Source organism: Dermacentor albipictus, chromosome 1 (assembly GCF_038994185.2).
Source record: "Dermacentor albipictus isolate Rhodes 1998 colony chromosome 1, USDA_Dalb.pri_finalv2, whole genome shotgun sequence".
Taxonomy (NCBI): domain Eukaryota; kingdom Metazoa; phylum Arthropoda; class Arachnida; order Ixodida; family Ixodidae; genus Dermacentor; species Dermacentor albipictus.
In genome coordinates this window covers 226,661,441-226,733,117 of record NC_091821.1, presented here as the reverse complement: position 1 = coordinate 226,733,117, position 71,677 = coordinate 226,661,441, and the positions used below count along the sequence as shown (strand labels likewise).

At 47.9% G+C, this 71,677-nt stretch overlaps 3 protein-coding genes and 1 long non-coding RNA gene across 5 annotated transcripts in view; all 4 read right to left on the bottom strand.

Annotated features, from left to right (window-relative positions):
* The window catches only part of LOC139054238 (homeobox protein Nkx-2.5-like), a 41,640-nt gene extending 35,915 nt beyond the window's left edge, over positions 1 to 5,725 (bottom strand). The window contains exon 1 of one of the 2 annotated variants that reach the window (XM_070530952.1): positions 5,112 to 5,725. In XM_070530952.1, coding sequence (XP_070387053.1) covers positions 5,112 to 5,499 — 388 coding nt within the window. In that variant the 5' untranslated portion in view covers positions 5,500 to 5,725. The remainder of the gene's footprint in view (positions 1 to 5,111) is intronic. The other variant, XM_070530953.1, reaches the window with a different exon arrangement.
* Positions 5,726 to 17,118: 11,393 nt separating this feature from the next.
* On the bottom strand, positions 17,119 to 17,619 carry LOC139047099 (sex-determining region Y protein-like). The gene has a single exon (XM_070521071.1). The coding sequence runs from the start codon at positions 17,617 to 17,619 to the stop codon at positions 17,119 to 17,121; it is 501 nt and encodes a 166-aa protein (XP_070377172.1).
* A 3,089-nt stretch (positions 17,620 to 20,708) lies between these two features.
* LOC139054239 (uncharacterized) lies at positions 20,709 to 22,192 on the bottom strand. Its single transcript, XR_011511091.1, has 4 exons — positions 21,722 to 22,192; positions 21,497 to 21,668; positions 21,215 to 21,396; positions 20,709 to 21,118 (listed from the first exon to the last, which is right to left on the bottom strand). It is a non-coding gene; the product is annotated as an uncharacterized lncRNA (long non-coding RNA).
* Positions 22,193 to 29,113: 6,921 nt separating this feature from the next.
* Positions 29,114 to 38,721, bottom strand: LOC139047070 (uncharacterized). The gene is made up of 4 exons (XM_070521038.1): positions 38,654 to 38,721; positions 34,594 to 34,954; positions 31,586 to 31,589; positions 29,114 to 30,789 (listed from the first exon to the last, which is right to left on the bottom strand). The coding sequence occupies exons 1-4, from the start codon at positions 38,719 to 38,721 to the stop codon at positions 29,789 to 29,791; spliced, it is 1,434 nt and encodes a 477-aa protein (XP_070377139.1). The 3' UTR covers positions 29,114 to 29,788.
* Positions 38,722 to 71,677: the final 32,956 nt, after the last annotated feature.

Sequence of the window (71,677 nt, the reverse complement as noted above, 5' to 3'; positions counted from 1 at the left end):
TCGACGATCTCACTTCTCCGGATATTGCCGTGATAACGATCGTCTCACTGCCACTGGCTGTGTTGATTCACCCCACTGATACTTAGTCTCCGAGATATCATTCAGCAATACTTTGACGTTCTCTTATTGGATGACGATGCGTTTGCGTTTCCCGCGCAGTGTCTTGAACCCGCCGTAATTTGCTAGGTCACGGGTCAACGCCCTCCTGTACTGAACTTTTGGCATGCAAACGAAGGTGGCTACGATGCACGCATTTCATTGATCATACGAACGTTTTTTGATACTTAATTTATACTTAAGCCTTATTAGGACAACATATGTTTTTTTTTACAATACTTTTGACATTTTTTGCGTGGTGTGCATAAATGAGGTGCTTAGAAATTGTTTGGAACAAATTTAGCGTCTCTACACCAAGCCCTTTATTTTAAAAAAATAGTCGGACGTGTTTGACCCACTGACACTACATGGCTTTTTAGAAAAGTGGAACTCGTTTCTCCCAGCGACCTTCGAGGGTCTCAATGAAGAAGTATGTGTAACCACTTCCCCTCTTAACACGGATCGAAGCACGACGGACAAAGTGGCACAGCGGAGGACATAAACAAAATGGTTTTGCGCAATCTTCTCCAGAACATCGAACACCAACGGGATCAGCGCCTGTTTGCACGTGCATGGTTTTGCTGGCGCATTCGTAAGGGCATGTTCTGCGGACTAGCTATTTTAAGATACCGAAAATGGGGCCTGTTGTGAGCTAAATGTGTAGATTTAAATGAAGGAAAGATGATTATAACTTATCGGGTATGTCGAGAACCTTTTTCCAAGCGAGCCAATGTGGGCTAAATTTGGGAAGCTTTCCAATAATGAAAACAAATTTTCTACATTGTGCACGCTTGTCGCCAATTGGTACTCATTCCCGAAACTATTCTCGCGTGAAGTGTTCAAACCTTTAGACTGGAGGCAGCACCAAAGAAATTAGCTAAATTCGTCCCTTTGCTGCTGAGAAGCGTTTTCACTCACATGAAAAGGTGGGACTAATATGTCTTATTGTCCTAAAAAGGCCTAAATGTGCCGTGATTTAAATACAACAGGCCCGAATGGCTTGGTCGGTGCAGTTATGGTGTGTCCTGTCCTGCAAGTTTCATGTAAACAGCGGTTGAAAATCTCTGCGGGGTTGAGCTTAATACTGCCTCGTGGATGAATTTCCGATGAACCTTTTTTGTGATTTAAGCAATATTTGTTGCACCTTCCCGACATATCCGTAACTGAACTTTGATTTAATTTCTATTATCACTAACCTGGGTCTGCATTGGCAGCTATGAGACATGGTTTGGTGCTCCAGACTGCGCTTCAAAATACGCCCCAGATTACGCTTCAGTATGTGCCACAGTACATTTGCTCCAGCTTGTGCTCCTGCCTGTGCTCCAGACTGCTCTTCAAAGTACGCTGCAGATTACGCTCCAGTATGTGCCCCAGTACATTTGCTCCAGCTTGTGCTCCTGCCTGTGCTCCAGACTACGCTTCAACGTACGCTCCAGATTACGCTGCAGTATGTGCCCCTGTACATCTGCTCCAGCGTGTGCTCCTGCCTGTGCTCCAGACTGCGCTTCAAAATACGCCCCAGATTACGCTTCAGTATGTGCCACAGTACACTTGCTCCACCTCGTGCTCCTGCCTGTGCTCCAGACTGCTCTTCAAAGTACGCTGCAGATTACGCTCCAGTATGTGCCCCAGTACATTTACTCCAGCTTGTGCTCCTGCCTGTGCTCCAGACTGCGCTTCAAAATACGCCCCAGATTACGCTTCAGTATGTGCCACAGTACATTTGCTCTAGCTTGTGCTCCTGCCTGTGCTCCAGACTGCTCTTCAAAGTACGCCCCAGATTACGCTGCAGTATGTGCCCCTGTACAATTGCTCCAGCTTGTGCTCCAGCCTGTGCTCCAGACTGCGCTTCAAAATAGGCCCCAGATTACACTTCAGTATGTGCCACAGTACACTTGCTCCACCTTGTGCTCCTGCCTGTGCTCCAGACTGCTCTTCAAAGTACGCTGCAGATTACGCTGCAGTATGTGCCTCAGTACATTTGCTCCAGCTTATGCTCCTGCCTGTGCTCCAGACTACGCTTCAACGTACGCTCCAGATTACGCTGCAGTATGTGCTCCTGTACATTTGCTCCAGCTTGTGCTCCTGCCTGTGCTCCAGACTGCTCTTCAAAGTACGCTGCAGATTACGCTCCAGTATGTGCCCCGGTACATTTGCTCCAGCTTGTGCTCCTGCCTGTGCTCCAGACTACGCTTCAACGTACGCTCCAGATTACGCTGCAGTATGTGCCCCTGTACATTTGCTCCAGGTTGTGCTTCTGTCTGTGCTCCAGACTGCGCTCCCGCTTGCGCTGCATCCTGTGCTCCAGTTCGTGCTCTAGGGTGAGCGCAAGGACACACTGACATGGAGCGGCATGCGGCCTTAGCGACTCCGCTATACATTAAGCCGGATTAGCCAATCGTGTGCAGTGGATGAAGAGAAAGGAATGGAATCATGAGAAAGGAATCCTTACATCATATCGGCCATCTATGTATTCGCAGGATCGTGCTCCTGTCTAGCTGACGCCGTCTGTATAGCTAACACTTCAATGTCAATTATTATGTAACATTGCATAGTTGCCAACATTAAAAACTGGCACGCTCATCGTCGGCATCACCAGTACATCGGGACATTGGCGACGAAAAGCTTTGGGAATTCGGTCCTAGATATATTTGTGCAACAAAACAGTGTATAATGTATATGTCATTATGTGCGCCGTTTTCATTTATAATTCCAGAGCAGTACCTTTGACAACTGCACGAGAACATTCTCAAACGTTCGTATGCCCTCCGAGAATACATTTTATTTGTTTGGAGCTGTTCGTCGCAAAGGGTTCAAGTAATGAGCCTCCTAACGGATACATGTCATACATGTGTGGTAATGCGGCATTATAGCGAGACGGCGCTGGGTCGCTCTTGCAATAAATGCGTGCACGCTGATCCATCACATTTGTTCTTGAATGTATCCTTTATTGAGGGAAGTGTTTTTAATTGGACGACCCCAACGAATTTACCTCTTCTATCCTCGTAAGTCCCTTAAGTTTCCACTCGAATCGGCACGTGCTTCTTAAGAGAGGTGCTTTATTTATTATTTTTTTCCATGCGGTAAGTAGTGTTTTTAGTTTTTCCGGTTCTGTCCTCAAGAAGGATGCTTATGAACCAGGGCGATCAACGAGCTTGCTTCCAGCGATTCTTCTCGTGCCTTGCAAAGCAAAAGGGCTCGACTCTGGCCGCTTTAATTCCTCGAGGAAATGTACTTATTGACTGCCGTTGCCTCCTTATAACTTGACGCAGTTCTTAACGTCTTCGGTTAAAAGGATGTTCCACATCCTCCGCCACGGTCGGAGGTGGTGCTGGCTAACACTCCAAAGGTTATTGACCTGGTACACATACGAAATTACCTCAGAAAATGGACGGAAAGACAGCTGGCCACAGTAGCGAAATTGGAGAGCATCGCAAGCATCATGCCAACATTTTGGGTTCGGCTCCTCCCGACGGTAAGTTGTTTTTTGAACAACTTTAATTTTCTCTTTGCTGCATGAGCAATATGAGCCTTATCGCAAATTTAGCCCACATTTATAATCAATCCTACATTTCAATGTTAAAAATTCTTTATCTCTTTCGTGCTTCCTTAGGCTTCGTTGTCTGTTGTCTCGATATGGTCGTTACTAAAATTCCAGCCCCTCACTTACATTGCTTCTGTAAACTGTAAAAAACTATAGCCGGCGTTGTCTAAAAATTCAAATCAATTCACAAAGATCACCTAACGTTAGATTGGCTGCGATTGATCGGTATACCTTGATCATAGTACAGAAAGCTATAGTCATTGGCTAAAGTGGGGACAGCGACCAAAACACACATTAATCACGTCATTGACTGGCTGAAGGCTAGTGTTTCCACAGTGCTGCACATCTTTAGTGAGGCGAAGAATAAATTTTTTTCCTTGTGTGGATTTGTCCCTCTCACCAACATAAGAAGTCATGTCAGTGCTGAAAACATAGACGTTGTTTGGATGCATCGTGGATGCCAGATCAGCAGTCAAAGGTGATGGGCGCATCAGTATCTTGCTGCCGTTCTGCCCTCTACTGCAAACGTCAAGTAGTACATTGTGACGGTAGCCTACATGAATAGTTCGAACGTATCTTACATGTTCTTTCCAGCGATCTGAGCAACAGCAGTTCGAAAAGATACTTCTGGCTTTTAAAAAGGCGCCTTTTCAAATTATAACGCAAATACAAACTTCACAGCCCATTAGCTGTGAGAGGGCAGATAAAGATTGAATATGGAGAAGGGTGAGAGAGGGAGGGAAGGAATGATCGCAAATTACCCACGAGTTGTCAGCAAGTATCTTAGCTCTGAATTTTGCTGCCGCAGAAGCACAGTAACGAACTGCAAAAAGCGATGACGAACGCCAACACCTTCGTGACATATGGCACTAGAAAGCAATGGCACAAACATTGTCCAGAACTAATGAGGTGAGGCACAGCGCTTCTTAACATTCCTAATACCCCTTCTTATCATCCCGTCAATGAGTACTAGCAAGAATGTTCTGTAGTAGCATGGTGGGAGATGCAGTGAACATATCTTGATTTATTGCAGCAAGTGACACACTCAGCACGCGTAAACAGCGCCTGCACCAAGAGCAAACGAGGTCAATTTTTCCTAACCTAAGCAGGAGAAGACGATAATGATATTGGTGATTGCTGAAGTATGCCAATTTCAAGAATCAAGCAATGTTATACTTTTCTTGATGGACCTGCCTGGCAGAACACTTACGAATGTAAATATTCAGGCATAGTGAAGCGCACCACCTAAAGTTACCTCACTTAGAGGCTAGAATTAGCTGACCTATACACAAGGACAAATGGCAACCGCGTAATGCAAACCACGGAACATGCAACGAATAACAGCCGCGTCGCGACGAGCGCGTCAGTCGCGACGCGACTTTCGGAAGACGCACCAGGCAGCTTCCATTGCCTGGCACAAGCAGGCTCGCATGCGCACGAACAGACCACGTCTCGTGTAACGCTCTCTTACTTGCGTCGCTCGCAAACTGCTGGCTGAGCATGTCGGCGCGGCCGCTTGCGCAGTGCTGCGCCAGGTGGGCCGGCGGCGCGTCGTCTTGGTGCGCGTAGCCGGGATCGAGCCCGGGACCTCCTTCGAAGCAGTGTGCGTGGTAGGGCAGGCAGAGGTGCGGTGCGCACTGACCGCCGCCAGCCGCCGATGCTGCGCCCGAGTCGGCGGCGGCCGGCAGCAGCAGCGCGTCCGCGTCGAGCAGCCCCTCGTGACAGGCCTCCTCGAAGAAGGCCTTCTCGAGGCTCTGCGCCTGGTACAGCAGCGCCTGCGGGTCGAGCTCGTCCACGCCGCTGTCGCTCAGGTTGAGGATGTCCTTGACGGAGAAGGGCGTCGCCGAGCTGGCCAACATCGCACTTGGCCGCGGTCCGGACACTCGCGGAGGCCCCACTTGTGCGCCACTCGGGGCCGACCAAGTGGCCGCTTCTCCACCGCACACGCGCGGGCGGGGGGAAGGGCGGACGCCTGGCGCCGTGTTTACGCGGCCGCCGCCACGAAGGGAGTGTGCTCCGAGAGGCTCGGACGAATAGCAGCCCCTCCTGGGCCGTTCTTCGCGCTTCTTCCCGCCTATCCTGATGCTGCCCACACTGGGACCCCCCCGGCTCCGGCCTGGCCTTTATGACGCTCGAATCGGCTTCATCACGCGGCCAAAGCGGGCCCGCCAGGACTGACACCCAGGCCGCGCGCTGTGCTTCCTCGGAAGGCCTGCCGTCGCCCCCCTCCCCCCCACGGACGAGCGACTTGCGCGGTCTTTCTCGCCTGCCCAAGTGCAGGAGCCGTTGCGAGTGGCTGTGTTGCACGAAGCGCTTTATTTGTCCGCGGGTGGATCGGTAAAGTGCCAGCAATTTGTCGCAACGGTCGAGTGACAAAATGGTGACACTTGGGCGAAGATTTGCACCCTTGTAACTCACTGTTCGACAAACTGCTGTCAATTGTGCGAAACTTCGCGTCTGTGGGCGAAAAATTAATTACCCCTGGGTAAGAAAAGCTTCGTGCAACCTTCATTGCACATAAATGTTTGATTGGCTTATTTATTTATTTATGTATTTATTTATTTATCTAAAGTCCCAAGCAAACACAGAAGCAGACGGCATAGTAAGGGCTCCGGAATATATTTAACCACAATGAGGTTGTTTTACGTGCCCCCAAAGCGAAGTGCGCAATCGTTGTTGCATTCTGCACCCATGAAAATGACGGCGCCTCAGGAGCAGAACGCCATAGCCACTGAGCCACAGGATTTTACGTCCATCCGAACGTGTAACTTGTTGAAATGTAAATATCAGCACTGCTGACGCACGGGTGCGGCTATTGCAGTCTCCCTTCCCCTTCCCTGTTTTTTCTTCCCTTTACATTTATCTTTTTTTTTATCGGTTGGCCTTCTTTTCTTTCGCAACATTTAGTTTTTCTTTGTTGCATAAAAACACCACAAAGAGCAATATCATGTATCCTTTTCGTATGTCCGCGATAAAGAGAAATATAAAAGAAAGAGGGCAGTCAAGAAGTCAAATTTGTTTTTCACATGCGGCATAAAACCCGCGGTCAAATCCTCGAGGCATCGAAACCCAAGGTATATTAGTTCAACAATTTCATATGTAGATATAGACCGTTTAAAGCCGTTAGTTTGTGGAGAGCGAAAGAGATGGCATTACCGACTCCAACGCCATACGACGCCTTCTGAGCGGAGCCGAATGCCTGACTCCTCATGAAGGGAATTTGCATGTTGTGCTTACTATTGGACTTTTGGCTGTACAGGATAATGTATCGCACATACGAAGCAAAGAGGGGTGTTCTACACCGAAACAAGTATTATCCTGCGCTATTGAATCTCCGGGTACGCTGCAGCACCAACAAGGTAAAACGCGAGTTTGTGTGTTGTGCGAACAGCGCCTTTTTACGAAATAAACGGTTGTCGATCATAAATGAATAGAATACCTATTCATTTATGGTAGACAAGCGTTTCTACTTATCTTTGAAAAAGATATATATATATATATATATATATATATATATATATATATATATATATACTTAGCTCCGATATGAATGGCGTTATGAGCAGTTACGAGCGTGGGAGATGGAGCTAGAAATGATTCTGTGTTTTAGGACACTTTGGATGTCGCCGCACTGTCGTGCTTTCCGAACGAAGATATCGTGTCTGGCAATGCTATTTATTTACCAGCAGGAAGGGAAGACTAATCAGGGATTGTATGTGTGGGTAATTGCAGTGATATGCGCGTGCAGTCATGTTGCTGGCCATGAAAAGACATTTTTCTAACTATGTTGTGGGAAGTACCAGCATTAAATAAGATTTAGTATCAACGCAAATTTTTTCCCATAGCATAGAGCATAAATGAATATACTCAGCCGACTCAATTTTCCTTGAAGCGCAGCATATCACGCCACTTTCGACGAAGCATTAATTACTTCTGACCCTTTTATTAATAAGAATGACTAATTAAATGACGGATAAGCGAATATAAGCATAGTGTTACTAAGTGGGCAGAAATTCATGTATATACAGGGTGTTTTCTTTTTTAACTGCACCAAATTTTTTAAAGATTGCCTATGGCAGATAGCACAATTCTAACTCTTGATCTGAGTTATTCGATGAAGCGGCCATTACTTCTACGAGAAATGAAAATGTTAAATTGAATAATTAACGTAATTACGCTAATCATTTTTAATTAGCTACTTTACGCCACGCATTTCTATCTACGAATTATAGCTGCGAGTTCGCATGGCGTATCCACTTGGAAGGAGCTGTCTGGACAGCATCAGTTCTGAGATAATTTTCAAAGCCTCCGACGAAATGCATTGGCGTTCCGGTTACTTCTTTAAGAAATCGCTGTTTTATGCGTTGCAGCACAAAAGTCACTGGTACACCAATGCGTTTCGACGGACACATTGAAAATTAATGTCTCGGAACTGGTGCTGTCCACAGAATTCGTTCCAAGTTGATACGCCGTGCAAACTCAGCGGCTATAATTCGTAGATTGAAATATGTGGCGTAAAATAATTAAATAAAAACACATATCAAACTCTCTTTATGTTTTGCACCTTCTTCTTCAGCTATTTCTTTTTTGAGAAAGTAATGGCGATTACTACATCGTCATTGATCGCCTAACTTTTTCTTGCGGAAAGACGCGATGACACGCACGTTTCATGGAGATCTATTGAGTCGCGTATTTCCAGCACTCAAATACAATGACGGGAGCAAAAGAGCAAAAGCTGGAACGCAGGTTTCATTGCGAATGCAGCAAGATCACCCCGGTGTGATAAATAATAAACGCGAAACGCTTGTCGGAGGAAATGACAGCCGTCTGTGCATACCATAATGTGGTGTCAACACATTGTAAAGGGCGTACAACTGCTGTGAAGCCATTGCATCAAAGCATTTCTCAGAGTCAACGTGAGTGTCCCTCGGATCTGGCCTTTCGATCTTAGTAACAAAGAGTCTTGCACTTCGAATAAAAATAGTTTTATTCACTTCTGAGCCGACCAACATTTAAGTGCACTGCTCATCGTCAAGAGCGCCCGCATCGATTATAATTATTATTGTCTGCTCGCAGAAAAGGTGTCATTACAGGTGATGCCGGCTACTCTGCGTTCAGTCAGGGAATGCACACGTAAGATAGGCCGCCGCAAGATCGGAAAACGCTCTGACTTGATTGGCAAAAAGCTAAAATTACCACATTGCATTACCTCGCGACATATACCATTATTGTACATCACAACAAATGCTATTTGCTCGGAAGTGCTGGTGAAAGTTTTTAAACAAGGAGAAAGTGATGTAGATAGTCTTGCTCCAATTATTAAAGTAATAGCTCATGCTCACATCTTGATTATTCTCATCATTACATCTGCGCAGTTCAGCATAAAAACAAGACGGATATATTCAACGGAGATTGCATGAATGAATGAATTCTGGTGTTTTACGTGCCAAAACCACGATTTGATTATGAGGCACTAGTAGTGCAGAACTCCGCGTTCGTTTCAACCACCAAGCAATCCTTATCGGGCCCCTAATGTACGGGACACGGGCGTTTTCGCACTTCGCCCCAACCGAAATGCGCCCGCGACGGCCGGGATTTGATCCCACGACCTCGTGCTTAGTAGCGCAACACCATAGCCGCTAAGCCACCGCTGCGGGTATTCGGAGAATGCATAGGAAATGCCAACGGACAGGTCTCCTCGACCACGTACCTCTACGTTCAAAAATACACTCTAAGAGGCGCCGTGAACATTAGTAGATACGCGAAGGTGATGCACAGATATTTATGCTCCTCACTGACACCTAACACACCATAGCCGAAGCTATGAAACGTTCTAAAGTCTTTAAATGGCCCTCTGACGAAGCAAATGCCATTGACGACTCTATCTTGAGTAAAGAAATTTCTGGACACAACTGCTGATGCTTTTGGCGAACTAATCCTGCGCCCAGGGAGTGCTATGAACATTAATGTATTTCAAGATATATTGTGGAAATTGAAACTCCGAACTCGAAGCTCAACATACAACACAATGAACATATTCCGAAGCGATATAGGTTGTTTAATTCGGGAACACAAATGCACGCTGCTTGCATTTAGCCGTCAAAAGACTGGCGTGGGCCCAAACGACATCCACTGCAGTTATTTGGAAAACCAGGGTCCAGCAGAAATATACACTACATTGAAAGTATAGTGATTGACATTCCCATTTCAAAACATTCCCTCCGTGCTGAAAAACATCCAGAGTACTTCAAGTCAAATGCCCGGAACAGTTCCTCGATTGAGCCGCGCATATCTATGCGAGATCTTCGTCACTGTATACGATGTAAACCTATGTCAGAAAGACTGTTCTCTGGGCAAGGACTTTCTTTACGGCAATGACGTGCATATGTCCGTTGAAATGGCATCCGTGTCGGGAATTAAAAAGTCATCGTAGAAAGACTTGGGCCTCAGGAACTCGCAAGCGACGAGGCTTTGACCTCTGCGGCCTAAGTTTGCAGGTGTAAATCATTTGAGCGTGTGCCGGTTCATATCCAAACGCGCCCTGATTTCATCGGCGAAATGCCAGTTGATTTCAGCAACGTCAATGAATACCGCCTCGCGTGAGATTACAGTGCCCCCGCCTCGGAAATCCAGAAGACCACCGCGAAGCTGTCGGAAATGTTCGGCAAGCGCAGTCAACGACGAGCCAGCAGCCACGACGTAGGACGAATACGGACGGGGAAAGATGTTTGGTCCGCCGTGGGGCTGGCACTAGTAGTGCATGTCACATCCACCTCCTGGATGCAGCGGTCGCAACACGAAAGCCACGAGGTAAGGAAACGATGCCTCGCGAGTGGCGGTCGGTAGTTCCCTGTCTGCATCTACGTTGGACGTGTAGCGCAGAGGCAGTGCTCCCTGGCTTGTCTCGGCGAGCTCGAAGGCGAACGCCTGCATCACTCGGTTCCATGCCGTAACGTCACAACACAGCAAGTACGTCGCCTCAGGACACACCTCTAGGGTGGACGTGCAGTGCAGCGGCAGTGTTCTCGGCCTGGTCTTGGTAAGATGGAAGACGAGCGCATCCACCACTCGTTTCCACGCCTTGACGTCGCACCGGAGTGAGCACGTCTCCTCAGGGCTCACCTCTACGTTGGACGTGTACCGCAGCGCCAGTGTTCTCGGTCTGGTCTCGGTAAGCTCGAAGGCGAGCGCGTGCATCACCGACAGTGTCTGATGGCCTAAGGAGTGGCATTCCCCGACCGGCGCACGAATTGCTGCCCCGGGCAGCGCTGGTTGCACGGTGTGCGTTCCTTTGCGGTGGCGGAGGCGGACACTGTTGCTGCTGGAACTCCGGGGTGCCTCGCGATCCTGGGCCACGGCGATGGAAATGCTCGGCTGCTGCTCCTGGTCTCCAGAAGTGCCATTCTTGAGCTTGCTGGCAATCGCCTTGGTCCTGCGCGCCTGCATCTTGCACCGCTGGGCCTCACGCGGATTGTGCACATATTCCGGGTTCTTCCTTCGGTGGACAGCAGCAGCTGCGGCCGGCTTGCGCTGGTAAGGCTCTTTGTCGGCGGCGCTGAGAGAACGCCACAGCATGCCCAGGTGGCTGCTCACGCGCTGGTTGTTCTCATTCGGGTTCTCAGCGGCCGCCGATCACCTCTTTCCCTGATCGACCAGCATAAAGGCGTTTGGAGGTCGCAGAATGCGCGACCGCAGCTGGTAACTGTGGTGGACCTCGCTGCTCTGTGATGCACCTTCCACGCCGCGATCGGGGGCCAAGGCAGGCAACGCTGTCGACGCTCCTGCTGCTGGCACTGACCGACGGCGGGGAATGCTCCGCAGGCGCGTGCTGTTGGTCGTCTGCTGAAGCGAAGCCGAAGGCGACGGCTCACATTCGCCGGGGTCGACGTCTGGAGAGCCGAGGGTGTCCAGAGATGGAGCCGTCCGAAGATCCGACCCGATCGAACGACGAGCTTCTTCTTCTTCTTAGCTCGTGGCCCGTGTCCTCTCGTGGCTCGCGAAGAGAGGAGCGGATCAAGGCAACTAATTTAGAAGCTAAATTCCACTTGAAAACTTGAGAAAAGGTAAGTTCGCGGGCTTTTCTTACAACGTGGCAAAAAATATTGCCTAATAGGTACAAATATAAATATTGTTGAATTGGACGTTTCCTAGAGCGCTGTACAATTTTGTCATTGTACGTGTTTGTCCCTAAGTATATGACTTGCTGAGTTTAATAATTAAGCTGGACTATTGAGGCAACTAAAGAAAATGGAAGAAATTGTGTGATTTGCCCCCATAAGGAGCCGACAACATGATTTAGTGTGTAATAATAATAATAATAATAATAATAATAATAATAATAATAAGTTGCTGCTGCTGTTGCTTTTGTTGCTGTTGCTGTTGCATGCATGCGCCAGTACTCAGACCTCAGCGTTGTCCTTGGGAATGGTAAATAAATGATTGGTTGACTCATGGACTAATCGATAGATTGATCGATCGATCGATCGATCGATTGATTGATTGATTGATTGATTGATTGATTGATTGATTGAAACTTTATTTAATTGGAAAAGATTTGAAGGAGCAGTGGTCGAAGCCTCTCAGTCCAGGGCCCCATTGGCCTCTGCCGCCTGCCTGACCTGGCTAATTAAGGACTTTTGTCCTGCCAGGTCGGAGCGGGCGAGCTGTGACTCCCACTGCTCCATTATGTTACTGGTATTTGGCCTATGAGGGTGCTTAGTGCACGCCCAGGTTATATGTATTAGGGTAGGTATGCCACCGCATCAAGGACAGTTGGCCCTATAACGAGTGGGATACATGGCATTTAGCAATTTTAAATGGGGAATAGCCCGGTCTGTATTTTACGCAATCGGCGGCCTCTTCCCGGCTAAGTTGTGGGTGAGGCGGCGGGTATTTTCTGTGGACTCCGCGCTGATGAGCAAGGATGTCTTTGGCATTTAAATTGGTGGAATTTTGTGAGGGATAGTGCGGGTGGTTGGGGTTAGAAGAGGACGCCGTCGCTCGGTTAGTGAACCCTCGAGCTAACGCGTTAGCCTTTTCGTTCCCCTGTACCCCCGCGTGGCCCAGGCACCAGAGCAGGCGATGATGGTGGTTGAAGGATTTAGGGATTATCGCGAGGCTAGCCGCAGTCACGTGCCCCTTGAGAAACATGCGACATGTCTCCTGGGAGTCCGTGACCACGACCGCGTCCCTTTGCGAACGCTCCGCGAAAGCGAGTACGATCGCCACTGATAATATTTCAGCCGAAGTGGGGGATCCCGCCGTGACCGACGCGGTAATTTGCTGTTGGCTGATCGCGTTCACGACTGCCAGGGCGTACCTACTTTGGTAGCGCTGCCCGGTCGCTTCTGCATACACAGCTGCGTCCGTGTAGTACGTGCTGTACCTATGGTTATTAGAGTACGCTGATTGAATGTGTTGTGCGCGTGCTTTGCACCTTTTTTTGTTGTACTCGGGATGCATATTCTTTGGAATTGGGACTACTGTAATTTTGGACCTCATCGAAGGAGGGAGAGGTACGGCCTGCTCTGTGAGATAAATGGGGTATTCTGGGATATTGAGTCTAGCCAATATTACCCTACCAGTTTTTGTGAAGCTGAGGCGCTCCCTCTGTGCATCAGGGTGGCCTGCCTCAGTTCGTCGAATGTATTGTGCACTCCCAAAGCTAACATGAGCTCCGTTGAAGTGCATTTAGGCAGGCCCAGAGCAGCTTTGAAAGCGGTTCGGATTATTGCGTTAGCCTGCATTTCCTCCTCCCTGTTCAGGATTTGGTACGGTAAGCCATGCGTGATTCGACTAACCACTAAGGCCTGTACGAGCCTTAGGATCGTCTTCTCGCATTCCCACTTTTCGATACGTCACGCGATGTATCATTTGGGCTATGTTGTGGATTTGAGGGTCTTGTGTCTGTACTGCTCTCCCGTCGCTCTGAAGCCACAAACCCAGGACTCGCATCGGGGGTACCTCTCGGACTGATTGGCCCTCAACCACGATGTTAATAGATCCTCTGGATTTGTAGCCTTTCGCGTGTATCCGGATGACCTCAGATTTTTCGGGTGCGCACTTCAGGCCACCCCATGTAGAAAATTTCTCGACCACTAATACTGCGCTTTGGAGCGTATATTCCTTATCCCCTAGTGAACCTCTGTTCGTCCACAGCGTGATTTTGTCCGCGTAGAGCGTGTAACCTAGGTCGGGTATCCGATCCAGATCGCGCGCAAGGCGACACATCACCATGTTGAAGAGAAGAAGAGATAATACAGCTCCTTGATGTGTTCCTATCTCAGGCATTTTAAATAAATCCGAAGTGATTTGGCCAATACTGATGCTCGCCTCGCGGTTGGAAAGAAACGCTCTTAAGTAATTGTATGTACGCTCCCCACAACCCGCGAGTTCGAGTTCCTCCAATATTGCGGCGTGAGAGACGGTGTCGAAGGCTCCTTTGAGGTCTAGTGCTAGGACTAGTCTCTCGTCGCCGTACGGTATATTAGTTAGAATTTCGTCTCTAAGTAGGAGGAACGTGTGGCGTGGCGGGTGGAGGGGAGCTAGATATAAAAGGATATGACCAGGTGACGACATGTGATGATACTTTAGGCCGGAAGTACATCATTCACTTGCAGCTATTCACCCTAGCGAACTCGACCTCAGCTTCGATAAGCGCAATGGACGGAGTGCTTACGCACATCTCTTTTTCTTTTGCTATCGCAAGTGCTCTCCCATTTTTCTCGCTTTTTTGTTTTTGATGTGCCAATGACTGTGGTGCTTTCCAGTAGCGGAGGGCATTTGCATTGTTTGCAGTGTGCAGCCAAGTTGCTATAGGTGCTGTCAGAAGCTGGCACCTCTTTCCCCCCCGTGCCACATCTCCTTGTATATAAGCGCGTTCTTTAACAGTATTAAACAATTGGTAGTTTGCGCTACGTACTTCCGCGTCCTGTCCCTTACGTTCGTCAGTGTAACACTAAGCGCAATATAATCATGAACGCCCGCCAACTAGCCCCGGTCATTGCTTTACCAAAGTTCAAACAAGGGCATTGTAATCTGCAACGCCTGCATACAATCACTTGGTTCGTAAAAACTATTATTGAGTGTCCTGCAGATTGATGACCCGGGCTCACGTCTCCCACGTCGGGACATCGAGGCCTTGCCTAATCGCCGCTTCGCGGGCCGGCTAGACAGGCACAATTTGGTCAGCGAGCGTGGAGCTGTGCAGGGCATCGGCCCACCTCGCCGAGGGAACATCGGGATTAATGCCTTTAGTGTTTGCCTCCCATTCCCAGAACATGTGTTTTAGTGTAGCAGGTTCTAAACCGCAGACCTTGCAAGTGTGGTCGTGACAGATCTCAGGGAAGAATCTATAATATGCAAGCGGGTTTGGATAAGTACCAGTCTGCAGTTGCCGCCAGCTGGTCGCTTGCGCTCTGCATAACTTGTTGTTAGGCGGAGGGAAACTTCGTCGCACCAGATAGATAGCCTTAGTTGTTTCATTGTAGCTAGTTATCCTGTCCTCGTCTGCGTCAACCTCGAGGGCTGTTCCGTGATGGTCAATTATGTTGTGTGTAGTGGAGTGTGCCTGTCTCGTTAAGGTTGGTAAGTTTAGGACAGACTGCCAGATCACGATGATCAGGGTTTCCTGAGTTTGAGTTGTGCTTTAGAGAATCCTGAAAGCTTCCGGCGAAATTCTTCCCTTGGCGTAATTTCGGACTGCTTTTAGGAAGTCGCTCAGGATAACTTGGGCTTCTATGTCAGCCATAACAATGGCAATGGCCACTTTCTCGGCCGTTTCGGATTGTTTGGTCCTGGTACTGGCTGTGTGCGTAGCTTTGCCGTCGATGTTGACGACTTCTGCTGCGAATCTTCGGCAATCTGGGTATCCAACTGCGTCTTTGAATCTTGCCTCTTTGTCGTTGTCATATTTCCGTAGTATTCTTATGGCCCTCGCCTTTCTGCGTCCCTGGTCGTAAGATGGATGCATGATTTTTGGTATCGGGGCTAGTTGGATCTTGTCTCGTATCTCTCCTGGCACATCGACTTTGTCGCTGTGTTGACAGTAGTACGTGATGTTTAGCGTTTGTAAAATGTGTCTTTCTTTGCTAGTGTCGTTGAGTATTTGGAGGTGGGAGATCATCTGTGCTTTTGCGACTTTATCTAGGGTATTGTATAATCCAAGATGTAGTAGTTTCTCGGTGCTGTTGGCTTCGGGCAGTCCGAGTGCAAACTTGTATACCCTACGGATGATTATATTGATCTTATCCCTCTCTCATCTGTACCAGTTGTGCATAGCTGCAATGAATCATCATCATCATCATCAGTCTGGTTACGCCCACTTCAGGGCAAAGGCCTCTCCCATACTTCTCCAACTACCCCGGTCATGTACTAATTGTGTCCATGTTGTCCCTGCAAACTTCTCAATCTCATCCGCCCACCTAACTTTCTGCCGCCCTCTGCTAGGCTTCCCTTCCCTTGGAATCCATTCCGTAACTCTTAATGACCATCGGTTATCTTCCCTCCTCATTACGTGTCCTGCCCACGCCCATTTCTTTTTCTTGATTTCAACTAAGATATGATTAACTCGCGTTTGTTCCCTCACCCAATCTGCCCTTTTCTTATCCCTTAACGTTACACCTATCATTCTTCTTTCCATAGCTCGTTGCGTCGTCCTCAATTTAAGTAGAACCCTTTTCGTAAGCCTCCAGGTTTCTGCACGTTATCTCTATGCTGCGAAAAACCTTGCAGACGTTGCAGCTCACAAGCGGTGATCAAATAAATTAGTTCCCAGCATCCTACTATATTTCCTAAGAAATCGAAATGTATTCATTCTACTCCACAGTCATACTGGCGTTTTGTCTCGAGCAGCTGACAGCGTCTGCAACGGGCATCTCAGCGTAATTAATGCCAGACATACGGGACACCTCAGAGAGCGTAACTGTTCCTTCATTAAAGAAAGAAGAAGTCAAAGCCATTGCATGACATTTACATTCTTTCACATGACAAATAGAACTTATAAACTATAGTGCAATCGGTGCAACTATAGTGCGACTATAGCGCTGTTGATTCGCGGTCCTTAGCAGCTGGCGCCGGACACTTGGCAGGCGCGTGCTTCCAGTACTATGCTGCAGTGCAGCCAGCGGCCGACGACGACGGCTGACCTTTACCTGAGGCACCGTCTAGATTTCGCCCTAGTCGAACGACGAGGCGCCCGCAGACGAGTCGTTGTCTTGGTCGTCTAGGTTGGTGAGGGATAGCTGCTTATCAAGCATCGTTCAGGCATACGGCGTTTTAGGCTGTTCAAATACGCGAGCTGCCGTTAAGGGAACAGTGGGCACGGCGTTTTCTCTGTTGGCCCCACGCACTGATGTTGGCAGAGAACCGGGGAACCGGCACACGTTGTAGGGCCGCGCAGCCGAGCGAGCCGACGCCGTGGCCGCGATAGTGGCCGACGGCCTAGGGAGCGGCATCCCCTGACCAGCGCCCGAATCGCTTCACCAAGCAGCGCTGGTTGCACGGTGTCCGTTCCTTTTCGAAGGCGGCGGTGGATGCTGTTGCTGCTGGAAATGCGGGGTGCCTCGATTCTGAGCCACGGCCATGGAAACGCTCAGCTGCTGCTCCTGGTCCCCGGAAGTGCCCCTTTTGAGCTTGCTGGCAACCGCCTTGGCTCTGCGTTCCTGCCCCTTGCACCGCTGGGCCGCACGTGGATTGTTCTTGTAGCCCGGGTACTTCCGTTGGTGGACAGCGGCAACTTCGGCCGCCTTGCGCTGGTAAGGCTCTTTGTCGGCGGCGCTGAGAGAACGCCACAGCTTGACCAGGCGGCTGCTCACACGTTGGTTGTTTTCTTTCGGGTTCTCAGCGGCCACCGACCGCCTCTTCTCATGAGCGACCAGCATAAAGGCGTTTGGAGGTCGCGGAATGCGCGACCACAGCTGGTAGCAGTGCTGCACCTCACTGTGCAGCGATGTACCGTCCACGGCGGGATCGGGGACCATGGCAGGCACCGCTGTCACCACTTCTGCTCCTGGCTGTTGACAGAAGGCGCAGAATGCTTCGCAGGCGCGTGCTGTTGGTCGTCTGCTGAAGCGAAGCCGACGACGACAGCTGACCTTTACCGGGGTCGTCGTCCTTAGAGCCCAAAGTGTCCGAAGATGTCCAAATATTCGTCCTGGTCCAAAGACGAGCTGCTTCTTCGTCTTCTTCTTCTTCTTCTTAGCTCGTGGTCCATACCCTCTTGTGGCTCCTGAAGACGCGAGTGCATAAAGCTAACGAATTTAGAAGCTGAATCGCACGTGAAAATTTTAGTAAAGCTAAATTCATGGGCTTTGACTATGACGAGGGGAAAAATATTTCGTGATAGGTACGAATGTAAATATTGCTGAATCCGACGCTTCCTAGAGCACTTCACAATTTCCTCACTGTAAGTGTTTGTACTTAGATATAGGACTAGCTGTGTTGATTAATTAATCTGGACTAATTAGGAAACTAAACTAAATCCAAGACATTGAGCAATTCGCTCCCATAAAGTGGCAGAAGTTACCTAGTCCATAATAATAATAATCGATAATTTTATTAGCCTATTAAGGTGCCAAGGAACAACCTCGACGGTGTTGGTGCTGGCGCATTTATAATAATAATAATAATAATAATAATAATAATAATAATAATTATTATTATTATTATTATTATTATTATTATTATTATTATTATTATTATTATTATTATTATTATTATTATTATTATTATTATTATTATTATTATTATTATTATTATTATTATTATTATTATTATTACAAAGAAGCAATTGGTACAGACATCTTTGATATGGGTCTGCCGAAGCCTTCCTTTGGCTTGTACGTTATCACTAGTAGCAGCAATAGTAGTAGTAGTAGTCTATGCGTGCGCCAGCGCTGAGACATTAGGCTTTTCCTGGGCATGGTGAATAATTGATTTATCAATTCATTGATTAAATAAAAAATTCATGAATCAATTTTTTCTTATTATTGCATCTCTGAGTGCGCTTATGCGCTGTTTAACCAAAGTTCCAACAAGGGTATTGTAAATTGCGACACATGGGTACAATCACTCTCCTTCAATACTTTCATTCCAGTCACGGAACTCCCGCGTAACGCTCTGGGAGCGTTTCATTCAGCGCCCGCAGCGGATGCATCGCGGTGCTGGAGCAGCTAGAAGGGTAAGAAAGAGGAGTCATAGACACAGTCAAGCAATATATATATATATATATATATATATATATATATATATATATATATATATATATATATATATATAGATATATATATATATATATATATATATATATATATATAGATAAACGAACTTAAGACATATCTCGAGCAACCAACAAGATCATACAAGAAGGGGAAGCGGAGTACTGCAATAATGCAACTTGGAGCACTTCTGAGCTACAATAAATATGACATGGTGCAAGTAATCTGGCAAGGAGTAATGCGGACAGCGCTGACGTTCGCAAATGTAATTCAGCGCTTAAAATCAGACATCTTGTCGGGGTTGGAAGTTAACCAAAGATTGCTAAGCCGTGTGGCTTTGGGGGGCCACGGTAAAAACACTAATGAGGCAGTGCAGGGCGACAAGGGTTGGGCCTCTTTTCAAGTGAGAAAAGCGAAAATAAAAAATTAGTTTTTAAGAAAGACCCAGGAACGTGGAAGAAAATAAACGGGTGACTCACGTGCACAAATATTTGTTACTCAAAATCATGGACACAGAATGGAGGAAGAGATCGAAAAGTTGGCACCAATGCACAGGTTAATTGAAATTGTAAATGGACAACCAGGCGTCACCAAAAAGAAAATGAGAGACACAGAGACAGTAAATTAGATCCAAACGGTGGAAACAACGAAATGCTACAGAAATTCTGAGAATTGTCTAATAAGTAATTACTTCGCTTTTGTTTACTTCTGATAGCGAGCTCACGCATATCTACCCATCTCTTTTTCCGGACCCAAAGATGGCTTACGCATAAGTCAACAATTCTCAGACTCTTTGTGGCATTTTTTTTTATCGAGCGTCGCAGTATAACCTCGTTTCCGATCCGCATCTGAAGACATCCTTCCCTCTTCTTGCTGTTGATTATTTCGTAGTTCCTGTCACTCTTCTTGTTCAGGCGAGAACCGATAAGTATCGATAATGGTCGTATCATTACCCATAAGGTTGATAAGGACTGATAGGAGTTGATAAGAATCGGATCGATTGCTATAAAGTTGATAACGGCCGATAAAATTGATAATGATTATGCCTTCAACAAAGATATCTATTTTCATGACTACGAGTCGCCACGAAGGGTAAGCGATATCTGCCTTCACAAATGCATGTTTTCGTGATAGATATCTGTGCGTCTGAATCACAGTATCGATGCGAGCCCTATCTCTACATTAGGTGATACATACACGCTGATCTCACTCGTGTTGCACCAAAAACGAGAAAAAAAATTTGACAGGTTTCGACCGACTTCACAACCGGAACATAGGAGGGCGTGCTACTGCAGTTGCTAAACAACTGGTAGTTCCTGTAGGAAAGCCCCAACATACTCGAAGACTCCAGCTATTAAGCGCTACAGCTGTTCGTACGAGCTCGAAGGCAGAAGCTTAACTGGCAAGTTTTCTGGAGATAATTGTTCAAAACTCGTTGTGCTGGGCTATTGGTGTTCGCATCCATAAAAGAGAAAAGGGCGAGACGATGACTCAGCCTCGAACGTATTAAACGTGGATGAATAACGCGAAGGCCGAGTCCGGAGTCAAAGTTCCGACGATGAGGCTTGTCAAGGGCGAGCACTAGAACCTTTGTCGAAACGTTGACTCCCGGTTGAGGCTTCTGGGTCTCCCATAGTAACCCATGGTTGATCAAACCGTGTACGCTTTGCCACCAATACGAAATAATGCGTACTACGTTTAACAGTGCAATAAAGGGGGCTAAGTTTTGGATGTTCATGATTGTCTTGCACTACGTGATGCGCAGATTATTTGAAGAACGAAATTATTATTATTATTATTATTATTATTATTATTACTTTATTATTATTATTATACATGGTATGCGGGCCTGTAGAAGCCTGAATGGCTTGTCTGAGTATGCCCAGTAGCGTCGGCCACGGCGATAAGATCAGGGTATGTACAGGTGCTACCTTATTGCCTACAAAACATTGTGCAAACTAAGAAATAAAAGTGTAATACATGTTATTCCATACATGTGACTTAGGTGGAATGAACGCGAAGAGGAATGTTAGACGGGCATTCACGCCACGCAACGTCGTGTCATTTCTTCGGACTTCATAGATGTAAGGTCTCGTTGAAACATTGAAGAACTTTTCGTGCAGCGCGACGTGGTCGAGAGTAGCAATGTGACGAGTGGAGAGAGCAACGCCTCTCTCACTACGGTCTACATTTGGTGTCATCGCCTACTATGCTGGTCGGACAGACCTTGACGGGCGACGGATATCAAGGCAAGGATTGCAGACTGAAACAACAAACAGGCATCTTGTTAAATAAATGTCAGCACACCTTCACAGTACGAGCACGAAGAATTTGATATCCTTATGTGTATTTGACGTACTGCGGGGCAGGGATTGCAGGAATCTTCATTCACCATTCACCAGGACAGATGTAGCAATGAGGCAGGAACAGCAGCGAAGACACGATCAGCTGCGGGACAACAGGCGCTGCACGTCATGTGTCCGAGACAGGGCCAGGTGCTGGAAAATCAGTCGTGCCCTTCTGGTGGCAAAGGCCGAGGAACTGAAACGACAAGCAGGCGTCGTGTTAATGGCTCGTGAGCACACAGTCGCAGCATGGGTCGAAAGAATGCGATATACTGACGTGAACTCGGGATACGTACTGCAGGGCGAGCTTTGTGGGCATCTTCATTCACCAAGACACCAATAGCAGTGAGGCAGGAAAAGAAGACACGATCAGCCGCGGGACGACAGGCGCTGCACGGCACCTGTCCGAGACACGGCCGGGAGCAGGAATATGCGCCAGGGGGCAATGCGCAGGTTAAGGATCTAAAACTAAAAAGGGGTGCCTGTTAGATGACGAAAGTAACCAGAAAGCACGTGCTCACCATGAGAAAAGTCGTGGCGCTGCCGTGGGCGATGGACTCGTCCAAGATGATTGGCTTGTCGAGCGACGAACGCACGGCGCGACACAAAACAGACGAGAACATAAGGAAAGACAGAAAAATGTGGCCGCCCACCACCGACTTCGCCGGAGCGCTGCAGACCGAAGGCAACGTCCGTTCTTGTTTTACTAGAACTGACACTAATTCCGGGTGCAGATTACTTCCGCGGTTCCACATTCCGCGCGCGCTGTCGCGGAATTGTGGCCGGGAAGCAACAGCACTCGGAATGGGCCGATGTCCGTGTCGTAAACGCGAGAGGACCCCTGCCAGCTGAACCTTCTTAGTGTTAGCTAAGGCTGAAGCTACAATCACCCCAGCCAGTCCTCTTCACTTCCGTCACGGAGACGACCCGCTGTGGCGGCGGCCTTCTCTTGCCAATCAGTCTAAAATAGTTATTATTGCCAATTTGTTAATTTAATAGCCGCACCACCCTCGTCAGCTATAGACTCCCACCTCGTGAATTAACAGCCGCAGTACGCAGCGCCGACAGTTGCTCCGCTGTCCCTCGGAGTATATCACCTGGTTGCACGGGATTCACCTACGGTTGGGAAGACGAAAGAAAAAAATAACAAGATAACGTCAACGGCAAGGAAGACTTGAAACGTACCGTATTTGTTACGTAATTGGTACGTAAGTAACGTGGGAGAGGGGAGGGGTCTCGGAAAACACGCTATATATTGTACATGAGCGAATTGATGCCGATGAAAACGACGTTAAAAGCGGATGCTCGCGTGGCATTCAGCATTAGTATGTACTGCATATTCCCAAATTAAAGGACGGGTCCTGGCGTCTGGCAATGTCGGCGAGAACGGCATCGTCCATTGCGACGTCGTTCTCAAACAGTGGCTCAGAAATGCTCTCGACACAAACCAACACGACAAAGCCTTCCACGGATTGCGCAGAGATCCACCGTGCGATAATGAAGATCGCGTGATAGCGAAGACCTCTCGCTTGACGCATCTGCACAACAGCGTCTATCGTCTTGCGTATAGTTGCGATAATTACGCCGTTACAATACACATGGATGCGACACTAACAGCGTTCTGAGTCAAGAGAAGATGGCGCACAATACAAGGGGAAATTAATAGCTCGACAGCGAAAAGTAAAAAAAAATTGTATTCGTGTCGCAAACCCAAATATAAGGTGATGCGCTTTCCGTGGCCAGAAATGTCAAGAGAATGTCGCGTTATACGAGTATCCGTGCTGACACGGCAATTACGCAGCAACGTCTAAACTAGGAAATGGCCATTGCGTAGGCAAACAGCAAGAAGTCAAAATAGCCGCGTCACCCTAAGCTTTATACCTGTATGGGGCCCACCTTGTAGGTTAGCTGGCGAGGCACGTGGCGACGACAGTTGCAACGCTGTCCCTTGGTTCCATTCGCACGGTCAGTTCGCCGGACACATACACAAAATAAAGCTTGCTGGCAGGCGCCACTCGAGACTTATAGGCAGCGACGGTGGCGTTGGCGTCAAGCGTGACAACGCAAGCGTGAGAAGGGATGAAGTGCCCGCCAGGCGTAGGAGCCCCAATGCATTGGCGCTCCTACACGACCTATGGGTCGTGCAATACCGGTAACCGCGCTTGCAGAAGTCGAGGTCATGACTAGCCACGACGCAAAGCTTCGAGCACGCCTTACAGCTTATATAACCCGCCCGTGGGAGGAGCCGGTGAAGTGGTAGCTATGGCGTCTCACGTTGACAGTCGCGTCTAGAGTATATATACGACGCAGAGGTTCAGCTGACCGGCATGCGGCGTAATAGCAGCGGCAGCGTCAAATTCAGTGCGAGGTGCGTGTATCCCGGTGGCCGCTTCTTATATATTTATTTACGATTCTTCACTGTTCGCGCATGCGCCCAGGCGGCTTTCCTTCGTGCGCCGTACACGTTATCGCCGAGATCATCTCGGCGCAATCGTGATGGTGCAAGAAAATAAACGAACACCGAAGGAAAATGAACGTCGCCAAAAGCAGGCCTTCGGTAAGCCGCCGGTTTCCGAATGTTCCAGAAGCGTCTACTTTGTTCGACAGCGGCGGGCGTGCCGCGCTGAGGATTACGCGGGACCGTCATAGATGTACCGATTGCAGTCGCGTCGTCTATCGACGGGGCCCGCGCACTTACGTCACCGTCGTGTTTGCGATACCCTCTCACAAACTGCGTGACTTCTCACGACCGCGTGCTATACTAATCGCATCTTCGGCTGGTCATTTCTGAGTGCTCTAGAGCGCTCTCGCGAGCAGCATTGTCTTCGGCTGGTTGAAAGAGGGTGCGCGCCCTGCGTTCGGCTGGTTCTTCTCGATCGCTCTCCTCCATTTTCGAGTGCTCTGAGGCACACCGAGCCCTGTCGTGAGAGCAGTCGTCGAGATTGAAGCGTTTCCTGCCGCGACATCACAGCGCAGCATCGCTGCTGTTGGTGACGGTCCCCCGTAACCTAGACAACCTATGCCACTGCATGCTGGCGTCTCGACGAACGCTCGGCCCACGGCGCGTCCGCCGGTTTTCCCAGCAGCGCCGGGAGCTTTGGATAGGCGAAACATCGGACGTTGGCCGTAGCCACGTGGTTTCGAATCTTCCATTTCCTTCGAGCGCGATTCACACGTTCGGCTTGCGCGCTTGCCCTCTACGTCTGATTTTGGGGAACGCCGGATCTGCCCGACTCTGCTTCGTGGGATGGAGGCGACGAGTCGAAGATACCATAAGGTCCGTATCAAGTTTTGCGATTCAAGGATCTCATTTTATTTACGATTGTGACTATATATGGCCGCCCCAGGCGGATTTCCGCGTCGCCGTTATTTTCCGTATAAAATCCAAGTGGGATATATCGCGGCCGTGCGCCTTACTTTGTGGGTGCGAGTGAAAGCATGCAAAGGTGAGCCGAGAAGGTTGTGGCATATGATGGTCGTGGTTCCATCTCGCGCGCGCAAGGGAAGAAGGCGGGGAGGAAGCGCACCGTCTTCCATCGCGCGCAAATCGGCAGGAGACGGCGGGAGGCGATGCGTTATACTTTGGCGGCTTCTTCAGCCGCGCGGATTATATAGAAAGCGATCTGCTGTACGTGCAGTCAAGGTGCAGTGAGGGCTGATGGCTTAATGTGCACTGTGTTTTCGCCGCTTAGTTCGCGTCGAAGGGAGAGACACAGCACAGGAAGGCAATTCGCTCGCTGCTGTCGCTCATCTTCACGAAAGCGCTTTGACGACGAGTGCCCGCGGTCATCGAGCGAGATCTGTTCATGTTTCCCTGTGCGCGCGTGACACCATGCTTTTTGATTCAGGTAGTAAGCGAGTGTTAAGTATATGCGGCCACTAAAGTTACTATCCTTACTTCGCATAGCTGTTTTATCATTTGCTATCGCAATCGGTGCTTCGCCTTTCGGGAGAAACTGCGACATTTATTTTATTGGCACCATTTCGCTTCTGACTGCTTGCGGAAAGTGTTCGCCGTCCGTTCGATTTGCCCCCGGAATTCCGATATTGTTGTCATATCTCGCACGCTTATATCGTAATACCAACGTTGTGGGTCTGCAAGCAGCGCGCTATATGGTGTTTAACAAAATGAATAATTATATAAAGAACTAAGTGACCGTTTCTTCCAGAGGTTGACTGTCGAGCCAGGGCCTGTGTCTTGACCGAGATCTGACTCGATACCAAAAATTGGAGGACGCTTCAGCTTCGCCTTCACGAGTGGAACGCGACAGCGTTCCCGTCGACCCGCCAAGGGGTGTAAGACAATGGGCTACAGGGCAGCCATCACTTACGAGGCGCCCCGCATCGGACGCGGTGAGCGTCGAGCCATATGGTCGAGCAACGCAGCGTTCAGCGCAGCAACGAAACGTGCGCCTGAGCAAGCGGAACGAACCAAAGAACTCGGTATTTCGTAGGGGGAAATGATGCACGCCAGCCAAACGTCGTGATCGGCACGGGCAGAGAGATAGACAGATAGTGATCTAAAGAAAGGAAGGACGCTTGATTCTGCAGAGGGAGCAAGGCGAAGCGTTGTCAGGGGAGAGAGAGTCCGGGCCGCGAACCGCCTCGCACAGCTCCAATGCGCGCATGGCGCGCCTTCTGTCGGAGCAGCGCCGTACATGGAGAGGAGGGGGTCTTCTGTGTTTGCCGCAAGGGTCCTTCTGTGTTTGCCGCAAATTGAACGCGAAAGCATGGTATCGCTCGTGAGGCGGCAAATCTGGCGTAGTTGTCAGCGGTGGCGGGAGCGCTGATTGTCCAAAATGTCATCGCTACCTCGACCTTAGGTGGGAGTCGAACACACAACCTTTGGTGTTAATTAAGGCGACATTAACGTGCACATTCTTTAACGTGCACCTAAATCTAAGTACATGGGTGTTTTCGCATTTCGCCCCCATCGAAATGGGGCCGCCGTGGCCGGGATTCGATCCCGCGAGCTTATCCATTGATATTGTACTATCTATAGTCAATACTTATGTTGTGTTTATTCATTTAGTTTTCTAAGCAAATCATGTGTGGGCTCGCTAACCAGACTGCGGCATGCAGCGTGCAAGTTCACATGGCGGAACGCACAGATTTTCTTTTATCCACGAAAAAAGAACATTATTAAAGCTTGCTCTGCTTTAGCTGAAACAGTCTGCAGTGACACTTCACCTTGAATATTCGCCTTTCAACTGCTGTACTTCATACTGCGAGTTATATTTTTCATTTGTTAATAAAGCCAGACCTGCATATACAGACAGGCATAAAATTTTTCTTTCGGTACTCTCGTATAATACTTTTGAATGCCTTCGCTCTCGAGCTAATGCATTCTAAACAGGTTCACAATTTCATAATCAAATGGCAAAGTGACCCCCATTACTGTTGGCCACTTAGCATGACGAAGCGTAGCGACTGCGGCGCAATAAAAATTCAATGTATTTTGGGGTGTATGTGCAAAAAAAAAACATAATTCTGAATCACATCATAGTGGGAGGCTCCATATTAATTTTAACCATCAGGGGTTCCCTAACGCGCACCTACATCTAAGTGCATGAGCGACTGTGCCATGTTTCTGTGAACAAATCATGATACATCTTGCTTCACACCCTATCATGACAGCTAAATGCACAGACGAACGCAAGTGCTGATACGAGCAAGTGACTCGTTTAAAGCTTTGAAACCAGCTCACAAAATGATAAGCATGCATATCACCCGCAAATTGTGAATTATAGTGCATTTTCCGCACATACGACCAACTCTTGCAGATATAATCCACTTCTACATACCAACGTGAATGCGCTGAGAGTATGTGTGGGGAAACAAGTAAACGCATTTGAGAATAAATAGGCTCCATCATGCACTTTGCCCCTCGTAGACCGTCAGCCACAACTTCAAAACGAGTAAGAGATCACATAGCATCTCATAAGCATTTTATTTTTCCCACCTCATCCAAGCCAGAGCAACAGTACCGGAGTGTCCGAAAGCCTCCACAACGCATTAAAATCCCCCAGTAGCGAGCATCGTGGTTTGGAGAAGGAGCCGACCACCCCCACCACTGAATTTGCGCTCTCTCCATGCGAATAGGACAGCCGGAGTGAAACCTGCCAGCGCGTGTAATCTTAGAGGCCATGAGCGTACGAGCGAATTTTTGCATCCTGCTGCTGGGTTGCAAGAGCTGCGCTTTGACCTCTTACATGACCTCTGGCATTTGGGGCACGGCCACGACCAGGTCTGTGATTCTGCGTGGCAACACGCAAGTCGCCGGCGCCATCGTTTCGTTGTGCGGTTAGTTTTCACAGCCAGCTCAGCACACTACTCCGGCTCATCTGGCAGCTGCCGGGAGTCTCCAATGGGTTCCTAGGAAGCGCTTGATGGCATGCAATGCTGAATTTAATCTGAAGATTGTCGGTACGCCTAGAAGCATGGCAAACGAGCAGCTTACCGCAAATTTGGCGTTGACGTGAAGTACTATTTCTGTGACTGGCGCAGAAAGAGGAGCTCGCCGCAACAAATAAATTAAGAAAAGTGTTCCGCAGGAAAGCATGCAAGTTCTCTGAACTCTAAGTCCGAAAAGTTAGAACAAATGGCCTTGTCCTCAATGACCTTAGGGGCCGTATCATACAGGGATTCCTTTCATATTTTATTGCTTTTGCCCTTCTTCGGTCGTTGGTTTATGTGAAGCAAGTCTCTGGTATCATTATGGGCAATAATACACGAACAAATCGAAGAAAAGGGGCCCTGACATGATATGGGTCCCTCTACAACAGGATCATCCAATATTTTTGTGCCACTTTGAAAGTTTAAACTCAATTGAGTTTATATAAAGCTGCAACAGCTGCATTTGAAGGAGCTGAAAGAGCATTGCATTTGCATATTGAATACACGTGCAATAAAGCACTAAACAAAACAGGCTATCTAAATCGTAAATTGCGGAAAGCTCCGCATGAAAAAAAAATCCTATCATATAGATCGCTCATTCAACCCATTCTCGAATATCGTTGCCCCATCTGGAACCCTTATAAAGCATCTGACATTAACACCCTCGAATCAGTTCCAAAGAAAACAATCCGTTTCATATACCGCCGTCGTAACTGGAATTTCTCACCCTCATCTCACCTTGTTGAACTAGGCCTACAACCTCTGTCCGAGCGGCGTGATCGTACGTGAATGCTATTCAATTCTTGCATAATCTCATTAACACCTCACGCTATTCATTAAATAAGAACTCTGTCTCCCGATAAACTGAAACCTACTAGGAATAACCACAAACCTAAACCTTGCACCATATCAACCGCGTACTAACCTATTTAAGTATCGCTTCTTTCCTCGTACAATTGAAAAAATGAAACTTACTACCAGGGGAGACTAGGTCACTGGCTTAAGAAGCATTTTTGTATCAGTTAACTTGATTATTGCTGTGTTTATTATTACTCATTGTATTTTTTTGCGAAATTTCCGCACAAAAGTAACAAAGTGACGAGAAGGCTTTACAGTGTTCACGCAAAGAAAACGGAAAAAGCACATAGCGACACCACTTGTAAAGTTAACCTACAGATTTTCATCACGTCAGAATGGTGGTATTTGCGTCCACTCCCTTCCGTCTACATTTTAAGCTTTTAAGAACGGTGGCTTTCCGGCGGCCTTTCGTCTACCTTTTTAGAACAGCGGCTTTAAGCTTGATGATGAAACAGGTGAAGTATTATAAAACGGACGCTAAACGCGCGACCCCCTTCATCGCAGCACGTCTAAATAATTACAAGTTCAAAATCAAATCTAGCATTCAAGTGAGAATTTTACTCAGTTCAAGTCTGAAGGTCCAATGCTACCAACAAGTTAAGGCGAATCACAACCTCTCATCTGCCTATTATCAGGACGGCGCTCTTGGCTCTTCTACGCGAGAATGAAGATACGAACGTCAATGTATCCACGTGAAATGATTCAAGAGATGGGCGAGCTTTGTTGATTACATGTGGATCCTTATGGGCCAATAAAAGCCACGATGACAACATAAGCTGAGCCCAAAACAGTTTTCTTTCAATAGCTCTCAGAAGTTCACAAGCGGTAATGCAATTAACTGGTTTGATCCAGGAGCAGAATAGAGCTTGCGAGTTCCTAGCATCGCACTTCATTGCCTAAGAAAGCGAAATGTATTCGCTCCTCTCCGCAGTTATTATAGCTTGTTTCGACCTGCCGACCGCGTCTACAACAGGCATCTCAGAGATGCAAAGACAGATGCCAGTCACACGCCGAGAGATGCCAGTCATACGTGACACCTCTAAGGGCGTTATTGTCCCTTCATTAAAGGAAGAAGAAGACACGGCCACTGCATCACCTTTATGTTATCTAACACGATGAATAGAACTTATCAACTATAACTACAATTCGGCATCCTCGCAATAATCGCGACCATGCGGATGAGGACCGCGTAATCAGTCTACTGCTGCTGATACCCGGTCCTCAGCAGCAGGCGCCGAATGCTTGGAAGGGGTCTGCTGGTGGTCGTACGCCGCGGTGAAGCCAGCTGTCGACGACGTCGGCTGAACTTCGCCTGGGGCGGGCAATTGCAGAGCCTAGCGTCTCCCGGATTCTGCCCTTGTCGAACGACCACGTGCCCGCACACAAGTCGTCATCTTCGTCGTCCAGGAATGTGGGGGACATCTGATTATCAAGCTTTGTTCGGGCACACGGCGTGAGTGAGTGGTGGGCACGCCGTTGCCGCTGTTCGCCTCCATCTGTGATGGCTTTAGATGACCGAAGAACAGATGGACCTTGTAGCGCCGCGAAGCCGTGCGAGTTGACACCGTGGCCACGACAGTGGCTAACTGCCGAGGGCGCGTCATTCCCTTAGCAGAACCCGAAGCGCTGCCCCGGGTAGCTCTGGTTGCCCGTCGTCCGTTCCTTTGCGGCGGCGGCGGTGGATTCCGTTGCTGCTGGAACTTCGGGGTGCCTCGATCCTGGGCCAAGGCGATGAAAATGCTCGGCTGCTGCTCCTGGTCTCCGGAAGGGGCATTTTTGAGCTTGCTGGTCATTGCCTTGGCCCTACGCGCCTGCATCTTACACCACTGGGCCTCACGCGGATTGTACACGTAGTCTGGGTGCTTCCTTCGGTGGACGGCGGCAGCTGCGGCCGCCTTGCGCTGGTAAGGTTGCTTGTCGGCGACGCTGAGAGAACGCCACAGCTTACCCAGGCGGCTGCTCACGCACTGATTGTTCTCGTTCGGGTTCTCAGCGGCCACCGATTGCCTCTTTCCGTGAGCAACCAGCATAAAGGCGTTCGGAGGTCGCCGAGTGCGCGATCGTAGCTGGTAACTGTGGTGGACCTCGCTGCTCTGCGATGCACCTTCCACGCCGGGATCGGGGGCCAAGGCAGGCAACGCTGTCGACGCTTCTGCTGCTGGCAGCGACCGAAGGCGGGGAATGCTTCGCAGGCGCGTGCTGTTGGTCGTCTGCTGAAGCGAAGCCGAAGGCGACGGCTCACATTCGCCGGGGTCGACGTCTGGAGAGCCGAGGGTGTCCAGAGATGGAGCCGTCCGCAGATCCGACCCGATCGAACGACGAGCTTCTTCTTCTTCTTAGCTCGTGGCCCGTATTCTCTCGTGGCTCGCGAAGAGAGGAGCGGATCAAGGCAACTAATTTAGAAGCTAAATTCCACTTGAAAACTTGAGAAAAGCTAAGTTCGCGGGCTTTCCTTACAACGCGGAAAAAAAAATATTGCCTAATAGGTGCAAATATAAATATTGTTGAATCGGACGTTTCCTAGAGCGCTCTACATTTTTGTCATTGTACGTGTTTGTCCCTAAACATAGGACTTGCTGAGTTGATTAATTAATCTGTACTACTTAGGCAACTAAAGAATATGCAAGAAATTGTGTGATTTGCCCCCATGAAAGTTACGACAGCATGATTTTGTCCGCAATAATAGTAATAACAATACATTGTATTATTATTATTATTATTATTATTATTATTATTATTATTATTATTATTATTATTATTATTATTATTATTATTATTATTATTATTATTATTATTATTATTATTATTATTATTATTGGTAGGAGTAGCAGTATATAATGGCAGTAGTTGTAATCTACGCGTGCACCAGCGCTCAGACCTTAGCGTTATCCTGGGCAGGGTGAATGTGTGCTTGATTTATTGAGTGAGTGAGTGAGTGAGTGAGTGAGTGAGTGAGTGAGTGAGTGAGTGAGTGAGTGAGTGAGTGAGTGAGTGAGTGAGTGAGTGAGTGAGTGAGTGAGTGAGTGAGTGAGTGAGTGAGTGAGTGAGTGAGTGAGTGAGTGAGTGAATGTTATTACATCTCTGAGTCTCTTGCTTAGTAACTCAGCGGACCAATTGCAATGCACGCTCACTGACCTGGAGAGGCAAAGCAGAAGAGTTGGTCTAAAAATTTATCTGCAGAAAACTAAAGTAATGCTTAGCAGTCTCGGAAGAGAACAGCAGTTTACGAAAGGTAGGGAGGCATTGGAAGTGGTAAGGGAATACATCTACTTAGGGCAGGCAGTGACCGCGAATCCGGATCATGAGACTGAAATAATCAGAAGAATAAGAATGGGCCGGGTGCGTTTGGCAGACATTCTCAAATCATGAACAGCCGGTTGTCATTATCCCTAAAGAGAGAAGTGTATAACAGCTGTGTCTTACCAGTACTCACGTATGTGGGAGAAACCTGGAGGCTCACGAAAAGGTTATACGTAAGTTGAGGACGACGCAACGAGCTATGGAAAGAAGAATGTTAGGTGTAGCGTTAAGGGATAAGAAAAGAGCAGATTGGGTGAGGGAAGAAACGCGAGTTACTGACATCCTAGATGAAATCACGAAAAATAAATGGGCATGGGCCGGACATGTAATGAGGAGGGAAGATAACCGATGGGCATTAAGGGTTACGGACTGGATTCCAAGGAAAGGTTGCCGGGACAACATGGTTGCCGGGACAACATGGTCACAATTAGTATATGACAGGGTGAGTGAGTGAGTGAATAAACTTTATTGTAGGTCCGGCGAGGACGTGAACTCGTCGCGCACCCGGCTAATCCCACGTCGGGACCGGCAGGTCTAGCCCACCAGCCCGGTCGCGGGCACGCCGGACGGCCAGGATTTGCTTTTCTAGAGCGGGGCTACGCAAAAGCGAGTCCCACTCCTCCTTGATGAACTTGGGGTATGTCGACCCGTACTCCCAGAGCATGTGAGGTAGAGTGGAGGTCTGGCCGCAGAACGGGCAGGCGTCGTCGCGATACACGTCGGGGTAAGCCTCGTGGAGAGCGGACAGACACGGATATGTGCTGGTCTGTATAGGAGCCTAAGCGAAACGGCTTGCGCCCTATTCAACCGGGGGTGAGGGGGTGAAAAGACCCTTCTGGACATGTAGAAATATTTAATAATCTCGTTGTGAGTAGCGGGAGCTTCCCTGTGACCGTAGAGAGAAGGGGAGTCAGTGCTCCTTATAGAGGAAGTGCGGTCGGTGAGGTCACGCGCAGCCTCGTGGGCAGACTCATTGAGGTTCGGGGGAGCACCCTCGACCGATCCTACGTGAGCGGGAAACCAGTGAATTGAATGGTTTGTGAGAGCATGTGGACTCGAGCCGCTAAGAAGACGAACAGCTTCCTTGGCGATGCAACCCTTTTGAAAAGCCCTAACTGCCGTTTTGGAATCGCTGTAGATTTCAGACCCACGACCGTCTAGCAGGGCGAGGGCGATGGCGACCTGCTCGGCGACTCCGGGGTCTGAAGTGCGAATCGAGGCGCCATTGGAAATGTTTCCGCTCGAGTCGACCACAACGACGGCAAAGGTCTTCCCGTCACTGTACTCCTCAGCGTCGACGAAGCTTGCGCTAATGTCGTGTCGCTTGATCTGTTTGAGGATGGCTGCTGCTCTGGCCTTGCGTCTGCCCTCGTTGTGGACGGGATGGACGTTTCGGGGCACAGGGGCCACTACGAACTTATCTCGAATGCACCTAGGGATCGGGGTACTGACCATCGAGAATTCCGCAGGGTGGTAACCCAGCTCTTCGAGGATGCGTTTACCTGCCGCTGTGGTGGCCAGGCGACTGAGTTGCGTGCGTTCTTGGGCTTCAGCAATCTCCTCGGCGGTGTTATGTACGCCCAGCTTCAAGAGATCCTCGGTATGGGTCCTGATGGGTAGCCCGAGAGCCCTCTTGACTATTTTGCGGATAAGAACGTTGAGCTTGTCGCGCTCCGCTCTGAGCCAGTTGCGCATAGAAATCGTGTATGTGAGGTGGCAGAGTACGAAGGCATTGATCAGCCTGAGAAGATTGCTTTCCTTCATGCCTCGATGCCGGTTTGCGATTCTGCGAACGAGGCGGAAAGCGTTGTCCGTCTTTGCGATAATCTTGCGGAGAGCAGCTCCGTTTCCGCCGTTGAATTCGATAAACTTGCCCAGGACCCGAATGACGTCGACCCTAGGTATCACCCCCCCCCCCCCCGTCACAAGTGCGAAGTCTGATGCTGCTTTCAGAGACTGGCTTCCAATCTTTGGGTCTGCCTCCCTTCTCTTTTCTGTAAAGTAGCAGCTCCGACTTGGCGGGGGAGCATCGAAGTCCGGTGGGGCGTAGATACTCCTCGATCACGTCAATCATCTCCTGCATGGCTTCTTCGACTCTGCCCTCGCAGCCGCGGGAGCACCATATGGTGATGTCACCGGCGTAAATGGTGTGCTTGACGTCCTCGACGCGCGCCAACCTCTCGGAAAGACCAATCATACAGTTTTTAAACAACGTTGGGGAGATGACGGCGCCCTGACGAGTGCCCCGTCCTCCGAGGGGCACATCTTCGGAGCGGAAGTCTCCAATGCGAAGCTTGGCCTTCCTGTCAGTGAGAAAAGAGCTGACGTAGTTGTGGAATCTGGAACCGAGACCCAGGTCTGAAATGGTCTTGACGATGAAGGTGTGTAGCACGTTGTCGAAAGCCTTCTCGAGGTCCAGACCGAGCAGAGCCTTGACGTCTCTGGAACGGCCATCCACAATCTGATGCTTGATTAGTTTCATGGCATCCTGCGTTGAGAGTCCGGCGCGGAAGCCGATCATGTTGTACGTGTAAACCTGGTTATCTTCTAGGAACCTGTTAAGCCTGTTGAGGACGACGCGCTCCATGACCTTGCCGACGCAGGAGGTCAGAGAAATCGGCCTCAAGTTTTCGATGTTCGGGGCCTTGCCGGGCTTGGGAATGAACACCGTGCAGGCCGTCTTCCATTCTGCAGGTACAATGCCGCTCTTCCAGGACTCGTTTATCTTGTCGGTCAGAAAGACAATCGACGTGTCGTCGAGGTTTCTCAACATCCTGTTGGTGACTCCGTCCGGACCCGGAGCAGACTTGCGGTTGAGCGCGAAGATGGCCTGTCTGACCTCGTCAATGGAGAAGTCTTCATCCAGCTCGGGGCGTGGAGGGCCTCGGTAGTCCGGGAGTTGGGTCGACGGATCTCGGTCGCGACGGACAGGCAGGTACTTCTGTGTGAGTTTTGCGGCAAGTTCATCGACCGTGTTAGACCTGGTGGCTTCGTGAAGGGCCCGGGCCAACGTGTGCCTTAGATTTGACTTCGAGCCGCTTTCATCGAGAAGGTGCTTCAGCATACCCCAGGATTTGCCGTTGCGCATCTGTCCGTCGATGGATTCGCAGAGCTCGTCCCACTGCTGCTGGCATAGCGCCTTGCAGTGGTCTTCGATGACATGACAGGGTAGTTGGAAAAGTATGGGAGAGGCCTTTGCCCTGCAATGGGCGTAACCAGGTTGATGAAGATGATGATGGGGATGATGATGATGATGATGATGATGATGGTGCTGGTGATGATGATGATGATGATGATGATGATGATGATGATGATGATGACATCTCAGAGTGCGCTTATGCGGTTTTCAACCAAAATTCCAACAAGGGCAGTGTAATTTGCAGGTACAATCACTCTCCTTCAATACTTCTAGACATGAAATTCGCACGTAACGCTGTGGGAACGTTTAATACAGAGCCCGCAACAGAAGGACCGAAGCGCTGGAGCAAGCTAGAAGGGTAAGATCAAGAGAAGTCATAGTCACAGTTAAGCAACCTAATTGTCTGGGTGCATAAGTAGACGAAGAAAAGACAGATCTCAAGCAAGCAACAAGAGAATCCAAGAAGGGGAAGGGGAATACTGATATAACGAGACATATAGCACTTCTGGGTTCCAATAAATTTGAGACGGTGAGAGGAATCTAGAAAGGAGTAATGTGGCCAGTGCTAACCTTCGCAACGGTAATTCTGCGCTTAAAATCGCACATCTCGTCTGGGTTGGAAGTTAACCAAAGATCGCCAGGCCGTATGACTTCGGGGGCCCATTGTAAAAACACAAATCAGGCAGTGCGGGGCCACGAAGGTTGGGCCTCTTTTCAAGTGAGAAAAGCCGAAATCAACGATGAGTTTTTAAGAAAGACCCAAGAACGTGGGAGAAAATAAACGGGCGGCTAACGTGGGCAAGTTTTTGTTACTCAAAAGCGTGGACACAGAATGGAGGAAGAGATGGAGAAAGTTGGCACCAATACACAAGGTAATTGAAAGTCTAAAAAGACAACCAGTCGTCATCAAACAGAAAATGAGAGACACAGACACAGTAAATTAGATGCAATTGGTGGAAACAAGGACATTTTACAGAAATTCTGATAATTGTAGACTAATGCCTAAGCATTCTTTGGATTAGCTGTTCCTTCGCTTTTGCTTACTTGTGATGCTAGCTAACGCATCTCTACCCATCGCTTTTTCCGGAGCCGAAGATGGCTCACGCATAAGTAGACAATTCTCTGAATTTTATCCAGCGACGCGCTATAACCTCGTTTCTGATCCGCTTCAGAAGACCTCCTTTCCTCTTCTTGCAGTTGATTATCTCGTAATTCCTGTCGCTGTTCTCGTTGTTCCGATAAGGAACGAGAAGGGTTGATAAGGGTCGCTATGACCGAGATGGTTCATAATGTGAGATAAGGTTTGATAAGAATCTGATCAATTGCGATAAGGTTGATGACAACTGATAAGGTTGATAACGATTATGTCTTGAACAAATATATATATGTTCGTGACTACGAGTCGCCACCTCGCGCTGCTAATCTCTAGGCAGTGATTCCGACTGCATAGGCCCCATTTCGATGGGGCAGAAATGCAAAAAACGCTCATTTACTTACTTTTAAGAGCATGTGAAAAATCCCAGGTTGTCCGCACCACTCCGCAGAACTCCACTACGGCGTGACTCCTAATCAGGTGATATTTTTTGCACGTAAAGCCCTAGAATGTCTTAATTTTATAGCGTAACCATTCTTAGGAGGCTCACCCAGGAAATCTGTCCGTCGGTCAGTCTGTGTGTCTGCAACGTGTAGCACGATGCGGTCCATAAAGAAAAAACAAACGTAGACCACGTGTAGAACCGACTTAAAGCCATGCAAATATCACGAAAATTCTGTTTGTGCCAAATTAATGCCAAACACACCACATCCCAGATGGGCTTCGGTGGTCGTGCGATGCGCCTTCCCTTGGGGCGTTCTTTCACCGATCAAAATGCCGCCAATTTTTGAGGCCGCATGTGCGTAGCGTCGCGCAACACAGACAAATACGCAGCCAACGAGTTGATAAGGATGATACGGATTGGTGAGCGGATATATGGATTTGATTGCGGTTGATAATGGTTCCACCCGAATGAATGAGCTCTTAAACATCGATAAGGGCTTAAATTCATGCGCTTGGTGCGTGTATGCACCACTTGGACGCGTTTTCTTTGTTTTCTTTAACCCCCCTCTTATCAGTTAGATTAGCAGTACTGTACGCCGAAGAAGATCAATGTACGGTAAATTGGGTGATGAAAAACTGGCGCCGCTATCTTTCATTACTTGCAGAAGTGACCTACGTGGTGGTTTGTGCCGGACTGTGCGATGAAGCACAGCGACGTCGGCTTTTCTTCGGAAATGCGTCCTGTTCGCTATGTCGCGATAAAATGCTCGGCAAAAAATAGCCACGTTATGGGCTCATCTTTGCGTAGGGAAACGGACCACATCTTTGCGTAGGGAAACGGACCACAGCAATGCATCATTTTTGCGAAAATGCGGATGTGCGAGCCCGAGAACACTGCCCCTGCATCGCACGTCTAACGTAGAGGTGAGCCGTCAGGAGACGTGCTCGCTGTGTGTTGACGTTGTGTCTTGACGAGGTGAAGCACGCCCTCGCCTTCGAACTTACCATGACCAAGCAAAGAAGACTGCCGCTACACTGCACGGCCACCGTAGGTGCAGACAGGTACCCGAGAAACGCCGGTCGCGAGGAATCGTTTCCATACCTCGAGGCTTCCGTGTCGCCACCGCTGCATCCAGGAGGTGGACGGGACATGCGCTGCTCGCTCTAGATCTACCGCGGACCAACCATACTTCCCCTTCCGTATTCGTCCAACGTCATTCCCCTGGCTCATCAGGGACGCCGCTTGCTGAACATTTCCGGGAGCTTCGCTGTGCTCTTCTAGGTTTCCGAGGCGGGGACGCGGTCACTTACCGTGAGATTATATTCATCGACGTTGCCAAAGCTGGCCGAAATTTGACTGCCGATATCGAGATGCTTTGCAAACGGCACATGCTCAGAGCGGCTTCCATCCGCGAATACAGCCCGCAGAGGAATGACGAGAGCATGGTTGGAAGCGTCGTCGCTTGCGAGTTCCTGACACCCAAGTGACTCTACAATAACTGCTGAATTCCGGACATTGTTGCAGCCTCAATGCACATACGCACGATAACTGCTCTAAAGGAAGTCCTTGCCTAACGAACGGTCTTACCGAGAGATATTTCTGTTATCGCTAATGCTTGTGGGGTCTTAAGGTTTCACAGGAGTACCGACCACCACGGTTTCGAGCTTAGCGAGCCACAGGGCCACGTCAGCCGTAAGCCTCTAGCGCCGCTCAAGGCGAGCTCAGGTCCCAAGGGGCTACCGAGCGACGCGCGCAATAACTCAGTATTGCCCTAAGTTAGCGGAAACCGTTTATTGTATCTGACGGCACCCGACACTATACAAACGCCCGGTCCCGGGACGGCGGGGAGCCTAAAGGGTCCCGCACCAAGGGCGTAAAATACAGTCAGGGGCGCCTGTAGCACGTCGCTGCGAGACCACAGGCTCAAGCTGGGACACGCTGCTAGGAAAAAATCCCGGCGGCTATGCTACTTGCTCTCGCGATAACCAATGGGCCAACTCGCGAGAGCTCGGGCAATCTCCTTCGGCTTGGCCCTCAGATAAGTGCGGCTCGGCGTGGTACGACCACGCGCGAGCACTCAGCACCCGTTCTTCGGCTTAGCGTCCGAACAGGGTCAACACGAGGTACGCGCTCCCCGCACTGGCAAAGGGGCCGTGCGAACGCCCTGCAGCCGCCGTTGTGGCAGCCCATTCATCCTGCCTACGGCGGCGTGGCCAGCTGACCTGGCAGTGTCCTGCCCCATCCAGCTGGAGTTCGGAACCACCCTCACCACCACGAAAGCGGCACTCATCGGACGCGCCAACAACTTCGATGGACCAACGGTTAGCCTGTTCTTGTGTTACGTGGCCTGAAATCAAACATACGCTCGTAACTCTCGCGACTTCGGCCACCGCCCTAGCCACAGAACTTTATGCGCCGCCTTATCCTTGCACCCTGGACACTGTCCCGGGATAGCAGCAGACTCTTTTGTTAATATTTCTACTCCCCTCCTTCGCGGCGTCATTTTCTTACTACCACACTCAAATTTTCTGATCCCCTATTTCGAACTGTGCTTTTGTACGTCTCCGTTTTTTGTCGTTTCCCTGCTTTTCTTCCACCAATCCTCCAATCGCCTCTTACTAATGCCTATTACAGACATGTTTAATTTCCGACTGCTCTTGCTGAACCCAAGGGCTTCAAGGAGGCCAGTGGTGCCTAAATCGACCGCTGGGTAGACGTCTTCACATTCTAATAAAACATGCTTCATAATCTCCCTAGCTTTACCGCAGCAAGCACATGCATCTTCTTCCGTCTTATATCTCGGTTTAAAAGGGCATGTTCTAAGGCATCTCGATCTCGCTTCGAAAGGAATGAGCTTTACTGTAAGTTATCATAAACTGTTTCTTTCCTGATTTCGTATTTTTTCCTCTTAAGTAGTTACTCATGGCAGGTTTCTTTTCTTTTGTCGCCACCTATGAGATTATTTCAGCCTCTCTGACTTTCCGCTTGACGTTCTTTGTTGCTGTGTTGCCCACCCTACAGGCCTCATACTTGCTGGCAAGCTTCCTAGTTCTTTTTCTCCACTGTGAATCAATGTTTTTACTGTACAGATACCTATACAATCTCCCTGCCCATTTATTTTCTTCCGTATTCCTCACTCGTTCTTCATACTTTATTTTACTGCGAGCTTCTCTCACTTCAAAACTAGTCCAGCCCATATCACCCTGCACAGCTTCATTTTTAGTCTTCCCGTGAGCGCCCAATGCGAAGCGTGCCACTGACCTTTGTTTCCCATCGAGTCCTGATTGGAGTTCTGATTTAAAGGAAGCAGTCGCATTTCCAAAAGTAAATCCTGGAACCATTACACCTTTCCACATACCTCGGAGGACCTTGTACCTATTGTATCCCCATAGCGCTCTCTGCTTCAATATGGCTGCATTTCTCTTCCCCTTCACTGTTATTCTTTTTCCTGTGTTTCTATATATCTATTGCCTTCGTTTATCCATATACCAAGGTATTTATATTCTGTTACCCGAGGTATTTCCTGGCCCTGTATCTCCAATGTCTGTTTACGGTTTTCATTGAATACCATGACATCTGATTTTCTAACACTAAATTTCAAACCTAAATTGTTGCCTTCCTGCGCACAGATATTAGCCAGACGTTGGAAATTACGTTTTTTCTTAGCTAGCAACACAATGTCGCCCGCATAATATAAAGCTGGGAGCTGCTGCTTTATTACTGTACCCACCTGTTTGTATGAGAGAATAAACCCGATATTGCTTCCTTTTAGCGACATCTCCATCCTCACCATGTATGTACATCTTAAACAGCAGCGGGGATAAAGGACACCCCTGCCTATGTCCATTGTTGATATGAACTTTCTTCACGCTCCTCATCCCTTCCCATTCAATGCAAACGGTATTTTCAAGGTGAATCTCTCAAAATCTGTAGACAATCGCCACCTAAGCCTTCCCCTTCCAGAATATCCCGCTATATGTTGCTGTCTACGTTGTCATAGGCTCCTGTAATTTCTAAAAAGGCCACATATAACGGTCTGCTTTCTACTTTTGATATTTCAATACACTGAGTAAGAACAAATAAGTTTTCATCTAAATGCCTACCTATTCTGAAGCCATTCTGAAGTTCTCCCATAATGCCATTATTCCCTGTCCATGCTTTAACCTTTTTTATTTATTGCCTGCATTACTACCCTGTATATTACCGATGTAATGGTCAACGGTCTATACGAGTGAAATTTATCTTTCTCCCCCTTATTTTTATAAATTCAATTCATTCTACATTGTCGCTGGTATTCATCTATATTTTAAAGCTTTTTCCACAGCTTTCACCAGAGCTTCCTTACTTTTTGGTCCTAGTTAATTATTCAGCCTAACGGGAGCCTCGTCTAGCCCCGTGGCTGTGCGCTTGTGAGTTTTCTCTTCCGCTTTGTTCCAGTTGAAATTTGTCAGCACCAGCTCCTTTTCGACTTGGGTCTCTTTCATGCTCTTTTTTTCTTCAAGTACAACCTCGTCATTGGCTTGGAAAGATTCGGCTGTTATTTTTCGGATGTAATTTATTGCCGCTTCTCCTTCCACTATGTTTTCATCTTCGTCTAGGGTATGATGTATTGTTGTTGACTTCCTGCGTAATAGTTTTTTGTGGTTCCAAAATATTCTAGGTGCGGCCTTTTTCTCACGTATTTCTGACAACGAACGTTCACTTTCACCTTTTAATTTTGCTGGCACCAGTATTTGAACCATAGACATTTCTCCCGGTATATTTCCCATTTACTGGTTACTTCATCCTGCGGCAACTGCGCCTTCTTTGCCTGCTTGTGCACGTGAGATGCTTTCTGTCGTTCGGCGATCGCTTCTCGTATCTCCCTGTTCCACAAGATTTTCGGTTTCTTTCTTCCTTTCCAACGAACATGTTGGTTCTCTTTCCGTATTTCTGTCGTCATTACACTTAGAAGCCCATCATATTCCCACTCTTTACTTGGCCATTTGCCAAGTTCTTCCTCAACTCTAGTGACTATATTTGCTACATGTTCAGCATTTAAATTTGGACTGGCCATTTTTGCGCACCTTGCTCTCTCTCACAACTAGATATCCCATTTTCAATATGATGCGTTTATGGTCACTCCCTATGGTGCTATGCTCTTCCACAACAATGACTGTTTCTCTCAACTTATCATGAATTCCTTCTGTCATTAGACAGTAATCAATGGTCGATTGCCGGTTTCGCACTTCCCACGTGATCTTCCCTTCACACTTAGGCCCTGTGTTCACGATAACGAGGTTATGTTGCTCACAACGGTATACCATTGATTTCCCGTTGTTGCAGGTATAGCCATCTAAATCCTGTATGTGGGCATTCATGCGACGTAATAGGACAATTTCAGCACCATTCCCGAAACCCTTAATTTCAGCGCTTATGCATTCCACTAAATCTTTATTCTTCTCTGCCCAATTATTTCCGGTCCACAAATACGTAACGCCAAGCCAAGATTTTTTCCCACTCATTGTACCTGATAACCAAAGATGCTCTTGACATCTTGAATTTACTCTTTTCCTTTTGGCTCCCTGATGGATGAGAATTCCGATTCCCCCTCCCTTTCTTTCCGACTTAGTTCTGTTACACCCTTCCCAAACATAATTCTCAATAACAGGCGGCTCTTCTGAGTCTCTCAGATGACTTTCTGTAACCACATACACCCCTATTGGTTCTCTATTTAACTGCTCCTGAATCTCTGCCCACTAATGAGTGGACGTACTAACGTCACTAGTGAGCTAGTTACGTCATGAAGCGGCCCCTGGTGGCTACTGTCGTGACGGTAGCGTGCCCTTTTTCCCCTTGGGACGGCGCCCGGTACGTGCATGCTTCCTCTCCTCCGACGACAGCTTTGTGACTAGGACTTAGCTCACGCATGGTGCCGTCGCCCGTGCGGGGAGCGCGTACGTTGTGTTGATCCTGTCGACGCTAAGCCGAAGAACGGATGCCTAGTGCTCGCGCGAAGTCGTACCACATCGAGCCGCACTCATCGGAGGTCCAAGCCGAAGGAGATCGCCCGAGGCGGCCGGGAACCCCTTTGGTTCCCCCGCCGCCCCGGGACCTGGCGTTTGTGCAGTGTCGTGTGCCGTCGGATACAATAAACGGTTTCCGCTAACTTAGGGCAATACTGTGTTCTTGCGTGCGTCGCTCGGTAGCCCCTTGTGGCCTGAGCTCGCGCGCAGCGGTGCTAGAGGCTTACGGCTGACGCGGCCCTGTGGATCGCTAAGCTCGAACCCGTGTTGTAACTCGATTTTCAATTTCAGAGCATGCTTTCCGAGGCAGAGCTGTGACACAGTCGTATTCAAAGCCCCTCGTGGACACAGCTTAATTTCGCAAAATTCATCAGCAATTGTTTCTCGAACTTTATTCGCTAAAGTCATATTCACGAATTGCTGTCGCTTTGAGTCAGGGCTACTGAAGGACCTTAGAACACTCCCTAAGTTCGGCTGGGGAGTTATAAGAGTTAGTGCGTAGCAGAACTCTCCCTCGCTGTCTGCCTAGCTTTGGCTGCTCTTAGGATCTTTCACACACTCTCCGGTGTCTATATGCATAGCCATCTGTGTCTCTACCGCTTTCACGCCATCTTGCGTCGCTGGACAGTTTATGCTTTAATACATAGACGATCGCGCTACTGTGCTGGGGGAACTAAGTTTGAAAACAACCGTAAGACTCAATCACTGGGCATTTGTTTGTTTGTTTCTTTCTCTGTTTGTTTTCAAGAGTGGCTCATACCCACCATGGGGCGTTGGCCAAGAATTGCGGGAGGTAAGGAAGCCATTGTACGAATTTATGAAGAAGTACTGTAGAGAAATTTTGAATAACCAAAAAACAACGTAGTCAGATAAAAATGAACCTCTTTCACGCCAATTTGGGTCACTGGGTATTTGGCACTTTGTAAGTGCCACTCTTCCATGAACTTCTTTGAAGATACCGTGGCTAACTGGATATGTGCCATTCATTTGTGCCACTGTTCTATTAAAAAAGTACAAATCTTAAATTTATCTGGTGCTCTGTGGAAGGTAACCTGCTTCATGCATATTCTTACACACGCGAGGCGCGTTCTTGGAGGTGGCGCCGCCTGATGGCGCGGCGTGTCCATGGGTATGCGCAAGGGAGGCGCCTGGTTGCATACACACCTCACGCATGACGCATTTCAGAGTTGGCAATACTCTGTGCCACTTCAACGGTTTTACTCTAATTGGATTAACCACGACATTCATCGTGAGATGGGCTCTGTCGGATTTCAATCCTGTGAATTCTTCTCCAAGTCCAGCCACCTTTTTTTTGCGGGCGAGCCTACCTCACCGTTTTATTAAGCCAATCCCGGTGATGCCCAGTCCAAAATTTGGTGCCATAGGTGTGACTGGGTATGTTCACTCGAATACAGCGCTATCTTACTGCACTGGGACCTTAGGCGCGAGCCAGACAAGCTGTTTCTACGGTTCTTTTTTTCTCTGCTCCTCTTATCTTTATGGTGAAGCAAGCGAAGTATTATTATAAAGATGCCGCTAAGCGTGCGATCCCGTCCATCACAGCATATGCAAATAATAAGTTGAAAATCAAATCTAGCATTCAAATAAAAACAATTTCAGCGCAAGTCTGAAGATCCAATGTTAGCAACAAGTTGCACATCAACTTGTCAATGCTACCATTTACTCCATAAGGCGAATGACCCATCTCATCTGCCCAATGTGGTGTATTCTTCTCTAAGTGCAGCCACTTTCTTGCAGGCGAGCGTAACTCACCGTTCCCCAGAGCTAATCCCGCTGATGTGCAATAAAAATTATGTGCTACAGTGATGACTGGGTATATTCACTCGGTTACAATAATTGGTTACTAAACTGGGACTTTAGGCGCGAGCCAGTCAAGCTGTTCCCTTTTTTTTTCTCTGTGGCTTTATGCTTGATGATGAAATAGGTGAAGTATTATAATACTGCCGCTAAACGCGCGATCCCATTCATCGCAGCACAACTAAACAATTACAAGTTAAATATAAAACGTAGCATTCAAGTGAGAGCTTTACTTAGTTCAAGTCTGAAGGTCCAGTGCTACCAACAGGTTAATGCGAATGACACCTCACATCTGCCTATTATCAGAACGGCGCTCTTGGCTCTTCTATGCGACAATGAAGATACGAACGTCAATGTATCCACGTGAAACGATTCATGAGATGGGCGAGCTTTGTTGATTACATGTGGCTCCTTATTTGGCCAATAGAAGCCACAATGACAACGTAAGCTGACCTCATGACGGTTTTCTTTCAACAGCTCTCACAAGCTCAGAACCGGTAATGCAATTAACTGGTTTGATCGAGGAGCAGAATAGAGCTTGCGAGTTCCTAGCATCGCCCTTCATATTCCAAGAAAGCAAATTGTATTCGCTCCTCTCAGCAGTTATTATAGCTTGTTGTTTCGACCTGCCGACAGCGTCTGCAACAGGCATCTCAGCGTAATTGATGCCAGTCATACGTGACACTTCCAAGGGCGTAACTCTCCCTTCATTAAAGAAACAAGAAGAGACGGCCATTGCATCACCTTTATGTTATCTAACCTGATGAATAGAACTTATTAACTATAACTACAATCAGTCATCCTCGCACTAATCGCGACCATGTGGATGAGAACCACGCAATCTTCAGCTGCTGATACCCGGTCCTTAGCAGCAGGTGCCGAATGCTTGGCAGGGGCCTGCTGGTGGTCGTACGCTGCGGTGAAGCCAGCTGTCGACGACGTCGGCTGAACTTCGCCTGGGGCGGGCAATTGCAGAGCCTAACATCTCCCGGATTCTGCCCATGTCGAACGACCACGCGCCCGCACACAAGTCGTCGTCTTCGTCGTCCAGGAATGTGGGGGGCAGCTGCTTATCAAGCGTTGTTCGGGCACATTGCATTTTAAGTTGCTTGAATGTGCGAGTTTCCCTTAAGTGGGTGGTGGGCACGCCGTTGCCGCTGTTCGCCCCCATCTGTGATGTTGGCAGAGGACCGGGGAACAGATGGACGTTGTAGCGCCGCGCAGCCGAGCAAGCCGACACCCTGGCCGCGACAGTGGCCGACGGCCTGACCAGCGGCCGAATCGCTGCCCCATGCAACGGTGGTTGCCCTCCGTTCGTTCCTTTGCAGCGGCGGCGGCGGATTCTGTTGCTGCTGGAACTCCGGGGTGCCGCGATTCTGGGCCACGGCCATGGAAATTCTCGGCTGCTTCTCTTGGTCCCCGAAGTGCCACTCTTGAGCTTGCTGCTGCGCTCCTGTCCCTTGCACCGCTGGGCCTCAAGTTGATTGTTCACGTAGCCCGGGTGCTTCATTTGGTGGACAGCGGCAGCTGCGGCCGCCTCGCGCAGGTAAGGCTGCTTGTCGGCGACGCTGAGAGAACGCCACAGCTTACGCAGGCGGCTGCTCACACGCTGGTTGTTCTCGTTCAGGTACTCAGCGGCCACCGATCGCCTCTTTCCATGTGCAGACAGCATGAAGGTGTTAGGAGGTAGTGGAATGCACGACCGCAGCTGGTAACTGTGCTGGACCTCGCTGCTCTGCGATGCACCTTCCACGCCGGGACCGAGGGCCAAGGCAGGCAACGCGGTCGACGCTTCTGCTGCTGGCAGCGACCGAAGGCGGGGAATGCTCCGCAGGCGCGTGCTCAAGTGAAGCCGAAGGCAACGGCTCACATTCGCCGGGGTCGACGTCTGGAGAGACGAGGGTGTCCAGAGATGGAGCCGTCCGCAGATCCGACCCGATCGAACGACGAGCTTCTTCTTCTTCTTAGCTCGTGGCCCGTATTCTCTCGTGGCTCGCGAAGAGAGGAGCGGATCAAGGCAACTAATTTAGAAGCTAAATTCCACTTGAAAACTCGAGAAAATCTAAGTTCGAGGGCTTTCCTTACAACGCGAAAAAAAAAAATATTCCCTAATAGGTACAAATATGTATATTGTTGAATCAGACGTTTCCTACAGCGCTCTACAATTTTGTCATTGTACGTGTTTGTCCCTAAATATAGCACTTGCTGAGTTGATTAATTATTATGTACTAATTAGGCGACTAAAGAATATGCAAGAAATTGTGTGATTTGCCCCCATAAAAGGGCCGAGAGCATGATTTCGTCTATAATAATAATAATAATAATATTATTATTATTATTATTATTATTATTATTATTATTATTATTATTATTATTATTATTATTATTATTATTATTATTATTATTATTATTATTATTATTATTATTATTATTATTATTATTATTATTGGTAGTAGTAGCAGCTTAAGCAGTAGTTGTAATCTGTGCGTGCATCAGCGCTCAGACCGTGGCGTTATCCTGGGCATGGTAAATAATTGCTTGCTTGCTTGATTGATTGATTGATTGATTGATTGATTGATTGATTGATTGATTGATTTAATGAGTGAGTGAGTGAGTGAGTGAGTGAGTGAGTGAGTGAGTGAGTGAGTGAGTGAGTGAGTGAGTGAGTGAGTGAGTGAGTGAGTGAGTGAGTGAGTCAGTCACTCAGTCACTCAGTCAGTCAATCAGTCAGTCAGTCAGCCAGTCAGTCAGTCAGTCAGTGAATATTATTACATCTCTGAGTCTCTTGCTTAGTAACTCAGCGGACCAATTTCAATGCATGCTCACTGACATGGAGAGGGAAAGCAGAAGAGTGGGTCTAAAAATTAATCTGCAGAAAACTAAAGCAATGTTTAACAGTCACGGAAGAGAAAAGCAGTTTACGATAGGTAGCGAGGCACTGGAAGTGGTAAGGGAATATATCTACTTAGGGCGGGCAGTGACCGCGGATCCGGATCATGAGACTGAAATAATCGGAAGAATAAGAACGGGCCGGAGTGCGTTTGGCAGAGATTCTAAGATCATGCACAGCAGGTTGTCATTATCCCTCAAGAGAAAAGTGTATAACAACTGTGTCTTACCAGTACTCACGTATGAGGGAGAATCCTGAAGGCTTACGAAAAGGTTCCACTTAAGTTAAGGACGACGCAACGAGCTATGGAAAGAAGAATGATAAGTGTTGCGTTAAGGGATAAGAAAAGAGCAGATTGGGTGAGGGAACAAACGCGAGTTAATAACATCTTAGTTGAAATCAAGAAAAAGAAATGGGGCATGGGCAGGACATGTAATGAGGAGGGAAGATAACCGATGGTCATTAAGGGTTACGGACTGGATTCCAGGGGACGGGAAGCGTAGCAGGGGGCGGCAGAAAGTTAGGTGGGCGGATGAGATTAAGAAGTTTGCAGGGACGGCATGGCCACAATTAGTACATGACCGGGGTAGTTGGAGAAGTATGGGAGAGGCCTTTGCCCTGCAGTGGGCGTAACCAGGCTGATGATGAAGATGATGATGATGACATCTCTGAGGGCGCTTAGGCGCTTTTCAAGCAAAGTTCCAACAAGGGCAGTGTAATTTGCAACACAAGGGTACAATCACTCTCCTTCAATACTACTAGTCATGAAACGCACGTAACGCTGTGGGAGCGTTTCATACAGAGCCCGCAACAGAACCACGGCGGCGCTGTAGCAAGTTAGAAGGGTAACATAGAGAGAAGTCATAGTCACAGTTAAGCAATATAAATATCCGGGTGCATAAGTAAACGAAGAAAAGACAGATCTCAAGCGAGCAACAAGATAATCCAAGAACGTGAAGGGGAATACTGCAATAACGAGACATAAAGCACTTCTGGGTTCCAATAGGTTTGAGACGGTGAGAGGAATCTAGAACGGAGTAATGTGGCCAGTCCTAACCTTCGCAAAGGTAATTCTGCGCTTAAAATCACACATCTCGTCCCGGTTTGAAGTTAACCAAAGATCACAAGGGTTGGGCCTCTTTTCAAGTGAGAAAAGCCAAAATCAACAATGAGTTTTTAAGAAAGACCCAGGAACGTGGGAGAAAATAAACGGGCGGCTAACGTGGGCATGTTTTAGTTACTCAAAAGCGCGGACACAGAATGGAGGAAGAGATGTAGAAAGTTGGCCCCAATACACAAGGTAATTGAAAGTCTAAATAGACAACCAGTCGTCATCAAAAAGAAAATGAGAGACACAGACACAGTAAATGGGATGCAAACGGTGGAAACAAGGAAATTTTACAGAAATTTTGATAATTGTAGACTAATGCCTCAGCATTCTTTGGATTGGCTGTTCCTTCGCTTTTGCTTACTTGTGATGCTAGCTAACGCATCTCTCACCATCCCTTTTTCCGGAGCCAAAGATGGCTTACGCATTAGAAGACAATTCTCAGAATTTTATCCACCATCGCGCTATAACCACGTTTCTGATCCGCTTCAGAAGACCTCCTTTCCTCTTCTTGCTGTTGAATATTTCGTAGTTCCTGTCGCTGTTCTCGTTGTTCCGATAAGGAACGAGAAGGGTTGATAAGGGTCGCAATGTCCGAGAAGGTTCATAATGTCAGATAAGGGTTGATAAGGATCTGATCAGTTGCGATAACGTTGATAATGATTATATCTTTAACAAGAATATATATGTTCCTGACTACGAGTCGCCACGTCGCGCTGCTAATCTCAAGGCAGCGATTGCGACTGCGCATTTCGATGGCGGAGAAGTGCAAAAAACGCTCATCTACTTATCTTTAAGCGCACGTGAAAAATCGCAGGTTGTCCGCTGTACTCCGCAGCACTCCACTACGGCGTGCCTCATAATCAGGTGGTAGTTATTGCACGTAAAGCCTTAGAATGTCTTAATTTTATAGCGTAACCAGTCTTAGGCGACTCACCCAGCAAATCTGTCCGTCGGTCAGTGTGCGCCTTCCGTTGGGGTTGTTCTTTCACCACCTGATTCTCTGTTTCACCACCTGACAGATAAGCAGTCAACGAGTTTATAAGGATGATAAGGAGTGGTGAGCGGATATATGGGTCTGATCACGGTTGATAATGGTTCCACGCGAATTAATGAGGCGTTTAACATCGATAAGGGCTTAAATTGGTGCGCTTGGTGCGTGTATGCGCCACTTGGACGCGTTTTCTTTGTTTTTCTTTAACTCCCCCCCCCCTTTATTAATTAGATTAGGAGTATTGTATGCCGAAGAAGATCCATGTACGGTAAACTGCGTTATGAAAAACTGGCACGGCTATCCTTTTTTTATTTGCAGAAGTGAACCCCGTGGTGGTTTGTGGCGGACTGTGCGGTGAAGCGCAGCGACGTCGGCTTTTCTTCGGAAATGCGCCCCGTTCGCTATGTCGCGATAAAATGCTCGGCGAAAAATAGCCTCGTTAGGGCTCATTTTTGCGTAGGAAAGCAGACCACATTGCTGTGTGGATGTGTCTGTGTATGAGTGGTGTAATGCGCGATCAGCAATGCGTCATGTTAATATGGTAAATTTCAAGCTATAGGCAACAACACTTAGTTATTTGCATTTGCTTGCTTAGTGCTTTATTTGCTTCTTTTTTCCTCCCTTCTGTTTTTTCTATTATGTATATCGTTATTCCATTTCAGTGAAGTATTTTTTTTTTTCACGAGCACCATTTTCTAGCGCTTCTTTAATTATCTCTTTCAGCGACACGATAGGCCACTGACATCCAGCGAAGCAGATAACGGAGGGGTGCTGCGCACACGGCCGTTTCACCGGCCGTGTGCATAGCACCCCCCCCCCCCCCCATTCTCACTTCTACACCCTCGCTGCCTCCTGTTCTTTTTTTTTTTTACGTCGCGGCACTATGTCACCTCGAAATAGACAAGTGCACTGGCGAAGCCTTGGCTCCCGCTTTGACATTGTTCTCACTTTGCCCATCGCCTATAAAGAAACGGATCAGACAAGGAGACACAATCTCTCCAATGCGATTCACAGCTTCTTGGAACAAGTATTCAAGCTATTAAACTGCGAAAGCTTAGGGGTGAGGATCAACGTCATTTCCTCACCCACCCGCCTTAACCCCTCTCCCCTTTAGAAGAACCCCACCTATATATACTGTGCCGAGGAAAGCATAATGTCACGACTAAAGGCTAGCAAGAGAACAGAAGAAAATGAATTGAGGGAGTCTAGCAGCGACCACGCTCCTTTTGAAAGAAGACGAAGTTGGCGCGTCGGCTCTTGGGGTCTGTGAATAAAGAACTGCTTTTTGTTTCTCGCATCCTGGTCCTGCCTCCTGTTCTTTTTTTTTTTACGGTGTGGCAATATGTCGCCTCGAAATAGACAAGTCCACTGGCGAAGCATTGGCTCGCGGTTTGACATTGTTCTAATTTTGCCCATCGCCTATAAAGAAACGAATCAGACAAGGAGACACAATCTCTCCAATGCGATTCAGTGCTTCTTGGAACAAGTATTCAAGCTATTTAACTGCGAAGGCTTAGGAGTGAGGATCAACAGCGAATGCCTCAGCAGCCTTCGATTTGCAGACGACATTATCCTCTTCAGCAACACTGGAGACGAGTTACAACAAATGACTTAGGACTCTAACAGAGAGACTGCAAGAGTGGGGTTGAAGATTAATATGCAGAAGGCAAAGCTAATGATCAATAGCCGGGCAAGGCAACAAGAGTTCAGGATCCAGTCAGCCTCTAGAGTCCGTGAAGGAGTACGTTTACCTAGGTCAATTACTCACAGGGAACCCTGGTCATGAGAAGGAATTTCACAGAAGAATAAGGATGGGTTGCACCGCATCAGTGGACATTGTCAGATCCTGACTGGAAGCTTAGCTTTATCATTGAAAATAACTGTGTATAATCAGCGCATTCTACCTGTGCTAAAATATGGGGCAGTAACTTGGAGACTGACAAAGTAGCTTGAGGTCAAGTTAAGGACCGCGCAAAGCGCGATGGAACGGAGAATGTTAGGCATAACGTTAAGAGAAGAGAGCCGTGTGGATCAGAGAGCAAACGGGCATAACCGATGATCTTATTGACATTGAGAGAAAAAAATGGAGCTGGGCACGTCATGTAATGCGTGCCCAGCTCACCGGTGGATAGCCGGTGGGTAACCCAGAAAACAGGTGGACAGTTAGGGTTACAGAACGGGTGCCAAGAGAACGGAAGCGCAGTCGTGGACGGCAGAAGACCAGGTGAGGTGATGAAATTAGTAAATTCGCTGGCGCTAGTAGGAATCGGTCGGCGCCAGACTGGGGTAATTGAAGATCGCAAGCCGAGGCCTTCGTCCTACAGTGGACATCAAATGCGAAGAATAAGAAGAAGAAGAAGATGATGATGATAGTGATGATGATGACGATGATGAAAGTGAGACTTCTCTATATGAAATATTCAAGATAATATTTGATAATTATAATTTTCAAGATATTATATAAATAAAACTGCTACTTCAGTAAGTTGTTACATTATCTTGCTTATGATGTGCGACGCTTCCTTTCTGTGTGGCATAGTATGTTGTGAATTACGCGATGCATAACTAGTCAGACATAAGCACTCTCATTCCCCCCATGTCTTAGTACGGTATGCATAGAAACCTCCCCCCCCCCCCATCCACACGCCACCCCTGCCCTCCCCCGGATCCGAACAGAAAAGAATTAGATTCATTTACGTTAAAAAAGCACTTAATTACATTGAAAATAATCTCTAACGAAGTCAATACACTTTGTCGAACCTTTTCTTACACTGTTCGAAGCAACTCTCGATCGCCTCCAGATTGGCGGTGGCTGCTGCTGATGCTGCTGCTTCTGCTGCGGCTGCTGCTGCTGTCCTGCCCAATAGATCACTAGCACAACATCACTTTTATAAGGTATCGGAGTGCATGTAGCCTCATCTGTGCTATCTTTACAAGGATGTGTCTGTTGCCCGCTCTGTTCTATACGAAATCACGCAATGAAACAACAAATTGTACCTAAGTTTTCTTAGTGCAGAAATCTGCGCGTTAAAGAGCATGATTAATTTATCAAAACTATGTTTTCTATGCTTTCTTTCCAGGGGTTCGGAACGTCTGCTCGGACGGCTGCTTGCCAAGTTAGGTGGGCCAGTTTTAGGGAATGTGCAATAGTGAACTGGTCTGACCCCGACATGCCGGGTGAAAAGTGGGTCGGTCCGGAAGCCAGTGTAATCAGCGGCCGCATGGATCACGTGGGTAATGTGGTAGGGGCTGCAGCATGTCGCTGATTTGCCTGGCAGGGACGTAATCTCTATGCTGCGAAAAGCGTTGCAGAACCCGAACACATTTATAGCACTTAATTAACCACTTCATGAATGCTTCGCTTCACATGGACTCCACAATATGCGTCGTTATATCCATAATTTCTTTTCCTTTCTCTTCTTATCGCCTGGCATTACCTGTACCCAGGTAGCACACAAAGTCTTGAAAACGTCGTATTAAGGGATTCAACGTCTGAAACGGATTTTTGACCAAAATCGACGCATCAAAGACGTTCCAAACAAGATAGCTTAAAAACGAGGGGTGAATACGTTTTGATAACGTTGGAAGCCTGGCAGCTTAAAAACGAGGGGTGAATACGTTTTGAAAACGACTTCATATGACTCGCTCTATCTCTTTAGTTATCATGTGACCAAGGTGGCCACGTGATTCGTGATGCCGGGCAGCCGGGCGAGCCGGGCATAGTCGCGTCGTCATGGTGTCGTCGCGTCCCCGCACTCGCATTGCGCTGTGGTGTGTCTGCGGCTGTTCTGAATGTGCTGCCGCTGCCCTTTGCTATGTAAGTGTTGCAGTGTTTTGCTGTCACGAAAACGATATTCTGTGATTAGTTTGGGTTGTGCGAAATTGTTTGTGTGGTTTTAATTCGGAAATCAGTAGTGTTTTCAATTGTTATCGGACCATGGCGGCCACGTTATTCGTGAAGCCTGGCATAGTTGCGTTATCGCACTTGCATTGCGCTGTGGTATGTTTGCGGCTGTTCTGACTGTGCTGCCGCTGCCCTTTGTCATGTAAGTGTTGCAGTGTTTTGCCGTCAAGAAAACGACATTCTGTGATTATTTTGGGTTGTGCGATCTGTTTGTGTAGTTTTAATTTCGAATTCAGTAGTGTTTTCAATTGCAGGGCGCCGAGTGGAGGGCACTAATCAGCTCTTCAAGTTCGTTGTCATGTTATTTGAGGCGCCTTTTCACTGACGCGTAATTCAGGCGTTAAGGGCAGTATAAGGACGAAAGTTAGAGGGAAGAAATCGTGCCTGTGTGTCCCTAGCGTCGGGATCGGCCGCTACGCGTGATCCTAACAAGAAAGCATTTTGCAGAATGCGAAGAAAGATGGCAAAATTGCTGCGCACCTTGCCAATCTCCGCAATAGAGCCGTCATCGTGGTATTTTAGTCTCCCGTTTAGCAAGAGTGTTGCAGACAAGATAACTGGTTCAAACAGGCTTTTTTTCTATGATTCAGTACTAGTACGGTATCCCAAAAGGTGAGGTCAAGTGCTCGCCCTATTTTCTTCCCTCGCGCTACAGCGCACTTACAGAATTTTGCGTGCACCATATATACCGTGCTTTTATCGTTTACGCTTTAGGTTCTCGATTGTGTTTTCGCCCCCTTTACCCACGTGAGCGGTATTTCATGGTCTTACGGGGTACCACTTGTGTCCATATATTGTGTCCAATATATGAAACGGCCCAACTCTATTTTATTTGACGCCTCAAATGGTATTAATGTATTGAGTCCCTTGTAGCTTTGTGCTTGTTATCAATTTTACTACTTGGCGAATGGATGCAGCATGTACGCTGCATAACTCGCTTGTGGATACTGCGTACGTGAGTCGAGTATGCTTCAGGTAGTACGATTGTTTGCCGTTTGGGACATGTGTCGGAATGTACGCTGTGCGCCCTTCGCGCTTTACTTAGTCGGCGGCCTGCCGAGTTCGTGCGGGTGCAATGTGTGCGCGTGGAGTTTGCGAAGCGCTCGCGCGGTTTTTTTTATATGTGTTCTGTTCGCGCGCTTCGCACACCATGGCATGCCGCAGTTCTTTGTCCTTGTGCAACACATTTTCCTAGCGTACGCCTGTGCATTATTTGATACCGGTTTCACACGGGGCTCTTTTAACCGCTATCCAATCCGTTACAAATCGAATTTCTCGGTCGTGATTGGCTCCTTTGCGCAAGTTACGAGAGTGAGCCAGTCGCATCGATAATTTCGATCCGGATCGGGCGTGATGGCGATTGAGAGTGGTCGTGAGACACCGGTTTTACACATGGCTCCCACATAGGGAACACTTTAAGTTCAATGCTACTGAGTGAAGAGCAAGTGCATATATATGCCAGTGGTGGTATGTGGGCAAGTCTTTCTGGTGAAGCCAATACTTGTGCATTCAAAACATTTCAACTACCAGCGTAGTGGATCAATGTGTCTACTTCACAAAACGGAGCACCAGTGCAGATATCTGAGCATACCTGTCCAGGGCAGCAAGTGTGTCTACATTTAAACCACTACCAGCTTGTGCGGCAGTTCTATTTCCGGCGGGACTGCAGAATAATCAGTAGGGTGCGCTCAAGCTGTTTATCTATGAAGCTCTGCCTCGACTGTGTGCCAAATATTTTTGGACGTGAAAGTGGGGGTGAATTGGTAAACATCAGTGGAACTGTGCCTGGACTTTGTGGCAAATGTTTTTGGATGTGAAAGTGTGGGTGAACTGGCAAAGAATTTGCTCTGGGCTACATGTGTTAAACGTTTTTCTCATTCAGAGTGCTTTTTTTGTACTTTATGAGACTGAAGATGTGCGCAAAGTGTGACATGTCAGTGTGCTAATTAATGTATTTGCTGGTTTGCAAATTATTCGTTGCAACTTTGTCTTTGCCAGAGAGGTACAGGCGCCCAAATCTTTAACTGGTGTGCGGGAGCGGCGACTTTTCCGTGCGTCAGCGCCGTTTGACGGGGCGAGGCTGGAAACAGTCTGAGGCTAAGCGCATGCGGACAAAGCGCGCTCAGCTGGGCCCATCGTCTACTAGGCTGTTTCCAGCCTCGCCGCGTCATACGGCGCTGACGCACGGAAAAGTCGCCGCTCCCGCACACCAGTTAAAGATTTGGGCGCCTGTACAACTTTGCCTCTTGTACAGGGTTTTTTAGATAAAACACTTACTATTTATTACGACCATTGCTTCCTTTGTTACACAAATGCACCTTCCAGTGCATTCCAGTTTATTTCCATGTTTATGTAAGTTACTAATATGAGGCTTGCATATTCATTTCTCACGTTCTGGAGTGGCAAGATGCAGCATTACTGTCTCATCGTTCGCTGTACTACACTAGTGTTCACTTGTTACACTGAATCCCCCGTTTAAGTATTCTGTACTAATTTCACTTTATTGCTTTTCTTGTATGGTTATTTTTCTCGCCATTACCTTCTTTGGTATATCCTAAAGGCGATATTTCCAATTTTGCATTGTTCCCATTTTTTTATTTCTGTCACAGGATTATTTTATAATGGTATGCGGTGGTATTTCTTTTTGTGCTCTTTTCAAGCTTCTAGCTGATTGGTAACATTGCTTGGAGGCAGTTACCATCCGACTCATACTCTTGCATTTTTCAGTCTACTTCCATTCGCTCCGAATGTCACTTCTGCATAACTCTAGTCCATCTAATAGCACGTGCTCTTTACTATGATAAATGAGAAACTTTAGTACACTCCAGGTTCTTCTGTTCATTTTTGTATGTGTACTTGGAATTTTGTTTATGTGCTAGTGAATGTTCACTTTCGAGTTCATTACGAATCCTTTCTGCGACTTTTGTCATTGTTGATGTACTTTTACTTCTATTTGCATTTCTCACACAGTTTGTTCGAAGCTTGCATAAGCATTACATTTTAATAAAGTGTTTTTGCTTGGTCACAATGTTCTCATTTCATTCACTTTTGGCATGAAGGGCTCGGTCTTGCCGCCTGCCAAGTCGTGACCATTTGTTCTTTGCAGGATGTCATTCCCATTTTGGTTGTAAGCATCGTAGCTTACTAAAGGTGGTATTAAGGATTCATTATTCCTAACAGGCTTATTTTCGTGGGACTTGGTAGAGGATACGCCGGCCATGCGGGGAACAGTGCTTGGCACTGCGCCATGGCTCTTACAGTCAACACGACGCTTCTACTCATCTGGGGCGCGATTGGAGATCGTTGTTCGAAACGCCCGATCAGTTTCACCTCACGCGATTGGCCTAGACCGTGCCGACGGGTGCGGCTGACGACGTCTGCGCGGCATAGGCCAGTCGCGTGAGGCGAAACTAAACGCGTGTTTTGAACAACGATGTCTGATCGCACCCGTCACCCGCGAAAATTAGCTTCAGATGATCGTAAACCTTTCAAGACCACTTCTAGACCAGCTTTTTGATAACCTCCTAAAAACGTTTAGAAATTGGTTACGAATAGTTTTGGCAAAGGGATTACTTGTGTCTTTCCCAATCCTATTTCTAGACCAGCTTTTCGAATACGTCTTGCAGACCTGTTCTAGATCGTCTAAAGAAAGTAATTAAGCCGGACATTAGCAGAGATATACGACGTTTTCCCGCCGAAGTTCTCTCATTCGTGTCTTCTTTAACCCGTTTTTATCGTCTTGGATAAACGCTACGAAAACGTTACGTATCTCTTTTGTGCTACCTGGGTAAGTGTATCAGCCTCGTGCCATGGCCGCGCGCCGTCTTCGTCTTCGCCGAATGTCGTTGGGGCGGCCTTGCTGCCACACCGCGCGGTCGTTTTCTTCTTCATAAGGTCTCCACGCACTGTGCGCATGTACTCACGCAGATCAAACAAATTTGATTTTGAAAACTAAAGGCGTGGTGGGAGGCGATACCTCAGAAAATGGTCGCGTCACTGCACTCAACGGAACGATAAAAGCTTGAGAAGGTGAAAAAAATCACCGACCATTACGATACTCCGTAATGCGAAATTTGAGCTCACCACTATACTTGCTTTCGTTTAGCGATATATTGGCTGGCGCGAAAAATCTATCTAGTGCGGCACGTTCCAAACGGAGAGAAGCATTGCCAGTAACACGCAAGTACAACGATAGCGACGAGCAGAGTCGGTGATCGTCGAAAATCTGGTCTGCAGGTCAAGCGCCTTGGCTTTTATAGATGACTCGTTGAAGGTTCCATTGTAATTACGTGGTTTCCAGAAAGTACTACACAAGTGGCGACGCCCGAGGAACAAGATTACAAATACTATGTCCCATTTCCGAAGTCCAGCGCGGCCCAGAGCTTTCCTCCTCACTCTTTCGCTTTCGCCATACCCTCCTTCTCCACTTACTGCCTCGTGCTTTCACTGTAGCCTCCTCCTCCACATTCCTCCTCGCACGCTCTTCTTTCATCTCCCGCTGCGCTTCGCGTTCGCTTTCGTCTTTCGCTATGCTCGTTAGCTCAGTTGTGAGATACGACGCCGAGACACGCCGACACTCAACATAGGAACGGGCGCTTCAGAGCTGCGCTCTAAAAGTCGGGCGATTAATGTCGATGAAGCGCTCGGCATTACTTGTGGGAAGAAGTAGAAGAAGAGAAAGAAGAGCATCGACCATAACACCTTGCTAAAAATACTTGAACAATTATTTTTGTTTGCTTTCTGTATTTAGGGTTATATTTTTGCACCACATTTTGCTGACACGCACAAGTAATTTTTTTTTTCTGCAAAGAGCAACAGTCGGCATATATGCCATGTTCAATCGTATTGGCACCGATATCAACGCGAACCCAGGACAGTCAGCCATTCCAATTACGTGTCATTAATCCCGATAGAACAGGAACAGCAGCATGCCGCACAGCGAACATTACGACACCTTTCCCGGCTACGAGTGGGCTAGACGACTGGACGTCTACAGGCCGTGTTACGCAGTGAGCCTTGAGGAGACGTGTTCGCTGTGTGGCACCATTGCGACGTCGTCGAATCGAGTCATGTAAGCTCTCGCCTTCGAGCTCATAGATACCAGGCCTGGAACACTGCACTACACGTGCAACGCAGGTGTGAGCCCCAAGGAGACTTGCTCGCCTTGTGGTGACGTTACGGCATGGAACCGGGTGATGAACACCCTCGCCTTTAAGCTCGTGGAGACAAGGCCGGTAGCACTCCCTCTGCGCCACGCGTCCACCGTAGAGGGAGACAGGGACCCGAGAACCACCGCTCGCGAAGCAACGTTTCCTTACGTCGTGGATTTCGTGGATCCAGAAGGTGGACATTTCATGCGCGACTCACGCCATCCCTACGGCGGACGAACCATCCTTCCCCGCCCGTATTCTTCCTACGTCGTTGCCGATGGCTCAACGCAAGCTGCGCTTGCTGAACATCATCGAGGACTCCGTTGTGGCCTTCCGGATTTTCAAGACGGGGAAGCTGTCATCTCCCACGAGGCGATATTCCTCGACGTTGCCAAAGCTGGCCAGAATTTCACTGCCGATATCGAGAGGCTTTACAAGCGCAACCGGCAAACCTCTCATAAGGGTTTCCATCTGCGAACACAGCCCGCAGAGGCGTGATGAGAGCATGGTTGGAAGCCTCGCCGCTTGCGAGTTCCTGACGCTCAAGTCACTGACGCTCAATTCCGGACTTTGTTGTGACCTTAACGCACATGCGTACGTCAACAACTCTAACTGAGGCCGGCCCAGACAATTACCAGGCCAGTAGAGGTGTTTATCTATCAAAGCGATCGCACATTGAAGAGGCTTAACCGATGAACTCTTCCGGGAGCTTGAACTACTCTCGGTGTTATTCAGGCCAGCCGGAGGTGTTCTGAAATCTAAATGTTAATTAGTGTAGTTCAAACTTAATATATTTCTGAGAGACCCAGATTTTCGCACAGTTCTGCAGTTTGCACCATCAGTACTCACAGAAAATTTCTGACGTCTATATTAAAATGCACATTTAGGTTCATCAATAAAACAGCCAATGTCGCTTCGGGTGATGGTCATTGCGTTGCGACTTGAGCTTCAATTTCAGAGCATGTATTTCCGGGACAAAGCTGTGAAACAGTTCTGCTCAAAGCACTTCCTGGACAAAGCTTCATTTCGCACAATTCGACCGCAATTGCTTCTCGAAATTCTTCACTAAAGCCGGTCTCCAATTGCTCTTGCTACGCATCAATGCTGCTGAAGCACCTCATGACACTCCATTTTGACTGTGGAACCATAAGAGTTAGTGCGCAGCAGAACTCTGTCCAACGCTTTCGGCCTAGCATCGGCTGCTCACTGCGAGTTTATTTATTTATTTATTTATTTATTTATTTATTTATTTATTTATTTATTTTTATTTATTTATTTATTTATTTATTTACATACCTTCAAGGCCCGAGGGCATTGCAGAGAGGAGGGGCGAGCACATGTGTAGTCGTTGCCAATCTTCTTAAATTACTGGTGTCACAGATGGCAGCGATGGAGGCGGGAGAGGGGTTCCAGTCGTCGGCAGTGCGTGGTATAAATGATTGAAAGTAAGAATTGGAGTTGCATGGTGGTCGTCCCTCTTGATTTGGTGATCGATGTGCGCTGAAGTTTAGGATCGGTGAAGGTACTCATCTTTAACAACGAGATTGGTGAAATAAAACTTATGATAGAGTATGCTTTAAAGGTATTATGGCATTCCTAGGATACTTCACGCACTTTCCGGTGTCTACCTATCCATCTGTTTTGCCGTGAACTTGGGTCACCCGGCCAACTTGAGCCAACTTGGGTCTATGGTGTAATAGGTAGAGCTTTGAGATGCTGTGGTGAGGGAACCGAGTTCGAAAACAAGCACAGTACTAAATCTCTGGGTATGTGAAGCTGCGGATGCACGATTTTTTTGTTTGTTTGTTTGTTTGTTCGTGTGCTTGCTTGTTTGTTTGTTTGCTTGTCTGTTTGCTTGTTTGTTTGTTGTTTGTTTGTTTGTTTGTTTGCTTGCTTGCTTGCTTGCTTGCTTGCTTGTTTGTTTGTTTGTTTGTTTGTTTGCTTGCTTGCTTGCTTGCTTGCTTGCTTGCTTGCTTGTTTGTTTGTTTACCACCAAAAGTGGCTAATACGCACCATTGACGGTTGGCCAAAAATAGGGTGAGGTAAGGAAATACGAATATAAAAAGAAGTCCTATTCAGAAATTTTGACTAGCTAAAAACAATGAAGTCAAATGAAAATTCCATGAACCAATTTCACGCCAACTTTGATCCCTGGGACACCGGGCAGAAGGTATGTGCCGCTCTACAATGAACCTCTCTGAAGACAACTTGCCTCGCTGGCTATGTGCCGTTCATATGTGCCGCTATTCAATGACAAAACAAACAACAATCTTTAAATTTATCCTGTGCTGGACGGAACGTAACCTGCTTCAAATGTATTGAAACACAGGCCATATAGGGACATGGAGACGGCTGCGCTAGAAGGGGCAGCGTGTCCAGAGGGATGCGCAAAAGAGGCGCCCGTTTGCATACACACGTCAGGCATGACACATTTCAGAGTTGTCAATCCTCTGTCTCGAACACTGTTTCCATTATAATTGGATCAACCGTCACCCCGCTTTTTTGTGGGTGAGCCTGTCTCACCGTTGTCATCGGCCGATGTCGGCGACCTGCAATTACTGCAGTTACTGCGCGAGGTGATTGCACTGGGACGATAGGCGGGAGCCAGTCAGCCTCATCTTTTATGACGCAACAAGCGAAGTATTATTATAAATCTCCCGTTAAGCGCCCGACACCATCATCGCAGCGCATGTTGATAATTACTAGTTCAAAATGAAAATCTAGCATTCAACTGAACGATATGTTAGTCTGAAGGGCCAATGAGAGCAACAAGTTATACATAAACTTTTTTCATCTTACCCGTTATCACATAAGATGCCAAGGTCTCATCTACCTATTAGAGGACGTCGCTAGTTACTCTGCGACATGACATTGTAGATACAACGTCTATGTCTACAACTGGGATAGTTCAGGAGATGGGCGAGCTTTGTCAATTCGAATTACTTTTTATGTTTATCTATATTAGCTAATAAATGTCTCAATGACCACCTCCGTTGTGCCCAAAACGGTTTTGTTTCAACAGCTCTCAGAAGCTTGCAAGCGGTTATCAAATCCACTAGCTTAACCCTGGAAAAGAATAGAGTTCCTAGCATCCCACTTTATTTCCTAAGAAAGCGAAATGTTCACTCTTCTCCCCAGTTAGCCTGGCATGTTGTCTCCACCACCCGACAGCGTCTGCCACAGGCATCTCAGCGTAACTGATGCCAGTCATACATTACACCTTTAAGGGTGTAACTGTTCCTACATTAAAGAAAGAAGAAGTCACAGCCATTTCATCGCTTATTTATTCTTTTACATATTAAATAGTACTTATAAACTATTAGCGCAATGCGGTGTCCTCGCACTAATCGCGACAATGCGGATAAGGACGGCACAATCACATGCTGCTGATTCCGGGTCCTTAGCAGCTCGCGCCGAGTGCTTGGCAGGAACGCGCTGGCGGCCCTACGCTGCAATGAAGCCAGCGGCCGACGACCACGGCTGACCTTCGCCTGGGGCACCGACAGCAGAGCCTAGGGTATCCAGAATTCCGCCCTGGTCGAACGTCGGCGTGCCCGCAAACAAGTCGTCGTCGTAGTCGTCCAGGAGCAAGGGCGATGGCTGAGTATCAAGCTTTGCTCGGCCACATGGTGTTTTAGGTTGCTTCAATCCGCGAGCTTCCCTTAAGTGAGTGGTGGGCACGGCGTTTGGTCTGTTCGCCTCACGCACTAATGTAGTCAGATGACCGTGGAACCAGGACACGTTGTAGGGCCGCGCAGCCGAGCGAGCCTACGCCGTGGCTGCGACAGTGGCCGACGGCCTAGGCCTCGTGATCACCTTAGCTGCTCCCGAATCGCTGCGCCGGGCCGCGCTGGTTGCCCGCCGTTCGTTCCTTTCCGGCGGCGGCGGCGGATGCTGCTGCTGCTGGAACTCCGGGGTGCCTCGATCCTGGGCCACGGCCATCGAAATGCTCGCCTGCTGCTGCTGGTCTCTGGAAGTGCCATTCTTGAGCTTGCCGGAAATCGCCTTGGTCCTGCGCGCCTGCATCTTCCAACGCGGGGTCTCACGTGGATTGTGCACGCACTCCGGGTGCTTCCTTCGGTGGACGTCGGCAGCTGCGGCCGCCTCGCGCTGGTAAGGCTGCTTGTCGGCGATGCTGAGAGAACGCCAGACCTTACCCAGGCGGCTGTTCACACGCTGGTTGTTCTGGTTCGGGTTCTCAGCGGCCACCGATCGCCACTTTCCATGTGCAGACAGCATGCAGGCGTTTGGTGGTCGCGGAATGCGCGACCGCAGCTGGTAACTGTGGTGGACCTCGCTGCTCTGCGATGCACCTTCCACGCCGGGATCGGGGGCCAAGGCAGGCAACGCTGTCGACGTTTCGTCTGCTGGCAGCGACCGACGGCGGGGAATGCTTCGCAGGCGCGTGCTATTGGTCGTCTGCTGAAGCGAAGCCGAAGGGGACGGCTCACATTCGCCGGGGTCGACGTCTGGAGAGCCGAGGGTGTCCAGAGATGGAGCCGTCCGAAGATCCGACCCGATCGAACAACGAGCTTCTTCTTCTTCTTAGCTCGTGGCCCGTATCCTCTCGTGGCTCGCGAAGAGAGGAGCGGATCAAGGCAACTAATTTAGAAGCTAAATTCCACTTGAAAACTTGAGAAAATCTAAGTTCGCGGGCTTTCCTTACAACGCGGAAAGAAAATATTGCCTAATAAGTACAAATATAAATGTTGTTCAATCGGACGCTTCCTAGAGCGCTCTACAATTTTGTCATTGTACGTGTTTTCCCTAAATATAGCACTTTCTGAGTTGAATAATTAATCTGTACTAATTAGGCGACTAGAGAATATGCAAGAAATTGCGTTGTTTGCCCCCATAAAAGGGCCGAGAGCATGACTAATAATAATAATATTATTAATAATAATTTATTATTATTATTATTATTATTATTATTATTATTATTATTATTATTATTATTATTATTATTATTATTATTATTATTATTATTATTATTATTATTATTATTATTATTATTATTATTATTATTGGTAGTAGCAGTAGTTGTAATCTGTGTGTGCACCAGCGCTCAGACAGTGGCGTTTTCCTGGGCATGGTAAATGAGTGAGTGAGTGAGTGAGTGAGTGAGTGAGTGAGTGAGTGAGTGAGTGAGTGAGTGAGTGAGTAAGTGAGTGAGTGAGTGAGTGAGTGAGTGAGTGAGTGAGTGAGTGAGTGAGTGAGTGAGTGAGTGAGTGAGTGAGTGAGTGAGTGAGTGAGTGAGTGAGTGAGTGAGTGAGTGAGTGAGTGAGTGAGTGAGTGAGTGAGTGAATTTTATCACCTCTCTGAGTCTCTTGCTTAGTAACTCAGCGGACCAACTGCAATGCATGCTCACTGACCTGGAGAGCCAAAGCAAAAGAGTGGGTCTAAAAATAATCTGCAGAAAACTAAAGTAATGTTGAACAGTCTCGCAAGAGAACAGCAGTTTACGATAGGTAGCAAGGCACTGGAAGTGGTAAGGGAATATATTTACTTAGGGCAGGTAGTGACCGCGGATCCGAATCATCAGACTGAAATAATCAGAAGAATAACAATAGGCCGGGGTGCGTTTGGCAGACATTCCTCAGATCATGAACAGCAGGTTGCCATTATCCCTCAAGAGAAAAGTGTATAACAGCTGAGTCTTACCAGTACTCACGTATGTGGGAGGAACCTGGAGGATTACGAAAAGGTTCGAATTAAGTTAAGGATGACGCAACGAGCTGTGGAAAGAAGAATGATAGGTGTAGCGTTAAGGGATAAGAAAAGAGCAGATTGGGCGAGGGAACAAACTCGAGTTAATAACATCTTAGTTGAAATCAAGAAAAAGAAATGGGCATGGGCCGGACATGTAATGAGGAGGGAAGATAACCCATGGTCATTAAGGGTTACGGACTGGATTCCAAGGGACGGGAAGCGTAGCAGGGGGCGGCAGAAAGTTAGGTGGGCGGATGCGATTAGGAAGTTTGCAGGGACGGCATGGCCACAATTACTACATGACCGGGGTAGTTGGAGAAGTATGGGAGAGGCCTTTGCCTTCAGTGGGCGTAACCAGGCTGATGATGAGGATCATGATGATGACATCTCTGAGGGCGCTTAGGCACTTTTCAACCAAAGTTCCAAAAAGGGCCGTGTAATTTGCAACACATGGGTACAATCACTGTCCTTCAATACTACTAGTCATGAAACGCACGTAACGCTGTGGGAGCGTTTCACACAGAGCCCGCAACAGAACCACGACGGTGCTGTAGCAAGTTAGAAGGGTTACATAGAGAGAAGTCATAGTCACAGTTAAGCAATATAAATTTCTGGGTGCATAAGTAAACGAAGAAAAGACAGATCTCAAGCAAGCAACAACATAATCGAAGAAGGGGAAGGGGAATACTGCAATAACGAGACATATAACACTTCTGGGTTCCAATAAATTTGAGACGGTGAGAGGAATCTAGAAAGGAGTAATGTGGCCAGTGCTAACATTCGCAAAGGTAATTCTGCGCTTAAAATCACAAATCTCGTCCCGCTTGGAGAATAACCACAGATCGCTGGGCCGTATGACTTCGGGGGCCCACTGTAAAAACACAAATGAGGCATTCCAGGGCCACAAGGGCTGGGCCTCTTTTCAAGTGAAAAAAAAAACCCAAATCAACAATGAGTTTTAGAGAAAGACCCAGGAACCTGGGAGAAAATAAATGGGCGGCTAACGTGGGCAAGTTTTTGTTACAAAAAACGCGGACACAGAATGGAGGAAGAGATGGAGAAAGTTGGCACCAATGCACAGGGTAATTGAAAGTCTAAATAGACAACCAGTCCTCATCAAAAAGAAAATGAGAAACACAGACACAGTAAATTGGATGCAATGCGTAGAAACAAGGAAATTTTACAAAAATTCTGAGAATTGTAGTCTAATGCCTAAGCATTCTTTGGATTAGCTGTTCCTTCGCTTTTGCATACTTGTGATACTAGCTAACGCATCTCCACCCATCGCTTTTTCCGGAGCCGAAGATGGCTTACGCATTAGTAGACAATTCTCAGAATTTTATCCAGCGTCGCGCTATAACCTCGTTTCTGATCCACTTCTGAAGACCTCCTTTCCTCTTCTTGCAGTTGATTATTTCGTAGTTCCTGTCGCTGTTCTTGTTGTTCCGATAAGGAACGAGAAGGGTTGATAAGGGTCGCAATGTCCGAGAAGGTTCATAATGTCAGATAAGGGTTGATAAGGATCTGATCAGTTGCGATAACGTTCATAATGATTATATCTTTAACAAGAATATATATGTTCCTTACTACGAGTCGCCACGTCGCGCTGCTAATCTCTAGGCAGTGATTCCGACTGCGCAGGCCCCATTTCGATGGCGGAGAAATGCAAAAAATGCTCATCTACTGATTTTTAAGCGCACGTGAAAAATTCCAGGTTGTCCGCTGCACTCCGTAGCACTCCACTACGGCGTGCCTCATAATCATGTGGTAGTTATTGCACGTAAAGCCTTAGAATGTCTTAATTTTATAGCGTAACCATTCTTAGGCGACTCACCCAGGAAAACTGTCCTTCGGTCAGTCTGTCTGTATGGAACGCGTAACACGATGCGGTTCATAAACAAAAAAAAACGTAGACCACGTGTAGAGCTGACTTGGAGCGTTGTAAACATCATGAACATTCCGGTTGTGCCAAAATTAATGCCAAACACACCACATCCTGGATGGGTTTCGGTGGTCGCGCGATGTGCCTTCCGTTGGGGCGTTCTTTCACCGATCAAAATGCCGCCAATTTCTGAGGGCTCATGTGCGTAGCGTTGCGCAACACAGACAGATACGCAGCCAACGAGTTGATAAGGATGATAAGGAGTGGTGAGCGCATATATGGGTCTGATCACGGTTGATAATGGTTCCACGCGAATGAATGATGTGTTAAACATCGATAAGGGCTTAAATTCGTGCGCTTGGTGCGCGTATGCACCACTTGGACGCGTTTTCTTTGTTTTTCTTTAACCCCCCTCTTATCAGTTAGATTAGCAGTTCTGTATGCCGAAGAAGATCAATGTACGTTAAATTGCGTGATGAAAAACTGGCGCCGCTACCTTTCTTTACTTGCAGAAGTGAGCCACGTGGTGGTTTGTGACGGACTGTGCGATGAAGCGCAGCGACATCGGCTTTTCTTCGGAAATGCGCCCCGTTCGCTCTGTCGCGATAAAATGCTCGGCAAAAAATAGCCAACGTTATGGGCTCATCTTTGCGTAGGGAAACAGACCACATTGCTGTGTGAATATGTCTGCGTCTGAGTTGTGTAATGCGCGATCAGCAATGCATCATGTTTGCGAAAATGCTGATGTGCGAGCCCGAGAACACTGCCCCTGCATCGCACGTCCAACGTAGAGGTGAGCCGCCAGAAGACGTGCTCGCTGTGTGTTGACGTTATACGGCACGGAACCAGGTGAAGCACGCGCTCGCCTTCGAACTTACCATGACCAAGCAAAGAAGACTGCCGCTACACAGCACGGCCACCGTAGGTGCAGACAGGTACGCGAGAAACGCCGGTCGCGAGGAATCGTTTCCTTACCTCGTGGCTTCCGTGTCGCCACCGCTGCATCCAGGAGGTGGACGGGACATGCGCTGCTCGCTCTAGATCTACCGCGGACCAACCATCCTTCCCCGTCGGTATTCGTCCAACGTAATTTCCGCTGGCTCATCAGAGACGCCGCTTGCTGAACATCTCGGGGAGCTTCGCTGTGCTCTTCTAGGTTTCCGAGGCGGGGACACGGTCACCTACCGTGAGATGATATTCATCTACGTTGCCAAAGCTGGCCGAAATTTGACTGCCGATATCGAGATGCTTTGCAACCGGCACATGCTCAAACCGGCTTCCATCTGCGAACACAGCCCTCAGAGGTATGACGAGAGCATGGTTGCAAGCGTCGTCGCTTGCGAGTTCCTGACACCCAAGTGACTCTACAATAACGGTTCAATTCCGGACATTATTGCAGCCTCAATGCACATGCGCATGATAACTGCTCTAAAGGAAGTCCTTGCCTAACGAACGATCTTACCGAGAGATATTTCTGTTATCGCTAAAGCTTGTGGGGTCTTAAGGTCTCAGAGGAGTACCGACCACCACGGTTTCGAGCTTAGCTGGAGCCACAGGGCCACGTCAGCCGTAAGGCTCTAGCGCCGCTCAGCGCAAGCTCAGGTCCCAAGGGGCTACCGAGCGACGCACGTAATAACTCAGTATTGTCCTAAGTTAGCGGAAACCGTTTATTGTATCTGACGGCACCCGACACTGCACAAACGCCCGGTCCCGGGACGGCGGGGAGCCAGAGGGGTCCCGCCCCAAGGGCGTACAATACAGTCACGGGCGCCTCTAGCACGTCGCTGCGAGACCACAGGCTCAAGCTGGGACACGCTGCTAGGAAAAAATCCCGGCGGCTGTGCTACTTGCTTTCGCGATAACCAAGGGGCCAACTCGCGAGACCTCGGGCAATCTCCTGCGGCTTGGCCCTCCGGTAAGTGCGGCTCGGCGTGGTACGACCACGCGCGAGCACAAGGCACCCGCTCTTCGGCTTAGCGTCCGAACAGGATCAACACGAAGTGCGCGCTCCCCGCACTGGCAAAGGCGCCGTGCGAACGCCCTGCAGCCGCCGTTGTGGCAGCCCATTCATTCTGGCTACGACGGCGTGGCCAGCTGACCTGGCAGTGTCCTGCCCCATCCAGCTCGAGTTCGGGACCGCCATTACCAAGACGAACCATTACCATTACCATTACCAAGACTCGCCAACAACTTCGATGGACCAACGGTGAGCCCGTTATTGTGTTACGTGGCCTGCAATCAAACCTACGCGCGCAACTCTCGCGACTTCGGCCACCGCCCTAGCCACAGAACTTTGCGCGCCCGTTCTCTTTGCACCGTGGACACTGTCGCGGGCTAGCAGCAGACTCTTTTGTTAATATTTCTACCCCCCTCCCCCCTTCGCGGCGTCATTTTCTTGCATTTTGGAGTCTATTAACTTTCATTTATTATTTTTCCACAATCCTTTATGTATGTTTTTTTTTGTATGGATAGTGCGCATTAAAGTGTTCATAATACTTGCTGGGATGAGGTAGCAATTAGCTAATACACGAAAAGCTCAATTGTCTTTGGTGCATTAGCCCCTACCAGCGTCTTCGCCAGACTGGTAGAGAGAAATTAAGCAGAGGAGGATGTGGGGATTTGGGGAATTCGACGCGCCATTGTGCGGGCACATTTCACCTATGTTCTGCAATCCCCAAAGGGACACTAAAGTGAAAAATGATTTCTTCTGCATCAGTAAATTACCGTTCTACAACACCAAAAACACCACTCTTACAACGATAAGACGTTTGGTAAGCCAGAAAAAGCGCAAGAACGAAATACGGATGGCGACGCCTACTTAAGTTCCCGCACTTGGGGGCTGTGACGTCTCGGATTATGATGGCATCTTCTAGGGCCTACTAATTACATATAGCGGTACAGAATAATTATGGGGTTTTACGTGCCAAAACCACGTTCTGATTATGAGGCACGCCGTAGTGGAGGACTCCGGAAATTTCGACCACCTGGGGTTCTTTAACGTGCACCTAAATCTAAGTACACGGGTGTTTTCGCATTTCGCCCCCATCGAAATGCGGCCGCCGTGGCCGGGATTCGATCCCGCGACCGCGCGCTCAGCAGCCCAACACCATAGCCACTGAGCAACCACGGCGGGTAGCGGTACAGATTGACTACATTGTGTTCAAAAGGAACCAAATATTAAACATGGCAAGTATCGGGGACCTTTATTCAGCCAATTCGGCCCAGATGCGAAAACATACTTTTGAATCCCTGACGTCACACCGAAGTACCAGCGCTGGGGTACGGCGCGAAATTCAGATACTGATACATGGACCTTCATTTTCTCTTCTAATAATCAAACATTTTTTTTTAAATGACTGCCTGCAGGGTTCTCAAACAATATTTCATTAGTCTAAACTGATTTATTATTTCGCTTTAGTGTCCCTTTAAGCCACGCTGTCTCCTCGCTCCGAACCAGTTTTCAGCGGTGGCGTTCCACTCGCGGTGGTTCGCGGTGAGGGCGGAGCAGGATGGATGGATGGATGTTATGAGCAACCCCTTTGGAAGGAGGCGGTGGGTAGCGCGCCACCAAGCTCTTGCTACTTTACGGCCTAATGTCCTACCTAGGTTAAACAATGAAAAAAGAAAAAAAAAGTATGAACTACCGCACTCAAATTTTCTGTTCCCCTATTTCGAAGTGTGCTTTTGTACGTCTCCGTTTTTTGTCGTTTCCCTACTTTTCTTCCACCAACCCTCCAATCGCCTCTTACTAATGCCTATTGCAGACATGTTTACTTTCCGATTGGTCTCGCTGAAGCCAAGGGCTTCAAGGAGGCCAGTGGTGCCTAAATCGACCACTAGTTAGACGTCTTCACATTCTAATAAAACATGCTCCATAGTCTCACTAGCTTTAGCGCAGCAAGCACATGCTTCATCTTCCGTCTTATATCTCGCTTTATAGGTGCGTGTTCTAAAGACTCCCGATCTCGCTTCGAAAAGTAATTAGCTTTACTTTGAGTTATCATAAATTGTTTCTTTCCTGATTTCGTTTATTTCCTCTTAAGTAGTTACTCATGGCAGGTTTCTTTTCTATTGTCGCCACCCATGAGATTATTTCCGCCTCTTTGACTTTCCGCTTGACATTCTTTGTTGCTGTGTTGCCCACCTTTACAGGCCTCATACTTGCTGGTAACCTTCCTAGTTCTTTTCCTCCACTGTGAATCAATGTTTTTACTGTACAGATACCTCAACAATCTCCCAGCCCATTTACTTTCTTCCATATTCCTCAGTCGTTATTCATACTAAATTTTACTGCGACCTTCCCTCACTTCAAAAAATGTCAAGCCCATATCACCCTGCACAGCTTCATTTGTAGTCTTCCCGTGAGCGCCCAATGCGAGGCGTCCCACTGACCTTTGTTTCCCATCGAGTCTTGATTGTAGCCCTGATTTAAAGCGAACAATCGCATTTCCAAAAGTAAGTCCTGGAACCATTACACCTTTCCACATACCTCGGAGGACCTCGTACCTATTGTATCCCCATAGCGCTCTGTGCTTCATTATGGCTGCATTTCTCTTGCCCTTCACTTTTATTGCTTTCTCCTGTGTTTCCATATATCTATTGCCTTCGTTTATCCATATAGCAAGGTATTTATATTCTGGTACCCGAGGTATTTCCTGGCCCTGTATCTCCACCGTCTGTTCACTGCTTTCATTGAATACCATGAGATCTGATTTTCTAACACTAAATTTCAGACCTAAATTGTTGCCTTCCTGCCCACAGATATTAGCCAGACGTTGCAAATTACTTTTCTTGTTAGCTAGCAACACAATGTCGTCCGCATAAAATAAACCTGGGAGCTGCTGCTCTATTACTGTACCCGCCTTTTTGTATGAGAGTATAAACCCGATATTACTTCCTTCTAGCGCCGTCTCCATCCTCACCATGTACATCATAAACAGCAGCTGGGATAGAGGGCATCCCTGCCTCAGTCCCTTGTTGATATGAACTTTCCTCTCGCTCCTCCTCCCTTCCCATTCTACGCAAACGGTATTTTCTAGGTAAATCTCTCTCAAAAGCTGTAGACAATCGCCACTTAAGCCTTCCACTTCCAGAATATCTCACAATATGTTGCGGTTTACGTTGTCATAGGCTCCTGTAATGTCTAAAAAGGCCACATATAACGGTCTGCTTTCTACTTTTGATATTTCAGTACACTGAGTAAGAACAAATAAGTTATCATTTAAATGCCTACCTATTCTGAAGCCATCCTAAAGTTCACCCATTATGCCATTATTCTCTGTCCATGCTTTAAGCTTTCTTTTTTTTTATTGTCTGCATTGCTACCCTGTATATTACCGACGTAATGGTCAATGGTCTATACGAGTGAATTTTATCTTTCTCCACCTTACCTTTATAAATTAAATTCATTCATCATTGTCGCCAACTGTCTGGTATTCATCTATATTTTAAAGTTTTTTCCACTGCTTTCACCAGAGCTTCCTTACTTTTTGGTCCTAGTTCATTAATCAGCCTAACGGGAGCCTCGTCTATCCCCGTGGCTGTGCGCTTGGGAGTATTCTCTTCCGGTTTCTTCCAGTTGGAATTTGTCATCACCAGCTCCTTTTCCAGTTGCGTCTCTTTCATGCTCTTTTTTTTCTTCAAATACAACCTCCTGATTGGCTTGGAAAGATTTGGTTGTTATTTTTCGAATGTAATTTATTGTCGGTTCTCCTTCCAGTATGTTTTCATCTTCGTCTAGGATATGTTGTTGTATTGTTGTTGACTTCCTGCCTAATAGTTTTTTG

Coding starts and splice junctions, on each gene's coding strand:
- LOC139047070 (XM_070521038.1), bottom strand. CDS start 38,721: ATGAGTGCCGCTTTCGTGGTGGTGAGGGTGGTTCCGAACTCCAGCTGG. Junction 34,955..38,653: donor ATGGGGCAGGACACTGCCAG/GTCAGCTGGCCA, acceptor CGCCCATTGCAG/GGCAAAGGCCTCTCCCATAC.
- LOC139047099 (XM_070521071.1), bottom strand. CDS start 17,619: ATGGTCCCCGATCCCGCCGTGGACGGTACATCGCTGCACAGTGAGGTG.